Genomic DNA, 72,089 nt, shown 5'->3' with positions numbered 1-72,089 from the left:
TTCACTAGAGGCTTCTCTCAAGATAGCAAATAATACGGTGGGTGAACAAATTACTGCCGAGCAATTGATAGAAAAGCGCAAAGTTATGACGATGTCTAAGGCAGTGATCATGAATATAGGCATCACATTCGTGTCAAGTAGACCGAAATGATTCTGCATCTACTACTATTACTCCACATATCGACCGCTATACAACATGCATCTAGAGTATTAAGTTCATAAAGAATGGAGTAATACATTAAGTAAGATGACATGATGTAGAGGAATTAACTCAAGCAATATGATGAAAACCTCATCTTTTTATCCTCGATGGCAACAATACAATACGTGCTTTGCTACCCCTACTGTCATTGGGAAAGGACGTCGCAATATTGAACCCAAAGCTAAGCACTTCTCCCATTGCAAGAAAAACCAATCTAGTTGGCCAAACCAAACCGATAGTTCAAAGAGAATTACAAAGATATCAAATCATGCATAAAATAATTCAGAGGAGATTCAAACAATATTCATAGATAAGCTGATCATAAATCCACAATTCATCGGATCTCGGCAAACACACCACAAAAGAGTATTACATCAAATAGATCTCCAAGAACATCGAGGAAAACATGGTATTGAGAATCAAAGAGAGAGAAGAAACCATCTAGCTACTAGATATAGACCCGTAGGTATAAGGTAAACTACTCACGCTTCATCGGAAGAGTAATAGAGTTGATGTAGAAGCCCTCCGTGATCGAATCCCCCACCGGCAGGACGCCGGAAAAGGCCTCTAGATGGGATCTCATGGGTACAGAAGGTTGCGACGGTGGAAAAGTGTTTTTGTCGCTTCCTCTGTTGGTTTGGGGATATATGGGTATATATAGGCGAAAGAATTAGGTCAGGAGGTGCATGAGGGGCCCACAAGGGTGGGGGCACGCCCTACACCCCTGGGCGCGCCATCCGTCCTTGTAGCCACCTCGTGGCTCCTCCGACTTCATCTCCAAGTCTCCCGGTTGTCTTCTAGTCCAAAAAAATCATCGTGAAGTGTGGAAAAAGGATAGTAACATTGCCCCTTCTCTCTTTTTCTCTCATTTTTTGGGCCTTCTTTTTTTGTTTGGCCTTTCTCTCTTCTTCTTTTTATTTCCTCACATGGGATAATGCTCTAATAATGAGGATCATCACATTTTTATTTACTTTCAACTCAAGAATTACAACTCGATACTAGAAGAAAATATGACTCTATATGAATGCGTCCGGCGGTGTACCAGGATGTGAAATGAATCAAGAGCGACATGTATAAAAAAGATGAAAGATGGCTTTGCCAAAAATACGATGTCAACTACATGTTCATCCAAAGCAATATGGCAATGATGAAGCGTGTCATAATAAATGGAATGGTGGAAAGTTGCATGGCAATATATCTCAGAATGGCTATGGAAATGCCTAATAGGTAGGTATGGTGGCTGTTTTGAGGAAGGTATATGGTGGGTTTATGGCACCAACGAAAGTTGCGCGACACTAGAGAGGCTAGCAATGGTGGAAGGGTGAGAGTGTGTATTCCATGGACTCAACATTAGTCATAAAGAACTCACATACTTATTGCAAATATTTATTAGTCATCGAAACAAAGTACTACGCGCATGCTCCTAGGGGGATAGATTGGTAGGAAAATACCACCGCTCGTCCCCGACCGCCACTCCTAAGGAAGACAATCAAAAAATATATCATGCTCCAACTTTGTTACATAACAGTTCACCATACGTGCATGCTACTGGACTCACAAACCTTAAGACAAGTATTTCTCAAATTCACAATTACTCACTAGCATGACTCTAATATCACCATCTTTATATCTCAAAACAATCATAAGGAATCAAACTTCTCATAGTATTCAGTGCACTTTATATGAAAGTTTTTATCACCATCTTTATATCTTAAAACAATCATAAGGAATCAAAGCTACTAGATGTGGACCCGTAGCTCTGAGCTAAACTACTCACGCTTCATCGGAAGAGCAATAGAGTTGATGTAGAATCCCTCTGTGATCGAATCCCCCTCCGGCAGGACACAGAAAAAGGCCCCTAGATGGGATCTCACGGGTACAGAAGGTTGCGACGGTTTGGGGATATATGGGTATATATAGGCGAAAGAATTAGGTCAGGAGGTGCACGAGTGGCCCACAAGGGTGGGGGCATGCCGTACCCCCCTGGACGCGCCCTCCGTCCTTGTGGCCACATCATGGCTCCTCCGACTTCATCTCCAAGTCTCCTGGTTGTCTTCTGGTCCAAGAAAAATCATCGCAAAGGTTTTATTCCATTTGGACTCCGTTTGGATTCCTTTTGGTATTCCTTTTCTGCAAGGAAGAAATAGGAACTGGCAGTGGGCTCTAGGTTAATATGTTAGTCCCAAAAATAATACAAAATAGCATATAAAACATCCAAAAAAGATAATATAGTAGCATGGAACAATAAAAATTTGTAGATACGTTGGAGACGTATCACGTGTCCACGGTAATGGACGTTCAGACTTGTATCCTGATCTATTACAACTAGAAATGGATACCTGAGACATGTGATGGATAAGTGGCCCCGGGATTGCTTTCTCGCAGGGAGTTGAGGAAGGATCTCTAGGCGTTAATACTACAACATGCTTGTTAGATTATAGAATGCTATTCTTTACTCTTCTACATGCTACAAGATGCTTTGAGCTTCTTGAAGATGCTAGTCTTTGATAGGCTAGGACTTCCCCCTCTCTTCTGGCATTTCTGCAGTTCAGTCCACAAATACAGCCCATTCCTTTGATAATGATCCATACTTAGTGTAGTTCTAATGTTAGCCTTGCGAGTACTTTGGATGAGTACTCACGGTTGCTTTGCTACCTCTCTTCCCGTATACCTGGTTGTTGTTATCAGATGGTGGATCCCAAGAGCCAGATGCCACCCCAGTCGATTACTACTACTACCCGGAGGGTGCCAACTACTACATGGAGAACGCCGACGACCAGGAGTAGTTAGGAGGTCCTAGGCAGGAGGCCTTGCCTCTTCAATCATTGATGTTTGTGCTAGCCTTCTTAAGGCAAAACTTGTTTAACTTATGTCTGTACTCACTGGTGCGCGTCGGTCATAAACACGGTTTTTGACCGCTTTCCGCGACGATATTTGGAACCGTCGATGTCTACTACACAACCTTCTTCTTGTAGACGTTGTTGGGCCTCCAAGTGCAGATGTTTGTAGGACAGTAGCAAATTCCCCTCAAGTGGATGACCTAAGGTTTATCAATCCGTAGGAGGCGTAGGATGAAGATGGTCTCTCTCAAGCAACCCTGCAACCAAATAACAAAGAGTCTCTTGTGTCCCCAACACACCCAATACAATGGTAAATTGTATAGGTGCACTAGTTCGGCGAAGAGATGGTGATACAAGTGGTATATGGATAGTAGATAATGGTTTTTGTAATCTGAAAATATAAAAACAGCAAGGTAACTAATGATAAAAGTGAGCACAAACGGTATTGCAATGTGTTGAAACAAGGCCTAGGGTTCATACTTTCGCTAGTGCAAGTTCCCTCAACAATAATAACATAACTGGATCATATAACTATCCCTCAACATGCAACAAAGAGTCACTCCAAAGTCACTAATAGCGGAGAACAAATGAAGAGATTATGGTAGGGTACGAAACCACCTCAAAGTTATTCTTTCCAATCAATCCGTTGGGCTATTCCTATAAGTGTCACAAACAACCCTAGAGTTCGTACTAGAATAACACCTTAAGACACAAATCAACCAAAACCCTAATGTCACCTAGATACTCCAATGTCACCTAAAGTATCCGTGGGTATGATTATACGATATGCATCACACAATCTCAGATTCATCTATTCAACCAACACATAGAACCTCAAAGAGTGCCCCAAAGTTTCTACCGGAGAGTCAAGACAAAAACGTATGCCAACCCCTATGCATAGGTTCATGGGCGGAACCCGCAAGTTGATCACCAAAACATACATCAAGTGGATCAATAGAATACCCCATTGTCACCACGGGTATCCCACGCAAGACATACATCAAGTGTTCTCAAATCCTTAAAGACTCAATCCGATAAGATAACTTCAAAGGGAAAACTCAATTCATCACAAGAGAGTAGAGGGGGAGAAACATCATAGGATCCAAATATAATAGCAAAGCTCGCGATACATGAAGATCGTACCACCTCAAGAACACGAGAGAGAGAGATATATATATATCAAACACATAGCTACTGGTGCATACCCTCAGCCCCAAGGGAGAACTACTCCCTCCTCGTCATGGAGAGCACCGGGATGATGAAGATGGCCACCGGAGAGGGATTCCCCCTCTGGCAGGGGGCCGGAACGGGTCTAGATTGGTTTTTGGTGGCTACAGAGGCTTCTGGCGGCGGAACTGCCGATCTATTGTGCTCCCCGAAGTTTTTAGGGTATATGGATATATATAGGAGGAAGAAATATGTCAAGGGGGCACGAGGGGCCCACGAGGGTGGAGGGCGTGCCCAGGGGGCTGGGCGTGCCTCCCTGCCTCGTGCCTTCCTTGTTGCTTCCCGTACGTACACCCCAAGTCTTATCGATTGCTTCCGTTCCAAAAATAAGTTCCGTGAAGTTTCAGGTCAATTGGACTCCGTTTGATTTTCCTTTTCTGCGATACTCTAAAACAAGGAAAAAAACAAAAACTGGCACTGGGCTCTGGGTTAATAGGTTAGTCCCAAAAATAATATAAAAGTGCATAATAAAGCCCATAAACATCCAAAATAGATAATATAATAGCATGGAACAATCAAAAATTATAGATACATTGGAGACGTATCAGCATCCCCAAGCTTAATTCCTGCTCGTCCTCGAGTAGGTAAATGATAAAAACAGAATTTTTTATGTGGAATGCTACCTAACATATTCCTCTAAGTAATTCTTCTTTATTGTGGCAAGAATATTCAGATCCATAAGATTCAAGACAAAAGTTTAATATTGACATAGAAATAATAATACTTCAAGCATACTAACTAAGCAATTATGTCTCTTCAAAATACCATGGCCAAACAAAGCTCTCCCTACAAAATCATATAGTCTGGCTATGCTCCATCTTCACCACACAAAGTATTTAAATAATGCACAACCCCGATGACAAGCCAAGCAATTGTTTCATACTTTTGATGTTCTCAAACATTTTCAATCTTCACGCAATACATGAGCGTGAGCCATGGACATAGCACTATAGGTGGAATAGAATGGTGGTTGTAGAGAAGGAAAAAAGGAGAAGATAGTCTCACATCAACTAGGCGTATCAATGTGCTATGGAGATGCCCATCAATAGATATCAATGTGAGTGAGTAGGGATTGCCATGCAACAGATGCACTAGAGCTATAAGTATATCAAAGCTCAACAAAAAGAACTAAGTGGGTGTGCATCCAACTCGGTTGCTCACGAAGACCTAGGGCATTTTAAGGAAGCCCATCATTGGAATATACAAGCCAAGTTCTATAATGAAAAATTCCCACTAGTATATGAAAGTGACAACATAGGAGACTCTCTATCATGAAGATCATGGTGCTACTTTGAAGCACACGTGTGGTAAAAGGATAGTAGCATTGCCCCTTCTCTCTTTTTCTCTAATTTTTTTTATTTTTATTTTTTTATTTGGGCCTTCTCTTTTTTATGGAATCTTTTCTCTTCTTCTTTTTTTATGTGGGCTTCTTTGGCCTCTTTTATTTATTTATTTTCGTCCAGAGTCTCATCCCGACTTGTGGGGGAACCATAGTCTCCATCATCCTTTCTTCACTGGGACAATGCTCTAATAATGATGATCATCACACTTTTATTTACTTACAACTCAAGAATTACAACTTGATTCTTAGAACAAAATATGACTCTATATGAATGCCTCCGGCGGTGTACCGGGTTGTGCAATGACTCAAGAGTGACATGTATGGAAGAATTATGAACGGTGGCTTTACCACAAGTACAATGTCAACTACATGATCATGCAAAGCAATATGACAATGATGAAACATGTCATAATAACAGAAGGGTGGAAAGTCGCATGGCAATATATCTCGGAATGGCTATGGAAATGCATAATAGGTAGGTATGGTGGCTGTTTTGAGGAAGGTATATGGTGGGTTTATGATACCAGCAAAGGGTGCGCGGTATTAGAGAGGGTAGCAATGGTGGAAGGGTGAGAGTGCGTATAATCCATGGACTCAACATTAGTCATAAAGAACTCACATACTTATTGCAAAAATCTATTAGTTATCGAAGCAAAGTACTACACGCGTGCTCCTAGGGGGATAGATTGGTTGGAAAAGACCATCGCTCGTCCCCGACCGCCACTCATAAGGAGGACAATCAATAAATACATCATGCTCCGACTTCTTAACATAACGGTTCACCATACGTGCATGCTACGGGAATCACAAACTTCAACACAAGTATTTCTCAAATTCACAACTACTCAACTATCATGACTCTAATATTACCATCCTCATATCTCAAAAAAATCATCAAGTATCAAACTTCTCATAGTATTCAATGCACTCTATATGAAAGTTTTTATTATATCCCTCTTGGATGCCCATCATATTAGGACTGAATTCATAACCAAAGCAAACTACCATGATGTTCTAAAGACTCTCAAAATTATATAAGTGATGCACAAGAGTTCATCTATTTCTTCAAAATAAACCACCACTGTGCTCTAAAAAGATATAAGTGAAGCACTAGAGCAAATGACAAATACTCCGAAAGATATAAGTGAAGATCAATGAGTAGTTGAATAATTATGCAACTATGTGAAGACTCTCTAGCATTTAAGAATTTCATATCTTGTTATTTTATTCAAACAGCAAGCAAAGCAAAAGAGAATAAAATAATGCTCCAAGCAAAACACATATCATGTGGCGAATAAAAATATAGCTCCAAGTAAAGTTACCGATGAACGAAGAGGAAAGAGGGGATGCCTTCCGGAGCATCCCCAAGCTTAGGCTTTTGGTTGTCCTTGAATATTACCTTGAGGTGCCTTGGGCATCCCCAAGCTTAGGCTCTTGCCACTCCTTATTCCATAGTCCATCGAAATTTTCTACTCTCCACATAAGCAAATTTCTTTTCATGAATAGTACTGGGAGAAAACTCAACAAAATAACTATCATGTGAGGCATAATCCAATTGAAAACTAAAATCATGATGACAAGTTTCATGGTTATCATAAATCTTTATAGAATACATGTCATCACAATAATCATCATAGATAGCAACTTTCTTCTCATAATCAATTGGAACCTCTTCCGAAATAGTGGATTCATCACTAAATAAAGTCATGACCTCTCCAAATCCACTTTCATCAATATAATCATCATAAATAGGAGGCATGCCTTCATCATAATAAATTTGCTCATCAAAACTTGGGGGACAAAAAATATCATGTTCATCAAACATAGCTTCCCCAAGCTTGTGGCTTTGCATATCATTAGCATCATAGATATTCAAGGAATTCATACTAACAACATTGCAATCATGCTCATCATTAAAAGATTTAGTGCCAAGCATTCTAATGCATTCTTCTTCTAGCACTTGAGCACAATTATCGGAATCCTTATTTTCATGAAAGATATTAAAAAGATGAAGCATATGAGGTACTCTCAATTCCATTTTTGTAATTTTATTTTATAAACTAAACTAGTGATAAAACAAGAAACAAAAAGATTTGATTGCAAGATCTAAAGATATACCTTCAAGCACTAACCTCCCGGGCAATGGCGCCAGAAAAGAGCTTGATGTCTACTACACAACCTTCTTCTTGTAGACGTTGTTGGGCCTGAAAGTGCAGAGGTTTGTAGGACAGTAGCAAATTTCCTTCAAGTGGATGACCTAAGGTTTATCAATCCGTAGGAGGCGTAGGCTGAAGATGGTCTCTCTCAAGCAACCCTGCAACCAAATAACAAAGAGTCTCTTGTGTCCCCAACACACCCAATACAATGGTAAATTGTATAGGTGCACTAGTTCGGCGAAGAGATGGTGATACAAGTGGTATATGGATAGTAGATAATGGTTTTTGTAATCTAAAAATATAAAAACAGCAAGGTAACTAATGATAAAAGTGAGCACAAAAGGTATTGCAATGTGTTGAAACAAGGCCTAAGGTTCATACTTTCGCTAGTGCAAGTTCCCTCAACAATAATAACATAACTAGATCATATAACTATCCCTCAACATGCAACAAAGAGTCACTCCAAAGTTACTAATAGCGGAGAACAAATGAAGAGATTATGGTAGGGTACGAAACCACCTCAAAGTTATTCTTTCCAATCAATCCGTTGGGCTATTCCTATAAGTGTCACAAACAGCCCTGGAGTTCGTACTAGAATAACACCTTAAGACACAAATCAACCAAAACCCTAATGTCACCTAGATACTCCAATGTCACCTCAAGTATCCGTGGGTATGATTATATGATATGCATCACACAATCTCAGATTCATCTATTCAACCAACACATAGAACCTCAAAGAGTGCCCCAAAGTTTCTACCAGAGAGTCAAGATGAAAATATGTGCCAACCCCTATGCATAGGTTCATGGGTGGAACCCGCAAGTTGATCACCAAAACATACATCAAGTGGATCAATAGAATACCCCATTGTCACCACGGGTATCCCACGCAAGACATACATCAAGTGTTCTCAAATCCTTAAAGACTCAATCCGATAAGATAACTTCAAAGGGAAAACTCAATTCATCACAAGAGAGTAGAGGGGGAGAAACATCATAGGATCCAAATATAATAGCAAAGCTCGCAATACATCAAGATCGTACCACCTCAAGAACACGAGAGAGAGAGAGAGAGAGAGATATCAAACACATAGCTACTGGTACATACCCTCAGCCCCGAGGGAGAACTACTCCCTCCTCATCATGGAGAGCACCGGGATGATGAAGATGGCCGCCGGAGAGGGATTCCCCCTCTGGCAGGGGGCCGAAACGGGTCTAGATTGGTTTTTGGTGGCTACGGAGGCTTCTGGCGGCGGAACTCCCGCTCTATTATGCTCCCGAAGTTTTTAGGGTATATGGATATATATAGGAGGAAGAAATATGTCAGGGGGGCACGAGGGTGGAGGGCGCGCCCCCCTGCCTCGTGCCTTCTTTGTTGCTTCCCTTACGTACACCCCAAGTCTTCTGGATTGCTTCCGTTCCAAAAATAAGTTCCGTGAAGTTTCAGGTCAATTGGACTCCGTTTGATTTTCCTTTTCTGTGATACTATAAAACAAGGAAAAATAGAAACTGGCACTGGGATCTGGGTTAATAGGTTAGTCCCAAAAATAATATAAAAGTGCATAATAAAGCCCATAAACATCCAAAACAGATAATATAATAGCATGGAACAATCAAAAATTATAGATACGTTGGAGACATATCAACCATCGCGAAGTGAGTGTGGGCGATAGGGGGGTCCTTCCCACACGACCCATAAACCGCCGGGGATATGCCCTCCTGGCACACACGTTCAGCAAAATGAGGTCGTGTACCGGCGAGCACTCAAATACGGAAATACATACAGTACAGCTAAAATTACAATTATACGATGAAATTTTTTCAAGTCTCAAGTACATCCCACACAATCAGTCCCCGCTAAACGTTTCCGTTCGTATGCACATCCCACATAGTCGCTCCAAGGAAAACGTTTCTGTTCATAGGTATATCACACACAATTTTTCCCATTAAATCTGTTGCGTTATTGAATGTCGCACACACGGTCCATCGAAGAAACTGTGTGGCAAAGGCTGTCCATGACACACAGTTTTGATGTGGTAAATGTTTGCGCAAGGTGGCCTAACGCAAACAGTTTTCAAGAGAAAGTCATGTGTTATTGTTCATTGATCCAACACGGTTTATTCCTAGAAATTGTGTGCGTTGCCTGTGGTCATCGCCCACGGTATTTTTTCAACAACCGTTTGCAATATCAAAACCCAATTAGGAGGCTAATTCGCCATTAGCAGGCTAATTTCCCTATTACTAATAATCCATTTATTAATCTAATTAACATTCATATTAAGCACATAATATATTTCATTTCCATATTAAGGAAGCAGAATTTCATAATTGAAATACATCAGAGTACAACATGATATAGCTTCAGCACTCAGCTACCCCATTACACAACTACACCAGCAGCAAGTTCCACATGCAACATGTAGAACCTTTCGAAATTAGCATCATAGACGGTATACAAACAGATGCATCTCATCTGGAGAACCACTGAAGCGGAAGGTGAATATTGAGCCTTCATTCATGTTGAAGGTCTTTGCAACTTTAGGCCAGTTCCTGTGGATGATTGACCGTCCGTCCTTCGACCTCTTCAGGAACACTTCAATATTGAACCATGGGTGTTGTATGAAAACCTTCCTCGCCTCCTGGCCATAGAGGTGGTTTGAGAGGTAATCATCAGTGAACTGTTGTGGAAAGGCCTAAAAACAAGGATGTGCATAAATATCTTCTCCATATTGGAAATGGGGCAAAGGAATAAAAAAGGCAAGGTATAATAGTTAGTACCATCTTGTAGTGAACTGATGTCTTCTTCATTGTGCAGACAAAGATCTTGTTGTTTTTTGTCGCTAATTTCTTTATCCTAACAATCTTTCTGAGTTTCTTGATTTGATTGATATTCATGGACAACTCATTTCCCCATATGCAAAAAGGGTCGAACAGTGGGTCAAAACCTCTGACAGCAGGACCTACATGTGCAAGACCAAATTGTTAAAAACCAAATATTAGAATGGTTCCTGCAATTGCACAATAATGTGTTATTAGACAACGGACCATGCACGTACTAACCTCGATTGTAAACCTCAGTGCTTCCCATTGTTTCCCTGCAACACATATAAGGTAGTTAGTCATCAGGTTAAGTAAGGGTTCGCATGCTATCAGTAAAATATGTTGATGAAAAATAAGCACATTGCAGATTCATCAGATTAATTGAAGCCACATGGAAAATCCATTTACCCAAACCAAGCATGATTAAGAACTAGGAAATATAGCACTTGTATATGTTTCTCATGTATTAAGTGCAGCCAAATTCGATTTAATCCTCACATGCACAACAATACAAAATTCTACCCACGACAATTGGACATCGCATTGCAGAATTGAACCAAGGAGTTAACTAAACACCACAACAAATGAACCAAACATTAACTAAGCACCACATTGCACAATATAACATTGAACCAAGCAGTTAACTAAACACCACAACAAATGAACCAAACATTAACTGAGCACCTCATTGCACAGTATAACATACTCCTAATAGAAGATCAATGAGTTAACCAAACAGTTAACTACAGCCAATTGTAGCAATTGTATTTTTTTCTCCTCACATGGTATACAATAACAGAATGCACCCACAATTTTGTAAAGATAAATTCGATTTATTTCTCACATGGAAGATAATACAAAATCGCAGCCTGAAGAATTGAACATCACATTTGCATAATTGAACCAAAAAGTTAACTGAAGACGACAACTAATTAACAAAACATTTAATAAGTGAGCACCACACTGCACGACATATAGAACATATACACTAGAGCAACAGATTGCATGGTGAAATTAGATAGCACAATTCACTAGATTTTGTGAAGGAAAGGCAGGAGCAGCACACGCAACGGGTAAATCGAGCATGCTTAACCGGCGTAGCTAGCAATTGGCAAGGTGCTCCTACAAGATCTGGGGGTCGGCACGAATGGCAGCCATCACGACCTCATCCGCGCGTGCGGCCGCGATTTGCTTCTCTGCTGTCAAATGCTCCTTGAGGTCCTGGCTATACTACGTGCACCATGGCTTAGACCAACGCTTATTTCATGGAGGGGTCGGTGATTTGGGTGGAAGGTGTCGCACTCGCGCCGGCGGTCAGGGCATGTGGGATGTGGAAGGAGGAGGAGGATGGGGGTCGGGTGTGGATTACCTGTCTGGATAGAGGAGGCCGAGCAGCATGAAGGAGAGTCGTCGTCTAGGAGGCGGCGGTGCTGCAAGTAAGGAGTGAAGGTTTCAACTTGGAAAGGAAGGCGAAAAGAGGGGAAATGTGGCTTTTGGTAAGGGGGAGGGGGCGGGGAGGTAGATATTTCCGCGGAAGCAGAAAATTTGGAATCGCTTCAGCCAAAAAATCAGTGTGCAAAGTGTCATCAGACACAGTCCCTTATTCAGAACTGTGTACGATATGTGGACATCACAAACAATTCAGATAGCTTAACCTGTGTGTGATGAGTTTGAACGTCAAAAGTTTTGGCTCGAATTTCCATGGTTATAGTGGTTATCCACGTCATTGCATAATTTGGGTACACAAAGGAGACTACAACACACCCACACTTCTTAGTCGAGCAAGTTCAGCAATTAAACAGAGCTAGCTGACCTAAACATTACTCTAACAAATTAAAGACCGACGCTCTTAATTAAACAAAACATAGAGTACTACTACGGCTGGTTCTCGTCGATCTCTGCCACCGCCTCCATGTCCAGCTCGCGCCCGACGGTCTCCTGGGGAAGGGGCTCCATGGCATCCATCGCACCATACTCGGCAAGCATCTCGCCATCTGCGTCCGCCATCTCTTTGGAAAAGGCCGCCACAAGCTGGGCATGGGCGGACGCGATCTGGGCTTGGACGGGCTCCGTCGTCGCAAGGTATGCGGTGGAGGAACGGACGACTACTCGAACGCTCTCGGTGATTGCCAGCTCCTCGGCCGTGGGTTGCTGACCGTCATCGGAGAAGCTTCATTTGATTTGTGCGGTGACCGCCAGGAGCTGGGCGTGGGCGGCCTCGACATGGTCGTGGGAGGACTCCATCAGGGCTAATGCCGCCGCTGCGGAACGGACAACTGATGTGCTGCTCTCGCCAGTTGCTATCCCCGAGGCAGATGTTGTTGCCACCACCTGAGAAGCAACAGCGGCCGTTTGGGCTGCCTTTGCCGCCCGGTCGCAAATTGCGGCCGCGCTCATGCACCTTGTTAGCACGCGCATGGCGGCTACGGCCGCGCTCTTGCCGGAGTGTGCCACCGAAGTTTCTCTCACGACACGGGTCCATGTGCCCATCTTTCACCGACGATGATTGAACAGTGAAATGATATTTGGGGAGCGAGCTAGTGTGCTTGAGATGCCGGTTGTGGACTGTAGTCGATGCACCTTCTCGCGTAAGCCATAAGCGTACTATACACCGATGGTGCTCCAAGATATTTTGTACTACATCTCACACAGTTGCTGATAATAAACTGTGTGCGATCTACTTGATTTTTCATCTTGATTCGAATTACATAATGGGGTCACAGCGGCAATGGATGGTGTTTAAATTGCTAGACCTTTTATCTGGAGTGAACATGCAACTATATGTGTGTCGTAAAAGAATTGGAATTATTCAGGGTTCGTTTGAACATTTTATACATTAAATTGGTTTTCTAGCCATTTCAGGTGAACAATTCAAATTTGAACTACATGCATATGCTCCAGTGCATATAAATTGGTAAAATCAAATGCATATGTGTGTCCTTGGGTGTATGCTTAGGTCCCATGCAAGAAATGGGAATGAATTTCAAACACCAGGGCACCGTTGATTGCTGGCAAAACATTGAGATGCCTGGTTTTAAATTCTAGTAAATCCAAAACTCGTCTGAAATTCATGAAACTTGGCATGCTATCATGGAGCGGCATCAACATGTCATGGTACAAATTTTGTCCCATTTAGGGCAGGTTTGGGTATATGCTTCTCACAAACTGGAGCTTCTCACAACAAGCATGATGGTTTTCGGTAGGGAACGTCCCACCTTTGGGGACGAAATGATATCCATTGCCTCTTATTGCTATCAAATCTTTTTCTCATGTCAACATAGAACAACAGGAGTGTTGTGTGATTTTTTGTGATTTTCGGGGTTCGTTTGGACATTTTTATGCATTAACAGAGTTTTCAATGCATTTTATGTGCATAATTCAAATTTGAACTACATGCACATGCTCCAGTGCATATAAATTGGTTGAAGAATCATATATGTGTCCTTGGGTTCATGCTTAGGTCCCATGCAAGAAATGGGAATGAATTTCAAACACCATGGCACCATTGATTGTCGGCAAAACACTGAGATGCATGGTTTTTAAATTCTAGTAAATCCAAAACTCGTCTGAAATTCATGAAACTTGGCATGCTATCATGGAGCAGCATCAACATGCCGTTCTACAAATTTTGTCCCATTTGGGGCAGGTTTGGGTATATACTTCTCACAAACCGGAGCTTCTCACAACAAGCATGATGGTTTTTGGTAGGGAACGTCCCACCTTTGTGGACGAAATGATATTCATTGCCTCTTATTGCTTTCAAATTTTTTTCTCGTGTCAACATAGAACAACAGGAGTGTTGTGTGATTTTTTGTGATTTTTCAGGGTTTGTTTGGACATTTTTATGCATTAACTGAGTTTTCAATGCATTTTATGTGCATGATTCAAATTTGAACTACATCCACATGCTCCAGTGCATATAAATTGGTTGAAAAATCAAATATGTGTCGTTGGGTGCATGCTTAGGTCCCATGCAATAAATGGGAATGAATTTGAAACACCGGGGCACCGTTGATTGCCGGTAAAACATTGAGCTGCCTGGTTTTTAAATTCTAGTAAATCCAAAACTCGTCTGAAATTCATGAAACTTGGCATGCTATCATGGAGCGGCATCAACATGCTGTTGTACAAATTTTGTCCTATTTGGGGCAGGTTTGGGTATATGCTTCTCACAAACCGGAGCTTCTCACAACAAGCATGATGGTTTTCGGTAGCGAACGTCCCACCTTTGTGGACGAAACGATATCCATTGCCTATTATTGCTTTCAATTTTTTTCTCGTGTCAACATAGAACAACAGGAGTGTTGTGTGAATTTTTGTGATTTTTTGGGATTCGTTTGGACATTTTTATGTATTAACTGAGTTTTCAATGCATTTATGTGCATAATTCAAATTTGAACTACATGCACATGCTCCAGTGCATATAAATTGGTTGAAAAATCAAATATGTGTCCTTGGGTGCATGCTTAGGTCCCATGCAAGAAATGGGAATGAATTTCAAACACCTGGGCACCGTTGATTACTGGCAAAACATTGAGATGCATGGTTTTTAAATTCTAGTAAATCCAAAACTCGTCTGAAATTCATGAAACTTAGCATGCTATCATGGAGCGGCATCAACATGTCGTGGTACAAATTTTGTCCCATTTGGGGCAGGTTTGGGTATATGCTCCTCACAAACCGGAGCTTCTCACAACAAGCATGATGGTTTTCGGTAGGAACGTCCCACCTTTGTGGACGAAACGATGTCTGTTGCCTCTTATTGCTTTCAATTTTTTTTCTCGTGTCAACATAGAACAACAGGAGTGTTGTGTGATTTTTTGTGATTTTTCGGGGTTCGCTTGGACATTGTTATGCATTAACTGAGTTTTCAATGCATTTATGTGCATAATTCAAATTTGAACTACATGCACATGCTCCAGTGCATATAAATTGGTTGAAAAATCAAATATGTGTCCTTGGGTGCATGCTTAGGTCCCATGCAAGAAATGGGAATGAATTTCAAACACCGGGGCACCATTGATTGCCGGCAAAACATTGAGATGCATGGTTTTTAAATTCTAGTAAATCCAAAACTCGTCTGAAATTCATGAAACTTGGCATGCTATCATGGAGCGGCATCAACATGTTGTGGTACAAATTTTGTCCCATTTGGGGCAGGTTTGGGTATATGCTTCTCACAAACCGGAGCTTCCCACAACAAGCATGATGGTTTTCGGTAGGGAACGCCCCACCTTTGTGGACGAAACGATATCCATTGCATCTTATTGTTTTCAAATCTTTTTCTCGTGTCAACATAGAACAACAGAAGTGTTGTGTGATTTTTTGTGATTTTTCGGGGTTAGTTTGGACATTTTTATGCATTAACTGAGTTTTAATGCATTTTATGTGCATAATTCAAATTTGAACTACATGCACATGCTCGAGTGCATATAAATTGGTTGAAAAATCAAATATGTGTCCTTGGGTGCATGCTTAGGTCCCATGCAAGAAATGAGAATGAATTTGAAACACCGGGGCACCATTGATTGCCGGCAAAACATTGAGATGCCTGGTTTTTAAATTATAGTGAATCCAAAATTCTGTTAACCATTCACGTGACACCACGTGTCTTGGTTTTAATGGCTGTAGGAGGTGCCGTGCGGATAGCTGCTTGACCTTGACTGAACGGGAGGCGTGCGAGCGCCGTCCGGTGCGTAGGCTAACCGAGAGGCGTAAAAGTTATCCTTGAGTGCGCAGGCTCACCGAGAAGCGTGCGAGCTGTACGCTGCGCAGGCTCACTTGGAAGCGAGCCTTTTGACTTCCATGGCCGCCCACCTTGCTCACATCCTCTCCATTAATGGCGCTCAAGCCGCAGTTTAATGCGAACGTTTTAGTTGGAACACCCGTATGCAAACCGACAACTTCCCAAGGAAGCCAAGAGAAAATGTGCCGAGCAGGATTTCTGCAGCTCTTGATCGCAAACATTTTAGATAGAACACCCGTATGCAAAGTGAGAGCAGCACAGAATTTGTGCATCCCTTCAATGCAAACAGTTGTTTTGCATGACCCGTGTGGAACCACGTACAAACAATTTGGTAAGATTTTTCAATCCTTGTAACACTGCGATTTGTCAAATTATGAAGGTAAAAATCACTAGCAGTATCTAATTTTTGCAACTAAGATTCAGTAATTAAGCATAGATTTCATTCATAGCTTAAGCAGTCGTTCTTAATTTATACAAACAGTTCAACTCGACAGCTGAACCAACCAAACTTTTCCCCAATTGTTGCCAACCACGTACTAAAATAGCTAGTTCAACTATATATACTAGCTAATTTTAAGTACGTTATATAGTTCCACCACATCTATAGTTAGATGAACTAGACAAAATAGCCCCTAAATACCACTACTACTACGAAGGGGCTTTGTACTACTTCCGGCTAACTCTCCTCTGTCGAGCATGCTCAGTAAGAGGCAGAGGAGGAGGAGCCTACCGACGAGCTGGGCAACCGCAATGCGGTGCCTGCCGCTAATGCAGCTTCAGCGACGCTCGCCTCGAACACCCACTACCGCTCCAGACGACCCCTCTCGAAGCGATGGTTCTCCTCGTAGATCTCCTGATTCCTCGCCTCTGAAGCGGCGTGTGCCACTGCCACTGTGGCGGTAAGGCTCTTTGCGTGCTCGACGAGGCGCTCCTCCTACTCTCGCAGGAACTCGGTGTAGCGTGCAAGGTCGTTGTCGCACGTGCGGGCATCCACCTCCGCCTCCCGCCTTCGGATGGCGGTGGCAGAGCGGGTGATGACCCCGGCGGTCAACGGTGGGCCGGCGGCCACGGCAGCCGACGACTGGGTGGTGGCCACGACCACCACCTCCCTCCTTTGGGCCGCGGTGGCGGAGCAGGTGATGGCCACAGTGGCCGGCAGTGGGGTGGAGGCCACAACGGCCATCTCCCGCCTTCAGGCCGCGGTGGCGGAGCGGGCGATGGCCCAGGCTTTCAACGGTGGTGTGGCAGCAACGGCGGCCGGCAACAGCTGCCGACGGGCACGGCGGCGGAGCGTGTGGCGGGTGTTCCGCGCACACCCAACAGGGACGCGACACGCACTACACTATGTCGGGGACTGCGTCGTTGCCGCGGTGTAGCCTCCCAGCTAGAGCTATCCTTTGATGATGGTGGAGTGGCTGAGCGACGACGACGGACCGGTGCCATTGATGAATGTGGGGGAAGCAGGCGAGATAAGCTACATGGATGGAGGGGAAAATGCGACGTAGGACCCGTCGACCATGAGGGTTTTTATAGCTAGCCGGTAAGAATTGGGATTTTGGGGGATTTCACCGAGTCGGGCGGGAAGCTTGCGCGGGAACCTTTGAGGTTGCGCGGGAACGGGCTCACCGACAATTCATTGGCGCCACCGTTTGGCAAAAAGAACGTCCCCGTGCGCTGCGCAAGCTTGCGTTGTAAGCCGTCTGCGGCAGCGGGGTGACAAGACGTGCGAGAGGAGGACGAAAGGCCATGTACACATACGGTTAATAAAAAAATATTTGCAATTTAATTACCTACTATACCACCGTCCTGGTTTATAAGTATGATTTAACTAATAAAATACGAATGCATGTCGCCAAAGATTATATAGTTGGATTTGTATTTGAACAAAGTTTCCAATTATATAATTTTTAAAACATGTATTAACATTTTGTTGGTTAAATTTGAGGGCAAAGTATGGCACGGAATATAAAGGAGACTATAGACTAGACGGAGGTGGTACCACACGGCCGCTCTCTACGCAACGACGCAACTGTCGCCCGGCTTGTAGGCGACCATTTGCTCCGTGTTCAACTGCTCCATGTGTGTGGTTGCTTGTGGTTCAGGCGGCCGCGACGCGCTCTGCTCGCGCGCCGCCGCGCGCGCTCTGCTCTCGCGTCCCTTCGAGTGCTCTGCCCTCGTCCCTCCACGCGCGCTGCCAGTGTTTTGGGTCGGCGCACGATCATGCACGTTCGTGTGCAAGCGGTTGCGCCGGGCGCGGCGCGACGATGCAGTTACCCGCTGCAAAAACTCTCATGCAGACGTGCCGAGAATCCATGCCGCCCGGCCCCCCTTTATTCCTGTGTCCATTTACCTTCATCTCTCGTCTCACACGTCACAATAAGCACACCCACGAGGTTGTTAGGGAACGTAGCAGAAATTCAAAAAATTCCTACGTGTCACCAAGATCAATCTATGGAGTCATCTAGCAACGAGGGAGGAGTGGATCTACATACCCTTGTAGATCGCGCGCGGAAGCGTTCAAGAGAACGGGGTTGATGGAGTCATACTCGTCGTGATCCAAATCACCGATGATCCTAGCGCCGAACGGATGGCACCTCCACGTTCAACACACGTACGGAGTAGCGACGTCTCTTCCTTCTTGATCCAGCAAGGGGGGAGGAGAGGTTGATGGAGATCCAGCAGCACGACGGCGTGGTGGTGGAAGTAGCGGGATTCCAACAGGGCTTCGCCAAGCGCTGCGGGAGGAGGGAGATGTGTCATGGGAGGGAGAGGGAGGCGCCAGGGCTTAGGTATGGTTGCCCTCCCTTCCCCCCACTATATATAGGGCCAAGGGAGAGGGGGGCGCAGCCTTGGCCCTTCCTCCAAGGAAGGGTGCGGCCAGGGAGGAGTCCCACCTCCCCAAGGCACCTAGGAGGTGCCTTCCCCCTTTAGGACTCTTCCTTCCCTCATCTCTTGGCGCATGGGCCTCTTGGGGCTGGTGCCCTTGGCCCATATAGGCCAAGGCGCACCCCCTACAGCCCATGTGCCCCCCCGGGGTAGGTGGCCCCACCTGGTGGACCCCCGGGACCCTTCCGGTGGTCCCGGTACAATACCGGTGACCCTGAAACTTGTCCCGATGGCCGAAATAGCACTTCCTATATATAAATCTTTACCTCCGGACCATTCCGGAACTCCTCGTGATGTCCGGGATCTCATCCAGGACTCCGAACAACTTTCGGGTTACCGCATACTAATATCTCTATAACCCTAGTGTCACCGAACCTTAAGTGTGTAGACCCTACGGGTTCGGGAGACATGCAGACATGACCGAGATGACTCTCCGGTCAATAACCAACAGTGGGATCTGGATACCCATGTTGGCTCCCACATGTTCCACGATGATCTCATCGGATGAACCACGATGTCAAAGACTTAATCAATCCCGTATACAATTCCCTTTGTCTAGCGGTACGATACTTGCCCGAGATTCGATCGTCGGTATCCCGATACCTTGTTCAATCTCGTTACCGGCAAGTCTCTTTACTCGTTTCGTAACACATCATCCCATGATAAACTCCTTGATCACATTGTGCACATTATGATGATGTCCTACCGAGTGGGCCCAGAGACACCTCTCCGTTTACATGGAGTGACAAATCCCAGTCTCGATTCGTGCCAACCCAACAGACACTTTCGGAGATACCTGTAGTGTACCTTTATAGCCACCCAGTTACGTTGTGACGTTTGGCACACCCAAAGCACTCCTACGGTATCCGGGAGTTGCACAATCTCATGGTCTAAGGAAATGATACTTGACATTAGAAAAGCTTTAGCATACAAACTACACGATCCTTGTGCTAGGCTTAGGATTGGGTCTTGTCCATCACATCATTCTCCTAATGATGTGATCCCGTTATCAACGACATCTAATGTCCATGGTCAGGAAACCGTAACCATCTATTGATTAACGAGCTAGTCAACTAGAGGCTTACTAGGGACATGGTGTTGTCTATGTATCCACACATGTATCTAAGTTTCCTATCAATACAATTCTAGCATGGACAATAAACGATTATCATGAACAAGGAAATATAATAATAACCAATTTATTATTGCCTCTAGGGCATATTTCCAATAGTCTCCCACTTGCACTAGAGTCAATAATCCAGTTCACATCGCTATGTGATTAACACTCAAGGTCACATCCCCATGTGACTAACACCCAAAGAGTTTACTAGAGTCCATAATCTAGTTCATATTACCATGTGATTAACACTCGATGAGTTCTGGGTTTGATCATGTTATGCTTGTGAGAGATGTTATAGTCAATGGGTCTGAACCTTTCAGATCCGTGTGTGCTTTACAAATCTCTATGTCATCTCCTAGATGCAGCTACCACGTTCTATTTGGAGCTATTCCAAATAACTGTTCTACTATACGAATGTAGTTTACTACTCAGAATAATCTGGATTAGTGTCAAAGTTTGCATCGGCGTAACCCTTTACGACGAACTCTTTTACCACCTCCATAATCGAGAAAATTCCTTAGTCCACTAGTTACTAAGGATAACTTTGACCACTATCTTGTGATCCATTCTTGGATCACTCTTGTACCCCTTGACTGACTCATGGCAAGGCACACTTCAGGTGCGGTACATAGCATAGCATACTGTAGAGCCTACGTCTTAAGCATAGGGGACGACCTTCGTCCTTTCTCTCTATTCTGCCGTGGTCGAGCTTTAAGTCTTAACTTCATACCTTACAACTCAGGCAAGAACTCCTTCTTTGACTGATTCATCTTGAACACCTTCAAGATCATGTCAAGGTATGTGCTCATTTGAAAATACCATTAAGCGTTTTGATCTATCCTTATAGATCTTGATGCTCAATGTTCAAGTAGCTTAATCCAAGCTTTCCATTGAAAAACACTTTCCAAATAACCCTATATGCTTTCCAGAAATTCTACGTCATTTCTGATCAACAATATGTCAACAACATATATTCAACAGAAATTCTATAGTGCTCCCACTCACTTCTTTGGAAATACAAGTTTCTCATAAACTTTGTATACACCCAAAATCTTTGATCATCTCATCAAAGCATACATTCCAACTCCGAGATGCTTACCCCAGTCCTTAGAAGGATTGCTGGAGCTTTGCATACTTATTACCATCTTTCAGGATTGACAAAACCTTTCGGTTGTATCACATACAACCTTTCCTCAAGAAAATTGTCGAGGAAACAATGTTTTGACATCCTATCTGCAAGATTTCATAAATAATGCAGTAATCGCTAATATAATTCCAACAGACTCTTAGCATCGCTACGAGTGAGAAAGTCTCATCATAGTCAACTCCTTGAACTTGTCGGAAAAAAAATCTTAACGACAAGTCGAGCTTTCTTAATGGTGATACTTACCATCATTGTCCGTCTTCCTTTTAAAATCCATCTGTACTCAACAGCCTCACGACCATCGAGCTGTTCTGTCAAAGTCTACACTTTGTTTCCATACATGGATCCTCTCTCGGATTTTATGGCCTCGAGCCATTTATCGGAATCCGGGCCCACCATCGCTTCTCCATGGCTCGTAGGTTCATTGTTGTCTAGCAACATGACTTCCAAGACAGGATTACGTACCACTCTGAAGTAGTACGCATCCTTGTCATCCCACGAGGTTTGGGAGTGACTTGATCTGAAGTTTCATGATCACTATCATAAGCTTCCACTTCAATTGGTGTAGCTGCCACAGGAACAACTCTTTGTGCCCTGCTATACACTAGTTGAAGTGACGGTTCAATAACCTCATCAAGTCTCCACCATCCTCCCACTCAATTCCTTCGAGAGAAACTTTTCCTCGAGAAAGGACCCGATTCTAGAAACAATCCCTTATTGCTTTCGGATCTGAGACATGAGGTATACCCAACTGTTTTGGGTGTCCTATGAAGATGCATTTATCCGCTTTGGGTTCGAGCTTATCAGCCTGAAACTTTTTCACATAAGCGTCGCAGCCCCAAACTTCTAAGAAATGATAGCTTAGGTTTCTCTAAACCATAGTTCATATGGTGTCATCTCATCGGAATTACGTGGTGCCCTATTTAAAGTGAATGTGGTTGTCTTTAATGCCTAACCCATAAACTATCGTGGTAATTCGATAAGAGACATCATGGTATGCATCATATCCAATAGGGTGCAGTTATGATGTTCGGACACACCATCACACTATGGTGTTCCAGGCTGTATTAGTTGTGAAACAATTTCCACAATGTCTTAATTCTGTGCCAAACTCGTAATTCAGATATTCATCTCTATGATCATATCATAGATCTTTTATCCTCTTGTCACGACGATCTTTCAACTTCACCCTAAAATTACTTGAACCTTTCAATAATTCAGACTCGTGATTCATCAAGTAAATATACTCAACATCTACTCAAATCATCTGTGAAGTAAGAACATAACGATATCCACTACATGCCTCAGCACTCATTGGACTGTACACATCAAAAATGTATTACTTCCAACAAGTTGCTTTCTAGTTCCATTTTACTGAAAATGAGGCTTTCAATCATCTTGCCCATGTGGTATGATTTGCATGTCTCAAGTGATTCAAAATCAAGTGAGTCAAAACGGTCCATTTGCATGGAGTTTCTTCATGCATATACACCAATAGACATGGTTCACATGTCTCAAACTTTTCAAAAACGAGTGAGCCCAAAGATCCATCAACATAGAGCTTCTTCATGCGTTTTATACCGATATGACTTACGTGGCAGTGCCACAAGTAGGTGGTACTATCATTACTATCTTATATCTTTTGGCATGAACATGTGTATCACTACGATCGAGATTCAATGAACCGTTCATTTTAGGTGCAAGACCATTGAAGGTATTATTCAAATAAACAGAGTAACCATTATTCTCCTTAAATGAATAACCGTATTGCGATAGACGTAATCCAATCATGTCTATGCTCAACGCAAACACCAAATAACAATTATTTAGGTTTTAATACCAATCTCGATGGTAGAGGGAGCGTACGATATTTGATCAACCTTGGAAATACTTCCAACACATATCATCATCTCACCTTTTAGCTAGTCTCCGTTTATTCCGTAGCTTTTATTTCGAGTTACTAACACTTAGCAACCGAACCGGTATCTAATACCCTGGTGCTACTAGGAGTACTAGTAAAGTACACATTAACATAATGTGTATCCAATATACTTCTATCGACAGCCTTCTCATCTACCAAGTATCTAGGGTAATTCTGCTCCAGTGGTTGTTCCCCTTATTACAGAAGCACTTAGTCTCGGGTTTGGGTTCAACCTTGGGTTTCTTCACTAGAGCAGCAGCTGAATTGCCGTTTCATGAAGTATCCCTTCTTTCCCTTGCCCTTCTTGAAACTAGTGGTTTCACCAACCATCAACAATTGATGCTCCTACTTGATTTCTACTTTTGTGGTGTCAAACATCGCGAATATCTCAAGGATCATCATATATGTCCCTGATATATTATAGTTCATCACGAAGCTCTAGCATCTTGGTGGTAATGACTTCGGAGAACCATCACTATTTCATCTGGAAGATCAACTCCCACTCGATTCAAATGATTGTTGTACTCAGACAATCTGAGCACAAGCTCAACAATTGAGCTTTTCTCCTTAGTTTGCAGGCTAAGAAAATTGTCGGAGGTCTCATACCTCTTGATGTGGGCACGAGCCTGAAATCCCAATTTCAGCCCTCGAAACATCTCATATGTTTTGCGACGTTTCAAAACGTCTTCGGTGCCTCAACTCTAAACCGTTTAACTGAACTATCACGTAGTTATCAAAATGTGTATGTCAGATGTTCGCAACATCCACAGACGACGTTCGAGGTTCAGCACACTGAGCGGTGCATTAAGGACATAAGCCTTCTATGAAGCAATGAGGACAATCCTCAGTTTACGGACCTAGTCCGCATAATTGCTACTATCAACTTTCAACTAAATTTTCTCTAGGAACATAACTAAACAGTAGAACTGAAGCGCGAGCTATGACATAATTTGTGAAGACCTTTTGACTATGTTCAGGATAATTAAGTTCATCTTATGAACTCCCACTCAGATAGACATCCCTCTAGTCATCTAAGTGATTACATGATCCGAGTCAACTAGGCCGTGTCCGACCATCACGTGAGATGGACTAGTCAACATCGGTGAACATCTTCATGTTGATCGTATCTTCTATACGACTCATGCTCGACCTCTCAGTCTCTTGTGTTCCGAGGCCATGTTTGTACATGCTAGGCTCGTCAAGTCAACCTAAGTGTTTCGCGTGTGTTCCGAGGCCATGTCTGTACATGCTAGGCTCGTCAACACCCGTTGTATTCGAACGTAAGAATCTAACACCCGATCATCACGTGGTGCTTCGAAACAACGAACTGTCGCAATGGTGCACAGTTAGGGGGAACACTTTGTTGAAATTATTATGAGGGATCATCTTATTTACTACCATCGTTCTAAGCAAATAAGATGCATAAACATGATAAACATCACATGCAATCAAATAGTGACATGATATGGCCAATATCATATTGCTCCTTTTGATCTTCATCTTCGGGGCTCCATGATCATCATCGTCACCGGCATGACACCATGATCTCCATCATCATGATCTCCATCATCGTGTCTTCATGAAGTTGTCTCGTCATCTATTACTTCTACTACTACAGCTAACGGTTAGCAATAAAGTAAAGTAATTACATGACATTTATGTTGACACGCAGGTCATAAATAAATTAAGACAACTCCTATGGCTCCTGCCGGTTGTCATACTCATCGACATGCAAGTCATGATTCCTATTACAAGAACATGATCAATCTCATACATCACATATATCATTCATCACATCCTTCTTGGCCATATCACATCACATAGCAAACCCTGCAAAAACAAGTTAGACGTCCTCTAATTGTTGTTTGCATGTTTTACGTGGCTGCTATGGGTTTCTAGCAAGAACGTTTCTTACCTACACAAAAACCACAACGTGATATGCCAATTGCTATTTACCCTTCATAAGGACCCTTTTCATCGAATCCGATCTGACTAAAGTGGGAGAGACAGACACCCGCTAGCCACCTTATGCAACTAGTGCATGTCAGTCGGTGAAACCAGTCTCACGTAAGAGTACGTATAAGGTCGGTCCAGGCCGCTTCATCCCACAATGCCGCCGAATCAAGATTGGATTAGTAGCGGTAAGCATATTGAACAAAATCAATGCCCACAACTACTTTGTGTTCTACTCGTGCATAGAAACTACGCATAGACCTAGCTCATGATGCCACTGTTAGGGAACGTAGCAGAAATTCAAAAAATTTCCTACGTGTCACCAAGATCAATCTATGGAGTCATCTAGCAATGAGGGAGGAGTGGATCTACATACCCTTGTAGATCGCGCGCGGAAGCGTTCAAGAGAACGGGGTTGATGGAGTCGTACTCGTCGTGATCCAAATCACCGATGATCCTAGCGCCGAACGGACGGCACCTCCGCGTTCAACACACGTACGGAGCAGCGACGTCTCTTCCTTCTTGATCCAGCAAGGGGGGAGGAGAGGTTGATGGAGATCCAGCAGCATGACGGCGTGGTGGTGGAAGTAACGGGATTCCAACAGCGCTTCGCCAAGCGCTGCGGGAGGAGGGAGATGTGTCATGGGAGGGAGAGGGAGGCGCCAGGGCTTAGGTATGGTTGCCCTCCCTTCCCCCCACTATATATAGGGCCAAGGGAGAGGGGGGGCGCAGCCTTGGCCCTTCCTCCAAGGAAGGGTGCGGCCAGGGAGGAGTCCCACCTCCCCAAGGCACCTAGGAGGTGCCTTCCCCCTTTAGGACTCTTCCTTCCCTCATCTCTTGGCACATGGGCCTCTTGGGGCTGGTGCCCTTGGCCCATATAGGCCAAGGCGCACCCCCTACAGCCCATATGGCCCCCTGGGGTAGGTGGCCCCACCCGATGGACCCCCGGGACCCTTCCGGTGGTCCCGGTACAATACCGGTGACCCCGAAACTTGTCCCGATGGCTGAAATAGCACTTCCTATATATAAATCTTTACCTCCGGACCATTCCGGAACTCCTCGTGACGTCCGGGATCTCATTCGGGACTCCGAACAACTTTCGGGTTACCGCATACTAATATCTCTATAACCCTAGCGTCACCGAACCTTAAGTGTGTAGACCCTACGGGTTCGGGAGACATGCAGACATGACCGAGATGACTCTCCGGTCAATAACCAACAGCGGGATCTGGATACCCATGTTGGCTCCCACATGTTCCACGATGATCTCATCGGATGAACCACGATGTCAAGGACTTAATCAATCCCGTATACAATTCCCTTTGTCTAGCGGTACGATACTTGCCCGAGATTCGATCGTCGGTATCCCGATACCTTGTTCAATCTCGTTACCGGCAAGTCTCTTTACTCGTTTCGTAACACATCATCCCTTGATCAACTCCTTGATCACATTTGTGCACATTATGATGATGTCCTACCGAGTGGGCCCAGAGACACCTCTCCGTTTACACGGAGTGACAAATCCCAGTCTCGATTCGTGCCAACCCAACAGACACTTTCGGAGATACCTGTAGTGTACCTTTATAGCCACCCAGTTACGTTATGACGTTTGGCACACCCAAAGCACTCATACGGTATCCGGGAGTTGCACAATCTCATGGTCTAAGGAAATGATACTTGACATTAGAAAAGCTTTAGCATACAAACTACACGATCCTTGTGCTAGGCTTAGGATTGGGTCTTGTCCATCACATCATTCTCCTAATGATGTGATCCCGTTATCAACGACATCTAATGTCCATGGTCAGGAAACCGTAACCATCTATTGATTAACGAGCTAGTCAACTAGAGGCTTACTAGGGACATGGTGTTGTCTATGTATCCACACATGTATCTGAGTTTCCTATCAATACAATTCTAGCATGGACAATAAACGATTATCATGAACAAGGAAATATAATAATAACCAATTTATTATTGCCTCTAGGGCATATTTCCAACAGAGGACACATACAGAGAGGAAATCCAGCGGTTCTAATGGCGCTCCCAGTGGCTCCAATGGCACTCCCAGTGGCCGACGATGACAACGGCGGGCAGTTCACCACGCATCACATAGTGGACACCCACGTGAGGGGGAAGGCCCTCTCAGTGGTGTACACGAACGATCCGGTCTTGGTGGAGAGCTCCATCCAAACTATGGAGCAGTTCCTTACCGAGGACAAGTACCGAGTGGTCGGCTTCGACCTCGAGTACACCATCGGTCGTGCCAGGCACAATCAGAAGGTTGTCGTCGCCCAGTTGTGCGTGCGACATGACGTCCTTGTCTACCACTTCCACCTTTCCACAAGGCCTTGCGAGCGTTTCTCCAGGTTTATCAAGAGCGACAGTTTCGCTACGATGGACACCACCAACGATCTAAACGCGCTCAAGGTTTCGGACTTGAAATGGCCGAATCTTGTCAACATCCATCACCACTACAAGGTCTAGGGCACCGACAAAAGCAAACTGAACTCCCTAGTTGACCTCGCCTCGGCCATCATCGACCCCTACTACGCCTGGCACAGTGTGTGGCATAAGAGATTGGATGAGCAATATGTCAAGTACGCGGCCATGGACGCGTACACAAGCTACGAGATGTACAGGCGGATCGTTAACATGAGAAATTGTCTTCTTCCTGACCCAGACGGGGGATCGAGCCACATAGTAGTGGCGGGAGCGTCACAAAAAGTAGATGACTAGACGATCATTTCTCCTACATTAGAATGCATGCAATTGTTTATTGAGGTGTGTGCGAATGATCTGTATAGTCACTTATGTAATTGGATGTTTATTTCAGTTATATATACATGTTATTCTACTGTAGACAGAGCAATTCACATGGCTTATTAGCAGCAATCATCTGTGTTATTATTGGTCTTCGCACACATTTCAGATTATGGACCTATTTGTCGCGTATCACACATCTTATTCAGTTGAACTGTTTCCACCGTGTTGGCTAATCACACGCAGTTCATCCCAGTGAATGTATGTTGTATATCACACACGCTTTCATCTGGCTGCCCGTTTCTTTTATGCCTCCTCATCATAAACAGTTCATTGAGCTGAAATGTATGCCCTTCATCGCACACGCAACTAAATTCTGAATCATGTTTGATGCATCTTTCATCGCAAACATTTTGCACCTTTTTGACTTTTTTTACACCACCATTTGCGATTATCGCATCACACACAGTTTTGTCGAAGGGGCTCTGATTCGACTGTCGTGTTTGGACCACCCTGCAATAGTGACTCATATATTTTTGCTTCCGCTGACTCTTGTGTATTCGAGCCCTCGAGGCCCTTGACTTGTAATATAAAGCTTGTATTATTTTAATTTGTGTCTAGAGTTGTGTTGTGATATCTTCGTGTGAGTCCCTGATCTTGATTGTACACATTTGCGTGTATGATTAGTGTATGATTGAATCGGGGGCGTCACAGTCCCACTCGGCCTCCTCGACGTCGACTGCTTCAGCGGCTCTCTCGTCGCCGGCCTCCTAGGCCTCCTCGACCGGCACAACGCTGGCCTCCTCGACCGCCACGGCTGCGTTGCCAGCCTGCATGCCGGCCTGGGCAACAACCTCGCCGGTCGTTATTCCGCCCGCCGCGCCCGGACCGATGACTCATGCCCGTGCTGGAGTTTCCTACCCGAGTACTCGCTATCCTAATGATGAGTACGTCTACACTGCATCGACTTTTGTGTTGTCGCTGCTTCCTTCCTCTGCATGTGCCACTCTTTGCGATCCTCAGTGGCTTGCGGCTATGCATGAGGAGTTTGATGCCTTATTGTTGAAGAGGACGTGGCAACTTTTTCCTCATCCCCCACATACCAATGTAATCAGCAGCAAGTGGGTGTATCGTCATAAGCTCTGTCCCGATGTCACACTTGAGCGATATAAGGCTTGTTGGGTAGTGCGAGGCTTCAGGCAGGGTGCAGGCGTTGACTTCACTGACACCTTCGCTCCAGTTGTAAAATCGCACACGATCTGCATCATCCTCTAGCTCACCATGTTTTGTGCATGGCCAGTTCAACAAATGGATGTCTCCAATGCCTTTCTTCGTGGTCATCTAGATGAACAGGTGTATTGTCAACAACCCACCGGCTTCGTCGGTGACACGCATCCCGACCATATTTGCTTGCCCTCATGCTCTTTGTATGGGCTCAAGAAGGCGCCACGTGCCTAGTACCAGCGCATTGCGACCTTTCTTCGTCAGCTCGGGTTTCACTCCACTCGCTCGGATGCCTTGTTGTTTGTATACAACCATGACGCTACAACTACCTACCTGCTCCTCTACGTTGACGACATCATCCTGATAGCTTGCACCATCGACCTACTTCGACGTCGCACTGAGCGCCTTCACGCCATGCTCGCCATCAAGGACTTGGGGCCACTCCACTACTTCCTTGGCGTCGAGGTGGTACGGCGTGTGGATGGCTTCTTCCTCCACTAGAGGAAGTATGCTCATGAGCTACTTGACCGCGCTGGCATGCATAATTACAAGCCCACGACTACACTCGTGGATATTAAGGCCAAGCTCTCTGCTACTAATGGATCTTTAGCTCCGGATGCCTCCTTCTACAGGTCCATAGTTGGTTCCTTGCAGTACTTGACGCTCACTCGTCTTGAGTTGCAGGATGTTGTTCAGCAGGTGTGCCTTCATATGCATGCTCCTCGCGATGCTCATTGGTCATTGGTGAAGCGGATTCTTCTGTACATCCATGGACACATGGATCTCGGCATCACCTTGCAGGCGTCGCCCTCCACTGACATTGTCACTTACTCGGATGCTGATTGGGCTGGCTATCCGGACACTCGTCGCTCTACGTCTGGATACTGTGTGTTTCTTGGACCATCCCTCATTTCGTGGTCACCCAAGCGATAGCCCACGGTTTCATGTTCGAGCGCTGAGGCAGAGTATCATGGCGTGGCAAACGCCGTCACTGAGTGCACATAGCTTCGACAACTTCTTCATGAGCTTTGTCATCCCGTTCACAAAGTCACCGTGATCTATTGTGATAACGTATCCGCCATCTACCTCTCCGCCAATCCGGTCCACCATCGCCGCACCAAGCACATCGAACTGGATATTCATTTTGTTCGCGAACAGGTGGCCCTTGGGAAGGCTTCAGTTCTTAACGTTCCCACGATGCAACAATTCACGGATATCATCACAAAAGGCTTGCCAACGTCCACCTTTGAGGAGTTCGGTCCAGCCTACGCATCACCAGACTCGACACTTCGACTGCAGGGGGGTGGGGGCGGGGGGTTGAATATATTTATATTGCATGTACATTAGGCATGTTATGATTTGTTCTACCACGCCATATCTCCCGGTCCCTTCTTTGTATTGAGGATACGGTTGAGATATTAGCCGCCTCTTGTACTCTATATATGCTGCGGCATTAGACTAATCAAAGTGTGTTTCAACCTATTGTTTCTCTACATTTACCAACATATAAAAGCACCCCACATCTAGATCTCTCCATGAATATAATGCAAATGAACTTGTTCTTTTAACGTGTGGCATCAGCTCTGTTAATTAATCACGGCAACAACAAACTTGCAACGATGAAATGAACAACACAAGTACACAACCTTTTAAAAAGAACACCCTAAATCTAGAACTCACGCAGAACTTCTCATAAACTCGATTATTTTAAGCAGATCGCATGAGCTTTGGCCAATTTGCAGTTCATTCGGATGGATGGTAGACCAGAAAAACATTGAGAATTTGGCAAGTTGTCTCAAGTAGTTGTGTTTCAGCTGTTGCGTAAAGTGTTACTCTGTTTCTTCCCTGAGTTCAGAAGTTCTGTTGCAAAGACAGTAACCCACCAATGTGGCTGGAATGTCATCCAAGTATAGATTAAAACATGTAGTCAACTGTCAACTTTCTTATTGCTGCCATATGGCTTAAGCTTCTGCTACTAATACAGTACTGATCAATCTAGGTTTACCACTTTTTAGATTAAAGCATGAAACAGGGATTAACCTCGACCCTTCACCTATAATATAAGTACGTGATCACATCACTATGCATGCCTTGTCCGAATAGATGTTAGGAGACCTTGAATGGCTTGTACCCTGCGACGTCCTTGATGAGCCCCTGCACAGAACCAGCTGCGGCGAGGACAGAGACGACAAGGCACGCGACGCTAAGCACGTTCATCCACGTCCACGTCGGCGAGAACCGGCGCACTTTGGCTTGTGCCATGTACATCTCAACGGGGAAGTAGACGGTGAGCGGCCAAAACGAGACGGCGCCAATGAGGCCAAGGAAGTCGTTGAAGAAGGGGAACAGCATGGCCACCACCGCCGTGAGAACCACGTACGCCGTTCGCCAGACCAGGCGTAACGGGCTAACCGGGAACTCTCCGCCTCCGAGAACGGCCGGAAGGCGCAACACGCGCTCGGCATGGAGGAAGTTGCTGTCGGGCCACCGGGAGCGCGCCCAGCCCTCGACGAATTGGTAGATGGGCTGGCAGAAGACCTGGTAGGCGCCAACGAGGTGCACGACGATGCAAACGTTGCCGATGTCGACGAGCCAGAAGGGCTCGTAGAAGCCGAAGCCCGTGAGGAAGTTACCCGGGGCGCTGCTGCCGAACGCCGCGTAGCCCAGCACCCCGCACAGCATGTAGAACGTGGTGGTCGTGGAAACACCGATCAAGGACGCCTTCTTCATCACCTTGTTCTCTGCCGGGCTCGACCGCAGCGTGTCCTGCACCAAACGAAATCCTTTAATTACTACTACTAGTACTGTTTTTGACTGCGAATTCGACATTGTCTCTGTGTGTGTGTGTTCTCTCTAATAGGCTGCATATTTTCATCAACAAACGACATTCGCACTGGTCTGCCAAAGGAAAATCAGTGCTATTTAGCATTTCTAGAGCACTGGTTGTCCTTTTTTGCCTTGGATACTCTTGATTGTTCATACCCATGCACAACCTGCACCGTGGAGTCTGCACTCGGTTCAGTGCAGAGCAGACACCCTCTCTAATTGACTACTGCCTAGTAGTCTGATCAGATCTGCATAGAGTAGCAGGAACATGGACTGCTAAGGTTGTCCTCTTGATAGGGTCATAGGGTTCACCCATACCGTTTTCCTACAGAATTTGTCCTCCAGCAAGATCCAACAGGTCACGAGAATGGTCTCACATTTTCTGAGTCTTTTTTTCTTTTCTCGAATGAGGTACTACTATGGTTTCCAAGAACTACATCAATAATTGAGATATCTAGTCATATGAATGTTGGGTACAAACAATCATCTATTTCGATCATAAATAACTAGGGTGATATGACAATACCCCAGTATGTCTAGTGTTAATTACCTGGATTTCGATGAGCACATTGGAGTAGGAGTATGCAAAGGCGATGTCCCCAAGAGACTGGAACGTCCTCCAAATTTTCTCACTCGCGGATACATCCACCCCAACGGTCACCCCTGTTAGCGCTGTCTTGGCATGCACCCCACCTACAACAATCAATCAGTCACCAATACAAGATGTGTATACATTGCACCATGGAGCCAACATGGCTGATACCAACAAAAAAGATGCATCATGATCCATCGACTTGTCAAATGTCCTTTTGCACCACCAACAACAAAAATCTTATCACCACCATCTCTCTCTCTCTCTCTCTCTCTCTCTCTCTCTCTCTCTCTCTCTCTCTCTCTCTCTCTCTCTCTCTCTCTCTCTCTCTCTCTTTGTTTTCTTCCTTACGAAGTTATTGTTTGTACATTATCATGTCAGGACCATGTAGAGAACAAATCGTTTTCTTGCACAGGACATACAAAAATATACTATATCCATTATAGCATCCTAAATAAATTTTAGATGGAAGATTTGGAGCACATCTTACATTGAATTAAAAGCCAAAGTACGTGACCAAGCGGTCAGCTTGGTAACTATCTACTCCCTCCGTCCCCAAAAAATTGTCTTCGATTTGTCTAAATACGGATGTACCAAATTATATTTTAGTATTAGATACATCCATATCTAGACGAATCTAAGTCAAGAATTTTGGGACGGAAAGAGTACAAAAATTTGCAATAAAAAAGCCGAAGTACGTGTAATATTTATTTATTTACCTGCGATTTTTGCTATGGAGAGGCCGAGACCAATGGAGGAGTAGGCGAGGGACATGACGGCGGCAACAATGGAGAGCCACCAGATCTTGTGGAAGTTGGGGAGTTGCGAGAGCAAGATTTGGATGGCAGCAAATATAATCATGTTGGTGGTGTTGGATGCCTCGCAGGCCGCATTGTGGCCATTGCGGTGGAAGCAATTCGACCGTCCGATCGCCCTACATGCATGCATCGCCTTGATTAGATGTTCGGACAAGTAATTGAAAAGTAAATCAATTAAAATAAAAGGGTATAACTTAGTAATTTGTAGCCTCTAGTTATATCCTTGTCAAGCATGACCAATCAATCATTTGCCAGTAGTCACCAATAAGTATGATTTTTCTTTTGTTCTAAGTTCTAACGCGCGCCAATACAGGCCACTCCTTTTTGAAGATTCTGTTTCAAGGCAAAAGTAGTACTGTCTGGTCTTCTTTTTTCCAAGCACTTTTGAACTGTGAAATTGAGTTATCATATTTCCATCCTCTGTTTGTTGGATCGAACCTAATGAAAGAACGTCTACTTTGACTGGCATAGTGTAGATAAATGACCAGAACTGCTCTCTTTTTTGAATTTTGTAGGATCTTTTCCTATGTAGGATCCTTTGACAAGAATTATGGAAGGGAGGATTATGGTGGTTTTAGTTCAAAACTGAACTAAAACCGCTACAAAAATTATGAAACAGGGGGAGTAGCATCTTTGGTTTTGGGAATATAAACAATATGGATTTTATTTATGGTTTACATTCCATGCAATCCCATAGGAAAGAATAATTTGTAAGCCAACCTCATGAATAATTTCCTAAGTGACATTGACAACCACGGCATACACCTATATTACTTGAAAGCTATTAGGCATCGTTCGATTAATCCCGTCCCCGCCGGTATTGGGGTCAAAACACCGTGGGTCGGCCGGTATCGCCTCGGACAGAGATTTATCGCCATTTGTTTCATATAGTGCATTCGGTAATTCCCGACTGTGGTAGAAACCTAATCAAATCCTCTCACAACGCCACGTTTTTAACCGGGGCGACAACCTCTCCTCCATATGCGTGGAATTAATCCCGACGTTACTACAGGGAATGGGTGATGGGATGGGATCAACCAACCCCCTCGTGAATTGGATCCCCTAGGGGATCAAATCCCTAACAACCGAACATAACTTTATGAGGTTTTCTTCTGGTGCAACCAAATAACATCCTGCATCGAGAATTAGTTGTCGCTCAAATGGATGTACCCAGTGCTAGATACTTCCGTTCGAGCAACAACTAATTTCAGACCGATGAAGTATGACACATGTCTCGTCTTTTCAATGTTTCTAGGAAGCATGCCATGAAAACAGGTAAACAAAAAGCATGGGCGCAGAACATGGGCATGCATGCACCCGGTGTGGGATGCATGAATTGGTTGGAGTGTTTGAGACAAAAATGCATGCATGCATGCACGCTTACCCCATGCTGATGGCCGTGGTGATGGTGTAGCCAATGGTGACGCCAACCAAGTTGACGTATTGGGCCAGAGAGCAGAGCCTGTATTTGCTAACTCCTGAAAAATTATAAGTATTAATGTTTATTATTAATCATGGGGAAATCAGAAGAGGTTAATTAACAAATTGGTTCATGCATCTTCACGTATCTCATAATTATAGAGTACCTAGGTTGGCCCTGACGGCCTGGCCGTAGGTGTAGTTGCGCTTGCCGTGGACGGGGTCCGGTGAGCGGTAGCAGTCGGCCAGTAGGCTGGAGCAGAACCAGGTGATGACGGAGAAGGCGACGAGCACGGCGGGGCCGATGACCCACCCGAGCTGCGCGATGGCCCACGCCAGCGACAGCACCCCGGACCCGATGACCGCCGTGATGATGTGGGCGCTCGCCGTCACCAGCGTACCTGTATCACCATCGTTCAACATATAGGTTACCATATGATTGCACGCATGGCACCCCGGTTGCAAGAGCAAGATAGATTAGTTGCTAGGAGGATGCGTCCGGAGCGTACCGGTACGCCTCTCGCGTCCGTCGTCGTCGATGTCCGTCCGGTCTCCAAAGCCGGCCTCAGCGATGCTGAAGGTGGCAGGGTCAGCCTTGCCCTTCTCCATCCCCATTGCTTCTAGCTGGCTAGCTCTTCACACAAGCACAAGGACGTACGTATGTCTCCTGCGCACAGCTGGTGTGGGAGGGGAGAAAGAGAGAGAGAGTGGTGTTGGTGGCAAGTGAGGAAGAGGGCGCCCTTATGTAAGCGTGCCGGAGGGGAGGACCGGAATGGAGTCGGAAGCATGTTGTTTTGGCCTTTTGGACGAGCGGTTGGGATTTGATGCGGGCCGGGAAGAAAGTGTTGCATGTCCTGAAAGCAGCGGCATGACGCTGTAATCTGACCACATGCTTTTATCATGATGATCTGCGCACCATGCATTGTTGGTCCAGCACTTAATCAAGATACAAGAGATAATACCTGTTCAGAACGTACGGATTCCTGTCTTGGCAGAGAAGGATGGTCCACAAAAGGTCATCTCTCTGCCACACTCTAGGGGGTGGCGTGTACATTATGTGCAGGTCTGCGCAACCGTTCCCCTACACCGATTCAGATAGAAGAGCAGATTAATGCCCACTCCTGCCATGAAAAACGCGTACTTGTCGTCCCAAACCCAAAAATCACATGGTCCTTTGTTATGCACGTCCAGAACAAATAAGCAAAACAATTGTTGTCAAACAAAAAATCTGCAGTCGCATGGCCAATGACATGTGCATCAGTGCATGTTAAATCAACAAGCTAGTTACTTACTGATCGATACGGGCACTTGTAGAAATAGATTTCTTTTTCTTTTTCTTTTCTTTTTTCAAGAATGGGGTCTCCCCGGCCTCTGCATCAGAGTGATGCATACGGCCATCTTATTAACCAAATAAAAAGGTTCCAACAAGGTTCCAAAGTCTCCAACTGTAAAAACTGAAAAGAAAGCTCACACAGAGCCAAAACGGGCTAGAAACACAAACAAGCCAAGAAAAGACACTACAACCGGCTGGCTAAAAATAGATAGGTAAACTAATTGTCTATCCTATTATATGACCGCCATCCAAACCGGTTAAAGATATTCCGAGCTACCGTCTCCCAGCGGATAGATCCAGTAACCAAATGCTCCCTGGCCTCCATCGGAGTGAGTAGCGACCACGAACGGATCACTGTCGTGGCTCAGAAAATAACCTGCAAAAAGTGAATACGTGATATTCTGTTAAAAACCAAATCATTTCTGCAATTCCAGATAGTCCACAGCAAAGCGCAAACTCCAACACAAATATGTCTCGCTAAGTCAGGCTCAATCCCATTAAGCCATGTCCCAAATAACGTGTTGACAGAATTCGGTGGAGTAATATTAAAAACAATGTGGACCGTCCGCCAAAGGACTTTGGCCAACGGGCAATCAAGAAAGAGGTGTTTGATCGTCTCATCCCGATCACAGAAACTATACCTAGTCGGTCCTGTCCAATTACGCTTTATCAATTTGTCCTTGGTTAAAATAACTTGTTTATGGACAAACCACATAAACAATTTTATTTTCAATGGAACTTTGACAGCCCAAACATGCTTGGAGGTAGGAATGAAGTTCGAATTAATAACATCAATATACATTGATTTAACTGTGAATACTCCAGACCTAGTCAGTTTCCAGCGTAATTCATCGGGTTGTTGAGAAAGCTGAACCTCCATCAGTTTCCTAATTAGACGGAGCCATTCTTCCCAACGATTGCCCGCTAGCGACCGTCTGAACTGAATATTAAGGGGGCTAGATTGAAATACCGTTGCAACGAACACCTCACGTCGTTGAACAATACGATATAAAGACGGATATTGAATGGCCAAGGGTGTCTCGCCGAGTCAAGTATCCTCCCAGAAGCGTGTACTAGCGCCGTTGCCAATAACAAACTTTGTCCTATTAAACAAGGATTGTTTGACTTTCATCAGTCCTTTCCAGAAAGGCGAGTCAGTCGGCCTGACTGTGACCTGGGACAAGGTTTTTGTCTGTAGGTACTTGCTGCGAAGGATTTGCGCCCACGTGGCATCAGTCTCAGAAGAGAGCTTCCACAACCACTTACTAAGAAGGCATCTGTTCTTAACTTCAAGATTCTCAATACCAAGACCCCCTTGGTCTTTCGGTTTATAGATGATATCCCATTTAGCAAGCCGGTATTTTCTTTTTAGTTCATCACCCTGCCAAAAGAAACGCGATCGATAAAAGTCCAGTCTTTTCCTAACACCAACTGGGACTTCAAAGAACGATAAGAGAAACATAGGCATACTCGTGAGCACCGAATTTATCAGAATTAATAGGCCTCCGTATGACATGAGCTTACCCTCCAGCAACTCAGTTTCTTCTCAAATCGGTCTTCGATACACTTTCATTCTCTGTTTGTTAGCCTGCGATGGTGGATTGGAATACCTAGGTAAGAGAAAGGTAAATCCCCCAACTCGCACCTAAACAATTGCCTATAAGCCTCCTGTTCGTCTTTGGCTCTACCAAAGTAGACCAACTCGCTCTTATGAAAGTTAATCTTTAACCCGGTCAATTGTTGGAAAAGGCATAACACCAACTTCATATTTCTCGCCTTGGCCAAGTCATGCTTCATAAAGATGATTGTATCATCAGCGTACTGAAGGATGGATACACCTCCATCAACAAGATGAGGTACCAAGCCACCTACTTGACCATTCTCCTTAGCCCTGTCTATCAAAATTGCTAACATATCAACCACAATGTTAAACAGGATAGGGGACATCGGATCTTCTTGTCTTAGGCCTTTATGTGTCTGGAAGTAATGACCAATATCGTCATTCACTTTAATTCCCACACTCCCTTTTTGCGTAAATGATTCAACCTGGCGGCGCCAGGCTTCATCAAAACCTTTCATACGCAATGCATGTTGGAGGAATGGCCATTTGACCTTATCGTACGCTCTCGAAATCCACCTTAAAAAATACTCCATCTAATTTTTTGAAATGGATTTCATGGAGCGTTTCATGAAGGACGACCACCCCTTCAAGGATGTTTCTGTCCGGCATGAAAGCAGTTTGGGATTGTTGCACCACAGAATGCGCAATCTGTGTGAGCCTATTAGTCCAGACCTTGGTGAAGATTTTGAAACTAACATTGAGAAGGCAGATCGGCCTGAGCTGCTCAATTCTCACAGCATCCGTTTTCTTAGGAAGCAGTGTGATAGTTCCAAAATTCAAGTGAAATAAGTGAAGCTGTCCAGAGAACAGATCATGAAACATAGGTAGCAAATCCCCCTTAATAATGTGCCAGCACTTTTTGTAGAACTCGACCGGGAATCCATCCGGTCCGGGAGCCTTATTGTTTTTCATCTGTGCAATAGCATCAAACACCTCCTTCTCTGAGAACGGGGCTACCAGAATATCATTATCAGCAGCCGATAGTTGAGGCACATCCTCAGTCCTGGACTCATCGAGGGACACACAATTACCCTCCAGAGGTCCAAATAACTGCCTATAATACTCGGTTATATAGGTTTTTAGGTTATCATGTCCTAAAATAGTGCCCTCATCTTGTTCAAGTTGAAAGATTCTCTTCTTTCTGTGCTTACCATTAGCAATCAAGTGAAAGAATTGAGTATTTGCGTCCCCTTGGACCACTTTGCGGACCTTAGCCCGCAATGCCCACTTCAATTCTTCTTCGCGAAGAAGTTCTTTCAATCTCTTCTCTGCCTCAGTTTTAACCTGAAGCTCAGCTGGCAGCAAAATCGTGGATTCAGCCTTTATGTCTAGGTTCCGTATAAGAGAAAGGAGCCTGTCCTTTTCAATCTTATACACCCCACTAAGGTGCTTAGCCCAACCCCGTAAGAAACTTCTCAATTTCCTAATCTTATTCTGTCAACGCTCGACCGCAGTCCTACCTCCTGCACCCTTAGCCCATTCCCTGGCAATCAGGTCCAAGAACCCTTCACGTTCGAACCAGGCCATCTCGAATGAAAAGGTGTTTTTGTTTCCCACGTGGTTCGGCTCCCCTGAGTCTACGAACAAGGGTGTGTGATCGGATATGCCCCGCGAGAGAGCTTGAACCGTAACAAGAGGGAACTTTTGTTCCCACTCCATGCTCGCGAGAACTCGATCAAGCTTTTTCGTATGTCGGGTTTGGCATAGCATTAGCCCAGGTAAACTTTCTACCAGAAAGCTCTATCTCCCTCAGATCCAAGCTTTCAATAATGGTATTGAACATAAACGACCACCTGCCGTCAAAGTTATCATTATTCTTCTCCTCTCTCCTTCTAATGATATTGAAATCACCCCCAACTAAAATTGGAAGCTGCTCGGACCCACATATTCGAACAAGGTCTGCCAGAAACTCCGGTTTAAGCTCGGGCTGTGCGGCACCATAAACCGCCACCAAAGCCCAGTTGAAACCATCAACTTTAGACCTAACTCGAAACTTAACCGCGAAGTCGCCCATCACTACACTTTGGACTTCAAGCGAATCGCATCTCACACCAGCAAGATACCACCTGATCTTCCTCGCGGAGGGAGGCAATGCCAATCGAAATCAACACCACCCGCAAGAGAGGAAAGAAACTGGGGCGCAAAGTTATCTCTACCAGTTTCCGATAGAGCAATAAAATCTAAATGATGCTCCAGAGATGCCTCAGTAAGAAACCTTCTTTTAGCCAAGTCTTTCAGACCTCTGCTATTCCAAAAGATTCCTTTCATAACTCATCATGAAATTTTTTTAGTAGTCCGAATTCTAGCGCTCCTACGAACTGCAGAATCGGGATAAATCTTCCGTTTCCACTTGTGTTTTGGTTTACTAGGTTCTGTCTCCCGGTCCTCATAACCGGGCTCAGCAGTACTAACAACTGCATTATCTATGGGCACATCATCGTCCTCAGACTCATTATTAGAGGGTGCTAGATCCGCACATAGATTATCGAGCACTCTGACCCCTAATGCATCAATCTCATCATCATTCATGGGTTTTACCGCTGCGAGATTACGAATAGTCTCTAAGGCACGCTCCGCCTCCAAATCTAACAAATCATTCACCGAATTGGAAATCTCACTATCAGTAGCCCCTAGTGAAACTCCTAATTGGTTTGCATTAGTTATAATTTCCTCATTAGAAAAATGCAATAAAGAATTAGATATGTTGACGGACATACCAGTAGAGATCTCAGCATCATGAAGCTTGGCCGCCCTCATAGCGCACCTCTGCTGCATGTCATCAACCTCCGGAAGCTCCTGAATGAGAGCACTCATCCATCTCCCCGTCGAGACCGGGTCAGGGATCCCGCCAAAAGCAACGACCTCCTCCCTAGTAAAGCCTCGCGCTGAATCCCGCAAAGGGTCAACCAAGGTTACCGGAGGAGGCGGCTGCGGGCTCCCATGCCCCTCGGACAAGTGCCCCACACCGAGGCCCAGGGCCACGGGCACGTCAGGAGAGAGGATGGCGGGGGCCACCTGCCCGAGCCCTCCTCCCGCCCCACCCCTCGGCGCAGAGTGGAACGCCGTCGTTGTAGGAGACGCGGTCCTCCTGACCGTCGAAGAGGAAGGAGGAGCCAGGGCCACCTGCCCCAAACCCCCCTTCCCCAGCGCCACTGGAAGCGCGGGCGCCGTCGCCACGATCGGAGGAGAAAGAGCCGAGGCCACCTGCCTCGGGCCCCCTCTCCCAGCACCAGCCAACCCCATCGTGACCGGCGTCACCGGCGTCGGGATAGGAAGGAGAGAAGTCGAGGCCAGCTGCCCTGAACCCCCTCCCCCAAGCCCCACCTCGAACGCAGTCATCATCTCCGGAGCCTCGACCACATGTGAAGTAAGGGAAATAGAAGCAACCACCAGCTCCACCTCCCCAACTCCATCCAAAGTCCTCGCCGACGATGCCCTCACCAAGCGTCCAGCCAAGGATCCGCCAGCACCCTCGAACTCCAACAAAGGGAGCGTATGTTCAAACACATCATCAGAATCTACCCGGTCACTCCAAAGTCTGGTAGGGGCAGAGGCTGGCTCAAAGGACCCAAAACACAACGAAGTCATAGGCATCGATGGTGAGGGTGCCGGCTCAACCCCGGTCCCATCCCCGGGCAACTGAGCATCAGGGCGGGAACCGTTAGACCCCTCTCGTGTCGACTCATCAGTCGGTGCCCCCTTGGCTCCCGCACTGTCGTCACCCTTGTGCATATCAACATTATGCCCATTAATCGCCTCAGCAAACAGATCCGTGTCCTCAAACTCGATCTCGAGCAGAAACACCTCTCCCCTATAAGTCTAGTTGACCACATCAGGCACGAACTCAATATCCAGAACGCTCACTAAAATCCGGGCCACTCCATGAGCACGGGTAAAAGCCATATCCACTTTCTCCGTCTTCCCAACCATAATACCTATACTGGCCATAACTCGAACATCCTGCAAAGGCTTAGATGGAGCCCCCGAAAACCTCAACCAGACCTGCGTAAGCGGCTTTCCCTTAGGCTCCACCTTCTTCCACTCGTGAAACTCCAGAATGCACTTAGTGCCAGGAACTCTACACAAGCCAAAGCTCAGCAGTCTCTGCAAATCATCCACGATGGGGAAATCAACCTTAAAAACATTGGCCTCGAGAGCAACCAGCTCCCATTGGAAGTCCCCCGGTGCCAGCTCCTGAAGCCTCCGCACAATCTGAGCCTCAGTTACCTCACCCTGGGTAGCTTTCACAACCCCGGTGGTCAAGCTCAGTGTCTCCTCCAGAATCTCTCTCGCGGCCGGGGACTCAAAGAACATTAGCTCAGCACAATAAACTCCATACATTGTCAGAGACAGAGCCTGGTCACGCAATAACGGGCAATCCCCTGAGGCATGTGCTGGCTTGCCACACCACTCACACAGCTCCGCCACGCACTCAGCAATGAAGTGGCCCTTCTCACCACAACGGTAGCAAAGCATCCTTTCCTTCTTACGCGCCCACTTGGACACCCTCTCAGCATCAGACCTGTCGGTAGCCTCAGCCACAGTCCCAGTCGCAGGAACCTCAACATTGGTCAAGGCCGTCACCACCTCCATCGCCTGGGTAGGGAGATCCATGGAAGCATGATCGGTCTCCACTGCTGATGCCGCATGGTCAACAACTGCCGGAGGCGGAGGCTGTCGGCGATACCTCGCACGGCCACCACCCCGACCACCACGATGTCCACGGTAGCCACCTCTCTGGCGGTGGCCCGGACCTGAGGCTCCCTCGACAAATCCACCTGGAGGGCCGAGAAACGGTCTCTCAGTAGACCCGTCACTCTGCCAGGCATAACCACGACCTCCTCCCGTGGAAGAGGAAACACGATGTTGTCCATCTCCATAATCATCATACCCATCGTCCCCCCACTGGCCTCGGGGCGGAACATGGGACTCTCTAGTGTTTGAATTCTGCCTCATCTGTGACGGTCCCGACCGGTTCTGAGTCGGCCTCGCGACGAAGTGAGGTGGAGGTGCGACACGAGGCTGACCGCCCGTAGGCGTCGGCACGACCCCAAGGGCAGCACCACCCCAGCCAGCAGCAGCTACACCGGCCACGCCCGGCGCTTGAGGCCGAGGCCCACCACGACCCGCGGCCGGCTGAGCGACGGGCGCCATACCCGGTGCCGGAGGCCTCAGCCCGCCCCTTCCAGCCGCAGTTTGCATGGGCACTTACCCCGGCGGCCGCACGCCCAAGTGGCCATTGCCACGGCCCGGGTTACCCAGAGGAACACCCCCGCCCGCCGGCGGCCTCTGGCCAAGCGGCGCCAGGGCTCCACGCCCGGCACCCGCCGCCGGCGGCGGAGCCGCCTCGCCCCGTCCTGCTGGAGCGGATGAGGAAATCTTCTTGGCTGGTGGCGGCGCAGCCCCGCGGCCTGCCATGTCCAGGAGAGGCCGGATCCTCCTTGCCCGACGAGCACCACACACCGAGAAACCACGAGTCCCGCGCCTATGAACCCTAGGACCAGCAGGAGACGGCGCACGACTGATAGAAGATCGATCACCTGCGTACGTGCATGGGATAGCGATCCGGGCAGGATTATGGTCCGGTATAGCATGGGCCTCATACCCATCTGGCCCTGGCCCATATCCTCGCGGACTCGGCTCCCTCCGAGCCGGCCCAGCACAGCCCAGCAGGCGTTTCAAACGCAGCGATCTCATCTCCGAGATCCCGGTCGCCGGCACGGCCATCACGGGCGCCGCTGGTGCCTGATGAACGTCGATTCGCCTCGCATGCTTCCTCTTCTTAACAGTAATCCACGACTCCGGCCTAATCATATCGAATAGCGTAAGATTCGGAAGACTCACCTTAGGTAGGGGACCCTTCCAAGGTCTGAGCACCGACGTCGCCGTCCTCCAATGAACAACGCGTCAGATCATCTCTTTCTTCTCGCCCGCGTGAAGACCGATTCGCGCCGGATCGTCCGATGGTAGAACATGATCGATCATCATTGCCACTTCATCTTCGTTATAACCTGAATTGAAAAATTCACAAATGAAATCCGAAGGTGTCGGTGAGGGCGGCGACTCCGCCGGGGATGCATCCCCATTGTCATCCGCGTCGTCCTCGTCGGAGTCGGCGAGAGCCCAAAACCGCCCGCCGACGTGCCGGCGATCACTGGCGGCGGACGGCGCCGTCGCGGTCGCGTGCACGGGCGTCCGCCCTGTCGCCCGCCGAGTCGCCCTCATCGCCATCCAACCCCGGAAGTCATGTCTTTTGTTAGCCCCCTATCACTTGTAGAAATAGATGCCAGGGAGCATATTGGTGCGTGCTTGCTGGTAAAAAGAAATTATGTTATACACTGTCGCAGTGTCGCAATGGCGAGTAGCATGGTATCTGCGTTCATACTATCAGAATTGCGAAGGCCCACATGTGGGGGAACGGTCGGCTTCATATTGACATTTGTAGCATGTACTTGCCTTTGTGTCAGGTTGTACTGTCAACCTGTTCGCCCCTAATACAGATATACACTGCAAAATGATGCCCTACACCATATATACTCTAACTAGCAGCCTACTCTGAACATTGCAACAGAAGGCACACTTTTCTTAAGTCACCCCCGCGTCGCCCTCCTCTGGCGGCTTGGGGGGAAACCCTAAATCCGCCGCCGCCTCCCTCCCTCTCCCATCCCTCCCCTCACCGCCACCTGAGGGGCTCGCCGGTGAAGCCCGGCCGACTTCGGGGACGGCGGCGGCGAGGCGTTCTTCCTGCCTCCGCGACAGATTCCAGGGGTCGAGCCTCGTTCGTCGATGGCGGCCAGATCTCGGGCTGGCTTCTGCCAAGACCGACGTGGTGGCAGGGATGCTGGCCGTCGGCGCGTGGAGCGCCCATGGGGGCTTGGTGCGGCGACCTTGCTCGAGATGGTGATGCGCCAAGGGCCAAGGCAAGGTCGCGGTGGTGGTTTCTTCGGGCCGGCCAGATCCAAGCCCGCCCAGGCAGGAGGAGGACGCACGGGTTGCGGCGCGTTGTGGTGGAGGTTGGAGGCGACGCTCCTCTGTCGTGCATCTGGTGGGTGTGCGGCGGTGGCTGCTGGCGGGGCCGGCCAGATCTGGGCCCTCCCTGGCCCGTGGCTGGTGCGAGTGGTGGTGCGGACCGCAGCGCGTGGTGCAGATGTCGGTGCTTCGCCGTGCTCCGGTCTGGACGTGAGGAGGGGCAGCTTCAGATCTACTTGAGGGTGCGTCAGGGGCACTTTCCCCGATGTAGGTATGCAATTTCTCCGGACAAAAGTCCTTCTCTTTGCCGGTGATGACAGCGCCCATGGGTGTTGTTTCCTTGTTGAAGGCCTCACCGAGGAGATCTTGCACCTCTCTCGTCCTCGAGTTTGGTCTCCGGGTGAAAACCTAGATCTGTCTTGTTGGATCGGCGATGACGGCGTCATTGACGCCGTTTCTTTGTTGGAAGCATCGCTATGGAGATTTGACCTCTTGATGAGAGCACATTGTTTGGCGTGTGGTGTCCAGTCCGGAGATGGCGGTGGTGGGGTGATGATAGGACAGGGTCTGCGGTGGCGTGTCCGTCATGGTTTGGCTATTGGCCAGTGGTGTTTTGGACATTGGAGCACTCTTGATATGCAGACAACACCAGACAAGTCTTGTTGACTGTCCTCTTGCTACCGGAGCGGCACATGTTTGCTCCTCTTTCGAATATGTCTTCTCTCTCCGGTGTCGACGAAGCTGTTCAGCATGCTTGTGTTTGGCGCTTATGTATGCCATGTAGTGCTTAGACCTAGTTTTGCTAGGTGTGGTGTGTCCTTTTGTACAGGTTTTCGCCCGGTTTTCCTTTAATAAACCAAGCAGTTTCAGCCTTCAGGCTTCTTCTTCTGCAATGTAATCTTAGCAGCTCTCCTGCTAACTTTCAAAAAAAGTAGCCTACTCTGATTGGACTCGCAAAGGCCTGCACGTCGTGGCCAAATTTTGTGTTTTGACCCTTTTGACAAACAATTTCAGGATCTGACCCTGGTTTGAAATTTTTTCGGAATTTGACCCTTTTGCTACCGTCAGTGCCCCTGGCGGTAGGTTTTGACAGAGGGGACGGCGGCCGTCACCGCGTGCTGATGTGGATAAGTACCTTACCGCCAGGGGCCCTGGCCGTAGGCTGTGTAACCCTACCGCCAGAGGCTCTGGCGGTAAGGTGTGGCAGGGTTTTGTCGTGCAGACATTCTGTAACGAAAGATGTAATGGCCCTGGCGGTAGGTTCACCCTACCGCCAGCCCCCCTGGCGGTAGGGTCTTGTGTTTTGTCGTATATAGTTTCGGTAACGAAATATGAAAGGGCCCTAGCGGTAGGTTCACCCTACCGCCACAGAGGCTGGCGGTAGGTTATCTAACCCTACCGCCAGGGTGCCTGGCGGTAGGCTTCTCTGTTTTGTTTTTTCAAGTTCATTTGGTTGCTTGTTCTCAAATTCAAATATGACAGCAATATCACAGCAAGTTTCACAAATATGACAGCAATATCATAGATTTTAAACAATTAAACTTGAGCATCACATAGATCCATATTAAGATAACTTGAAGTACATAGAACATTTCAAACACATAGATCCACAAATAGCAAACACATAGTTCCACATAGTTTCACAACCACTAGACAAGTTCAACCAAACAAAGTTCAACCAAACTAAAAGAGCCAAGTATCGAAGAGTATAATCAGTTGCTCCTTCCTCTCTTGGAGGTACGGTCCTCGTTACTCTTTGAACGAGTCTCTTCGGTCTTCTTCTTGGGACGGTGAGAAACTAGTCTCTGGAAAGGTTCCGGATTCAGCAAATCCTTCTTCTTCGGATTCCTCTTCGCCAGCTGAGATGCTTGAGATGTTTGAGTTGGTGGAGGTCCATAATCTTCATCGTGCTCCTCCTCCCCGTTGCTCTCCTCCTCCTCCCCTTCTTCATGTGTGGCCTCCTCCTCCTCCTCCCCTTCTTCATGTGTGGCCTCCTCCTCCTCCTCCCCAACCAACCTAGACAACGAGGGAGCATGCCTAGATGAGCCGATGAGACCCTGTGTGGCTACAGGCTGATAAGCTTCAACTGACCCAGCTCCAACACACCCAAGCAGCCCTACCAGCTTGCGACAATGCTTCACGAACTTCTGCACTCACAATGAAACAAGGGCATAATAAGTATCAGATCGACTGATTGCAAGTGAACAAGATGCATCTGTTCCGAGGAGGCTGAAATTGTACCTTCATCGTCCCCCTCACTTTGTTCTCAGATTCTATGCTCCCGGGGAGATCACCTAGTGCATCTGAGGCTTCAAAGATGCATCTCTTCAGCTCACCAGACTGCAACGTCATAAGTCAGTCACGATGACGAATAAACTATTTTAAATACAATCATCGGTTCAAAACTTACCACTCTGTTGATGAGGGGTACAAACTCCCTAAATCCACTGTGCATGTCTCTGATGCCGGTCTGGTAGGCCTCTTCCTCGGGGTCATCCCTCTCCAGCTCCGCGATGTCTTCCGCCATCCACCGAGGCCTGAGACGAAGACGGTGCTTCTGGCCATCATCGTACCACCTCATGTGTCGGGTCAGGTAAGCATCCCAGTCAGTAACTTTCCTCTCCATGTCTTTATGGATCCTCCGTCGATTCCACTCCGTCACATGAATTTTATGCTCCTCTCCCCAGTCTGTGATCGACTGATTCTTCTGCCGGCTCATCTTGCAAGGCATAAGCAACAAGAATCATCATAAGCGCAATGAGATCATCATAAGCAACAAGAAACATGATAAGCGTAATGAAATCATGGGCACGGAGAACAAAGCGCTCACAGGTGGAGCGCGTGGCCGCCGATATCGGTGGGCTGGCCTGGTGGGGTATGCTCATAAATCCCAAACTGCGTGGCCACGCGGTGTGGCAAGTGCCACTCGACGGCGTACACACAGATCATGGGCACGATGCACCGCCAGAGACCAAGGTCTGCATCGCACATCACGTTCAGATCAAAGCCCCACTTTAGGTCATGATACGGCCACCAGTTTACCTGTTACATATACATTGGTAAGTTACCACTCTCGGTCAAAAGTGGAATCAAAGAGAAAGGTGTTGAGCGAGTTCATATACCTGCGTATGCTTCAAAGCGTCCAACTCGTTGGTGTGGGTCTTGTATGAAGTCTTGTTTAGGCCCGTGTAGAGTTTGACAACGTCCCAACTGTAAGCTACGGTGGGGTGTCAAGTCTCGTCGTCGTCTTCGCTATAGGCAGCCCACGGGCGTCTTGGCAACTTCTCCGGACGCCCCACCGGCAGCCGCTCCCACATCCAAATGGAGAAGGCCCAGACAAATCCACCCATATTGGAATTGTCTCCCGTCCTCTGCGTTGCGTCGTCAAGCTGCAAAACATCAAATGAGGATCAGATATAAGAAAATGTCATGGACACACTTTCGTAGGTAGGTAGGCAATTAGATCCTCTCTTACCGAACGGTATAGGTAGGCGAGAGATGCGGTCCCCCAACTATACCCTGCCTCCCAGTCTGCTAGGAAGAAGAGATACGACCAATTGGCAGAGTTCCCGGAGCTGTCTGGAAACACGACCTCCGTGAGAAGATACCACAGGTAGGCCCTCACGTACCACTCCACGGTCATCTCGTCGGCGCCTTTGGGGCATTTCTGCCGGTGCTCCGAGAGCCAGGTCAACGGCACACCGGATGTACGGTTATCCTTGACAGCGGGGCAGTTGCCGATGAGGGATGCAACCCTCTGCTGCCAGTTGGTCCTCTCCACTTGCCCGGTGAGTGCATGACCCTCGATCGGCATGGCAGTAATCATCGACCAATCCTCGAGGGTCACCGTCATCTCCCCGCATGGCAGATGGAAAGAATGGGTCTCCGGTCGCCACCAATCAATCAACACCGTCAGAGCTGCGTGGACAAGCGTCGGCGGCTGACGCTTTAACTGCAACACAAAACCCAACAGACGGGCTCTCTTGAAGAACCGCGCGTAGCGCTCGTCATAGTCCATATGCCCATGAACCTCGTGACCCCTCATGCGCAGTGGCTGGAGCATCTGTCAAAAAGTGAATGCCAAAAGTTAGGAAATTATTTTCATCAATCCGAAAACTTTCATCAAAATTTCATTCATATCACTTACCTCTCCGTTCTCTATGAACCGGGCACGATGACCCTTGTCGAATGCCCAGTCCAGCATGAAGTATCATGTGCCGATGTTGTCCGCGAGAGGTGGCCGCCTTAATAAAATTTCATAAACAAAACCACCATAAGCATAAAGCATACATAAACAAAAAATGAACTCAAATCATATCAACATGCATCATATCAAAATAAAATTTTAAGCATATTCCTCCAACAACAACTACTACACATGATGGATCAAATCATATCGACATGCATCATATAAAAAAACCTCCAACATACATCATATCATCATATTTTTAAATAATTTTTTTCCAAATAACATCTTCATATCATCATATCAACATGCATCATCAAACTAGGGTTCATCTTCACACTAGATCATATCATCATATCAACATGCATCATCAAACTAGGGTTCATCCTCATATCAACATTACATCATAATTTTTTTAACAAAAAATTATGAACTAGGGTTCATCTTCACACTAACATATGAACTATTGATTAGAGTTTATATCCAATACCACTAGTTACTAAAGAACTAAGAACTACAACTACAATCAATCTTAGGTGAAAAAAATCCAATCTAAGTTCAAAAATATGAGGGATTTCAAGCAAATAATGCGTCAAATCGGAAGCAAGTTTGCAAAAAGTAATTGGAGGGATTGGAGGAGCTTACTTTTCTCTCTTCGGGGCCATCTCGATTCGCAAATATGGTGAAGAATCGGTGAAGATCCAAGGGGGGGAGTGGATGAGATGAGAGAGGGAGAGAGGGGCGACTTGGGGGAGAAAATGAGGAACTGCCGGCGGGGGGGGAGGGGTGGGTAGATGGGCAGGGGCGCGGGGGTTTCGGGGCAAATAACTGCCCGGACCCTACAGCCAGGGGCTCTGGCGGTAGGGTTAGACAGGCTACCGCCAGGTCCCCTGGCGGTACAGTGCGGCGGAGGGGGACGGCGGCCGTTTTCGCGTGCTGACATGGATAAGTACCCTACCGCCAGGGGCACTGGCGGTAGGCTATGTAACCCTACCGCCAGAGGCTCTGGCGGTAAGAAAAAGGGTCAAATCCCGAAAAAAATTCAAACCAGGGTCAGATCCTGAAATTGTTTGTCAAAAGGGTCAAAACACAAAATTTAGCCGCGCGTCGTCGATGTCGTGCGTGCAGATGCCTCTGCGTCCAGCGCTGCACTTCTCGTGCCTGTACCCCCCATTCCAGTACTAGCTTGTCTTCTCTCTCTCCTCTCCGACAATGTGAGAGAGAGAAAGTTTGAAAGATTGAAACTTGCCACCTGCCATTATCAGTTGATCAAATTTACCACCAACATGGTTTCCGTACTACTCCTACCATCTCTCTACTGTTGCTCCTCAGCAGGGGCATCTCCAATGCGGACCATTAAAACGTCTGTGCCTAAGTTTTTAGAGCAAAAATGCTATATCCATGAATAATGTACGAAAATTTAACGTAACCTATCCCCTCCTGCTCCTGAACCTTATCCCCTCCCACGCCACCCCCGTGAGGCGACGGGACCTGCCGCGGCGAGGCGTCTTCTTTCCCGCGCATGATGGTCCGGCATGGGCCAGCCCTCTCAGGCCTAGGCGCAGTACTGGCGGAGGGTGCTGCGGCGCGGCGGCTCACCAGCATGGACGTCTTGCATGGGTGCAGCTGCGGCATGGGGGCTTCATGGTGGATGGGGCTCGCCCGAGCTACGGCGGCCGGATCTGGCCGGCAGGCGGAGCGGGCCAGTGGTTGTTGTGTTGTGTCCCCGGCGGTGGTGACCATGACATGGTGCTGCTATGCACCTGCTCGGGCGGCAGCAACATCTGATGGCTGTGGTGGACCCCTCTTGTGATTGGTCTGCTTGTGGGCTGAGACGGGTAGGGACGGTGGTGCGGGCTGGTGTTGTGACGGCTACGCGGTGGCTGTGGTCCGGCTGGCGGCGCTGGGTGGCGACGTGGCGGTCTCCCTTATCCCGGGTTGGTGTCGGCGGCATGTGGGGCTGGAGTGGTTGCGCTCATGGTGGTGGCATTTTCCACCTAGGGTTTGTGCTCGGGCAAGCCAAATCGGGGTTGTTTCCTCGGGTATGTGAGGCTAGGCTCGGCCCGGGATGTAGCAGTGAGCGGTCTCTTCGCGCGTGCGGTGGGCAGTGGTGGTGGTCCTGACAAAGCCATCTCGTCCTATGGATCGGCACTGATGGCCATAGATTAGGGTCGTGCTAGCTAACCAAGGCATGACTAAGGGCTTAGCCTGCGCGGGCTACACGACGGTTGTCGACAGTGTCTAGATCGTGTCCCCATGGTCCACTGCGAGTAGCTAGGGATGCAGGTGTCGATACCTCCTACTGTGGGGTGTGGGCCCAGATCCAGAGACTGATGTCGGGCTAGGAGTGGAAGGAAGGCCTTTTATTCTTCCTGCCGTGGTTGGCGTGTTGTGAGGTGGTCAGGTGGTAGTGGTGGTGCTTTACCCTTTCGGTGATATGAGCGGCGAGGGGGTACTGGCTGGTGGCTCGGGCGCATTTCATGTCATTGGCATAGCCGTCAACCAGTTCCGGATCGGGGGGGGGGGGACTCACCATGCGTGGTCTGGTGTCATCGTGAAAGCTCCACGCTTTGGCATCGATGGCGCTGACGCCCCGTGGGCGCCGCTTGAAGACGTCGTTGTGGTTCTCCTCTCCGTATCAAGGCTCCGGGTGAAGACCCATGTCCACTTCGGACTCGGCAGTGACGACGCTCGACGCCGTTCTCCTTCTTGAGGGCGTTGTCATGCGGACTAGGTGTGCTAGGACGTAGTGTGGCGTTGTACTCTGACTTCCCTATTTTCTTTTTTGGTAGTGCAGTCGCGCTCCTGTTATCCCAGCATCTGTTGTGTTAGAGGGCTACCTCTCTACTTTGTATCATTCAGCCGTGTACTATGTTTGTTGCTTTATCTATAAAGCAGGCCCCGAGCCTGCCTCAGAGAGAAATGTAACGTAAGCTTCCAAAATTAACTAAATGCCCCCTTGAATTTCTAAGGGTGGTGTCCGTCCTCACTAGCATCCAATCAAATAAGACCAGGTCATCCAGTACGTAATTTTTTGTAGGTAACTTTACATAAGTTTAGCAAAGCTCTTTTCAGAATCCGTAGCACTCAAAGTAATAGCATATCAAATCTTCAGTGTGTGAAATACTCAACACTAGTTTAAATGTAAATGTTATAATCCAACTAAGTTTTGAAATAAAATAGTTCAAATTTGAACTCAACTCACACATATGTTCTAATTGTCCCCTTTAACTACCCCACTGAACACTCGATCGGATCTTTATTAAGCTATTTATGAGTTGCTCGATGTCAAATTTGTTGATGCATCTTATCTTATGTACCTAAATAATTGATCCCCACTATCCAATTCTCTCGACATGCACATATCCAACGCATTACCTCACTAATTATTTCTCTTAACATGCATGAAAAATGCTATTATATTCCCTCCTAACATGCATACATCACAAATCACCACACATGCCCCTCTTCAATCAAACTAATAATATTTCTCTCAACATGCATGAGAAATATTATATTTCATATATATTTACAACTATATAATAATCAAATACACAATATATTATATTTGTTTTAATTTTCATTTAGATTATTTCAAAAATGTATTGCAACCAATCCATTGGTGAAGAACAATGGAGAAGGAACCAGTGGACGCTCACCTGAAGCAGAAGGTACCTGTCAAGCAGACAGGATTGATGGCTGCGGTTTAAAGGAAGAAAAAGAGCGGCAACCTTTTGTATTCTTTCTTTCAACATAGGAGGAGAGCTGCATACTTCTTTGATAGAAGATGGGTTATATATTCCGCTACGGCATAAAAGGTTTGAACAACACTGTATAGAGAACTGCTGAGGACGATGACAGGTAGCAAGTGGGTACAATCAAACACGTGGACGGCCAGAAATATGAGATTCAGATCTCCATGATGAGAGGCTCACATTGAGTGGCTCGCTTGAAGAGGCAGACTGGAAAGAACATGGAACGGTAGAATGGCATTCCAATCACCCTGGACGGTTGCCATGCATTGTCCGGCCGTTTGTACCTAACATCGTCGTTAGTGTTACGAAATGATTATTATCGTGATGCATCCCACTACAACGAGGATGGTTGATTAGTATGCACGCATGCAGTGGTCAACACGAGTAAACCCCGTGCTAATTACTATTCCCTCCGTCTCAAAATATAGTGTAAAAATGATCTAGTATTTTAGCGCAGGGAGTAGTATTTTTGCTAATTACTTAGTCAGGTGTTTAAGCCGAGGATTGGTAATTAAACTGTTTGACGAGAGGTAAGATACTGAAGTGACATACTCTGAATTGAAAGAAGGAAGAATATCTCTTTGTATTGCTGGCAAGGTTTTTACGATCGTGCATTTTGCCACTTACTCTATTTGTATAGAGAAATATGATGTATTTTGATTTACTTTGTAGATTTCGGTCAGCAATTAAGCCAATAATATACTGGTCATATGACACATTTTTTTAATTTAGGTGAATGGTGTGGACACCAACCAAACACACTATATCCTTGGATACAGGTGGACCATAATGACACGTACTTGACAAGTGATTTGTCTGAAGACTGGTAGTGTTCTTCACTTCTTTTGGAATGTTATCGTGCACCTGATCGAGTGGTTGAGCATGAAGATTCAGTAGGAATCTTCTTATCATGCTCAAGCATATGAAGATAAATTGTTCAAAGGTTTCTATTAAATTAGATGATGCCCCGCGCGTTGCGCGGGACTTTCTGGCTTCTATATGCAGTTTCAAAGAAAAGCACACATAATATGAATTAAAAATGAAATTGAAGATCTGATTTGGATTTATTTTTACATTTGAAATATTGAATAAATTTATTGTTCACCACCATACACGGATTTAGCACTAACATGCAAGCATTCCTTCGGAATGGCTTGAAAAAATTGAAATGAAAACAAACATTAGGGGGAAATATCTGGAAACACCTAGAGAATGGACTCTTTGTAGTTTGGTTCATAACCACTCCATCAAGATCCTCGATGGGTAGGTGAGTTTGCAAGATTTCCTGGTCAAATTGAGACACAATGATTAGGTAACATGTGATCGAACAACTGTAAGGAAGCTTTTAAACATGAATTATATATCAATGGTGTCTCATGGGGAATGCAATATGCAATGTCAGATAATTGCTTGACAATCTAATGTGATCCTTTTTCCTTATTCAATATGGCCCATACTAAATTATGAATTCCAACCCTCCTTATACCATAACCATCTTGTTCTGATATAAGACATGAGAAAGGCAGCAAAATTTGACAACAATCCAATAAACTAACTAATAAACATGTATACTTGGGAGTTGGGATGGCAAATAATATGAAAGTTTTTTCATGTACGTACATAACTACAGATGGCATGTCAAAAAATAATAAACAAATCATGCATGTGGGAATCAATAGGCATGGATGATGGATCCTTGGGAAGTTGGTATGGCAAATAGTATGAATATCTATGAATGAAACTACAGAATACATGTGAAAATAATAATAAGCAAATCATGTGAGATAAACTCGGCCTAAAGTAGCAAGATTGTAGTGCAGGATTAATATGGAGCCATGGAACAATTACGTGGAGGATGAAGATCAACAAATTAATCAAAATACCAAGAGGATGAAGATCTCTTACTAACAAACTTCTTCCAACATACTCTTTTCTCAATCCCTGCTGTATATAAAAAGGAAAAGGGCATGGAAAGTTCAGTTGTAGTACCCCAACCTGCAGGTTAGTCTTGCTGACACACAAGGGAAAATAGTTCTGGGGAATTACACTTATCATTCAGACTCATGCATCTAAATACATAGTACGGTACGCTGCTAATCACTCCGCCAGCAGATGAAGGTTACAGGGAAGTATAATATTTTACTTGAGTGCCGGCCTGATGCTAATTGTTCTAGATTGATGTCGTAGTACTGTGGGCTTGGACCTTGGATAGCCAGACATGGTGAACAACTGACTGAAATCAGTCAACACAAACTGTTCTTTGATGGAGTCAGTGGGACAGAGGAGGAGATGCAGATGTACTGGTATTGCTGCGAGGTGATGGCGAGAATGTCTTTTTTTTTAGAAAAGAAGAATGCACCTCAGGTCTCTGCATCTGGACGATGCATATGGCCATTTTATTAATTATTAAGCACAAAAGATCTTACAAATTAGTATATCAGTAAGCCTGAAGCCACCATCTAAGCAACATCTGTCGCTACTCCTACCCCCTTGATGCAGTGGTGCCGAATGTCCGAGCCTAATACCAAACAGACATCGCACCAAATCCTAACATCTAATGCCGGATGCCCCATCCTAGCCACATACCGGGACTGGGTCACACGCCGGTCCAGCGCACTCACCGAGGCTGCCGCTGCCTTCTTCCACCGATCCATCTCCAGAGCAGGTACTGACGCACAGACCTTGCCAGGCCTGCCGTCGACGCCACCATGGCGCCAGACAGCTCGACCACCCTGCGCTCGTCCATCCAGCCGCATCCGTCGTCGATATGCAGCTGCACCATGCCGTCACCACTCGTTGTCAATGACGCGGTAGATACAACGCCGCACCACCTGGCAACCTCCACACCATCGCCACTGCTGGAGCTACTCGGAGCCCACCATCCACACATCTCTCCCCCAAATAGCAGTTCCTCCCAAGACGGCGCCTCCATGGAGGATACGACGCGCAGGACGCCGCCGCCGCCCAATCCAGACTGAATTTTGGACTTTCGTCCGGGAGGGGTTCGGGGGTGGATAAGGGGGACCTCGGCTTCGCCTCCAGGAAGGATAACGGCGTCAAGTGACGTCGCCGATGCCGGGCCGAACACGCCGACCAAAGTTTCCTCCGGTCCTCATCCTATGCCACCAAACCTCCATGTACTCCGGATCCGGTAAGCCACGATCCGAAACCCGCGAAGATGAAAGAGCCATGGGGCTCAACCCACCAGAAAGGAGGATCGAGAAGAACTCCTTGTAGATCTCCAGACGCCGAATCCAACAATCCGACATGGCCAGCGACGATCATCACCACCCCGCGGCGGCCGACGGAGTCCGAAGAAAGGATCCAGATGGATCCGATCTGGATCCGACGGCACCCGCGACCACCGGTCAGGCCAAGCAGCCACCACCTCACGACACGGAGGTCGCCACCGCCGCGCCGCGCACGACGCCGATGGGAGACCCGCCCGCCGCGTCGCCGGACCCCACGTTCTCCCGGCGTTCCTCTGGATCCCGCTGTCCCGCGCCAGCCAAGACGGAGAGGATGGGGAGAAGCCCTGCCGCCGCCAAGCCGGCCAGACTTCGCCCGGCGGCGCTATGGACGGCGGCGAGGAGGGGGGGAGGAGGAGGAGACTCGAGGGGCGGCGGCTAAGGTTTTCCCCCGGATCGCCCGCGGGGGCGGCGAGAATGTCTTTTGATGTCAACAATTAAAAAGAGATTGCCGGAGATACCAAGCTGCTACTGGATACGATGTGATGCCCCTCCATTGTTTCGGGGTGGAATTTAGCGGGGCAGGGGAAGTCGCCTAGAGTCGGCAGTTTCGTTGCTTGTGGGCAGGAGGGTCGTGATGGTGGTGGTCGGGGTTGGGCGCATCGAGGATGCAGGGTAGCAGTGATGTCCCGAGGCATGTGCTTCTCATCTTGAGGGTGGATTACACCAGTGCGTCCGGATCCATATGGGGCCGGCGGCCTGCAGCAGAGAAACTCCACCCTTAAATTCATGGCATGCATGTGGATTTGTATCCACCAGTTGTACTATCGTCGATTGGTCTACAGTTCTACACACCTTTAAACTCTTTGAGGGGTGAGCCCTTTATTAAAGAGATTAGATCTACGATTAACAGCTGACCCCCCATCTCCGTAGTGGTGGCTCGGGGGGGGGGGAACCTAGTCCGCCGGCCGCCGGCCCTCTCCTCCAGCACCTCTCCCTCGGCGCCGCCGCTCAGGGTCTCTGCCGGGCGAAGCCCAGGCAGTGCTGCCGGTGGCGGGGGGTGCGGCTCCTCTCCCTCACAGGCAGTGGTGCGGCTCCGATCTGGTGGCGGCAAGGCTCCAATATGGCGGTGGGGGCGTTACTCAAGCACTGGCGTGGTGTAGGGATGGAAATTTTGCCCATGGGTATCCTACCCAAAAACAGTGGGCATGGGCAAGATTTTGAGAGATTTTTACCCACAAGTAATGGGTATCCATACCCGCAAAATATATGGGTAGGGCATGGGTATAAAATTGCGCCCATGCTAACCCAATGGATACCTAGAAAAAGTCAATAAGTGAAAATAACTCCTATGACATGTGGGGTCAACATCAAACTCATGTGGGCGCTGTGGCCCAACCCTAAATCATGTATTCCCCAAACTGGCCATAACACATAGGCCCATAGGCACTTGCCTGTCGCTCCTCCTACGTCCTATGCGTCTCCTCAAAATGATGAAATCTGAACTCATCTTCACTGGATTCCTATCTGTATATCGATTCGTCGATCCCTGATTCCCACCACTGCCTCTCGCTGCATTGGGATTCCACCACCGTTGCTCATACTCGCTTGAACCTTCCAAGAGGTCACCCACCGGAGGAGGAGGCTTCGGTGCTATACTACTCGCCCATCATCACTTGTATTTTAGACTTATTTCTCTACTTTTTAAAAATTTAAATAGTATACATTGTACCCATTGGATACCCATTGGGTATAGGATACCCGATGGGTACGAGCATGGGTATCAATTATGCCCGTGGTTAGTAGAGTGTGTTGGAAATATGCCCTAGAGGCAATAATAAAATGGTTATTATTATATTTATTTATTCATGATAATTGTCTATTGTTCATGCTATAATTGTGTTATCCGGAAATCGTAATACATGTGTGAATACATAGACCACAACACGTCCCTAGTGAGCCTCTAGTTGACTAGCTCGTTGATCAAAAGATAGTCATGGTTTCCTGACTATGGACATTGGATGTCGTTGATAACGGGATCACATCATTAGGAGAATGATGTGATGGACAAGACCCAATCCTAAGCATAGCTCAAAGATCGTGTAGTTCTTTTGTTGTAGCTTTTCCGAATGTCAAGTATCATTTCCTTAGACCATGAGATTGTGCAACTCCCGGATACCGTAGGAGTGCTTTGGGTGTGCCAAACGTCACAACGTAACTGGGTGACTATAAAGGTACAGTACAGGTATCTCCGAAAGTGTCTATTGGGTTGGCATGAATCGAGACTGGGATTTGTCACTCCGTATGACAGAGCGGTATCTCTGGGCCCACTCGGTAATGCATCATCATAATAAGCTCAATGTGACCAAGTGGTTGATCACGGGATCATGCATTACGGTACGAGTATAGTGACTTGCCGGTAACGAGATTGAACGAGGTATTGGGATACCAACGATCGAGTCTCGAGCAAGTAACATACCGATTGACAAAGGGAATTGTATACGGATTGATTGAATCCTCGACATCGTGGTTCATCTGATGAGATCATCGTGGAGCATGTGGGAGACAACATGGGTATCCAGATACCGCTGTTGGTTATTGACCGGAGAGGCATCTCGGTCATGTCTGCATGTCTCCCGAACCCGTAGGGTCTACACACTTAAGGTTCGGTGACGCTAGGGTTGTAGAGATATTAGTATGCAGTAACCCGAAAGTTGTTCGGATTCCCGGATGAGATCCCGGACGTCACGAGGAGTTCCGGAATGGTCCGGAGGTAAAGATTTATATATAGGAAGTCCAGTTTCGGCCATCGGGAAGGTTTTGGGGGTCGCCGGTATTGTACCGGGACCACCGGAAGGGTCCCGGGGGTCCACTAGGTGGGGCCACCTATCCCGGAGGGCCCCATGGGCTGAGTTGGGAGGGGAACCAGCCCCTAGTGGGCTGGTGCGCCCCTCCTTGGGCCTCCCCTGCGCCTAGGGTTGGGAAACCCTAGGGGTGGGGGCGCCCCCCACTTGGCTTGGGGGGGAAGCCACCCCTTGGCCGCCGCCCCCTTGGAGATCCATCTCCTAGGGCTGGCGCCCCCCAAGGCCCCTATATAAAGAGGGGGGAGGGAGGGCAGCGGCACCCCTTTCTCTTGGCGCCTCCCTCTCCCTCCGCAACACCTCTCCTCCCCGCTTGCGCTTGGCGAAGCCCTGCCGGGATCCTGCTACATCCACCACCATGCCGTCGTGCTGCTGGATCTTCATCAACCTCTCCTTCCCCCTTGCTGGATCAAGAAGGAGGAGACGTCTTCCCAACCGTACGTGTGTTGAACGCGGAGGTGCTATCCGTTCGGCACTTGGTCATCGGTGATTTGGATCACGACGAGTACGACTCCATCAACCCCATTCTCTTGAACGCTTCCGCGCGCAATCTACAAGGGTATGTAGATGCACTCCTCTCTCCCTCATTGCTATATGACTCCATAGATTGATCTTGGTGATGCGTAGAAAATTTTAAAATTCTACTACGTTCCCCAACAGAGTGGGTGGGTATCGAATGTTTATATGGGTATGCGTTTGGGTAGAAAGTGGATGTATCTACCCATACCCTACCCATTGCCATCTCTAGCCTGGTGGGGTGCTCCGCCTGGTGGTGTGCCCCGGCTTGCAGCAATGGCTTGGGTTGCCGATCCCTCCGATCTGATTTGGGTGGGTTGGTGGAGCTCGGCCCAAAGCTGCGGCCGACTATTTGCCTCGTCGGCCGACCTAGGGCTCTGGTCGGCATGCTTCAAGCCATGGATGTTGGCTGGCAGGCGGCGGCGGGCTAGACAGGGGCGGCGTGGGAACCTGCTGCCGTGAAAATAATGGTGGTTGTCCTCGTGCTCTTTTCGCATCATGGCAACGTCCTACATGATCAGTCCCCCTCGATTTGGTCATCGACGTGTTCTGGAACTACTGCCGGAGATCCTGCCCAAGATATCTGGATCGGATAGAATTCAGTCGTACACGCCATATCAGCCTACGAGGTTCCATGATGATGTGGTGCAAAGCTCTATTGTTTGTTAACACCATGTGACATGTCGGCTTCTCAATTTTTCTATGATGTAGACAACTGTGGAGAAAGTCATGGTGGATGAGATCGGAGGATTAGTTAGACGGACGGAGCCTTCGAGGCGATGGACTCAGCCAGGTGTTCCCTAACTCTTAGGAGCAGCAATGTCAAGTGGGGGCGACAACACTGGAGGAATTCATTTTCGGTGGTGCTCCTCGGTGCCGAGGCGTGACTTTCAGGGTGAAAACCTAAGGTCTGGCCTTCATTGGTTGTGACTCGCAATGAGCTCGGACTTCTCCAGGCTGAAAACCTAATATCTTGGATCGGGCAACGATGGTGCTTGTAAACTGTTTCCTTCTTGGAGGCATTGCTTTTGAAGACTTTTTTATGCTCTTCAGGTGCTGTATTTGGTGGTAGTTTGTGTGTGGCTGCTCAGAGAAGTCGATCGCTATGGCGGGACCTTTGTTTTTTCCTTTCTTTTCTATTTTTTCTTTGGATGTGTGCATCCTGGATGTCATTGTGACATTTTGTACGTGTAGAGGCTAGGTGTAATTGGTATCTGCGCGATATTAATATATTCCCTTTTCCAAATAAAAGATTTGCGATTGAGAAACTACAACAATGACTATATCCGCACCAACCATCTCATGACACCACACGAATGATAAGGTTGTTCAACATGAAGATAGCAACACTCAAGCGTCTTCGTCACCGGATCCAACCACTCAAGATAAGAATCTAGGTTTTTAGCCTCAAGAACGAGTCCAAAAATATCCGAACAATGCCTTCAACAAGGTAACTATCTAAAAAAATCGCCACTTTCAGGTATAACCAACTCTAGTTAGACCTAGGCTTTCACCCTAGAGCTCGAGATCGGGTGCTCGAGTAGCACCACCATCGATATCAATCATGTGTTGCCACCACCAATTTTCTGTGATCCCCGTAGCTACATGTAGTGTGTCACCCTGTCGCTGCACAATTATCCCTCCAGGTCAAGCCGTTGTCCGTGATTTGCATATAGCTACGAAGCCAACCACCGGATCTGGAGGGAGAAACCCTCATGAAAAAAATCTGTGGACACCGCCTGCCCCGATTCTGGCATGCCGGACCACAAGGGCACCGGGCGGGGCCACCAGCACATAGGATGGCAACCCCAGCCTTACCCAGATCTGGGAAGGGGTGGTTTCGAGTTGCACGCCCCGTCCATGGGTGGGACAAGATGGCCATTGGCTCTTCTGGCTTTGTCCACCCACCCCAAACCAGTGAGTGTTGGAAATATGCCCTCGAGGCAATGATATTGTATTATTATATTTCCATTTTCATAATTAATAGTTTATATTCTATGATATAACTGCCATGATCCTGGAATATGTGATTCAGTGGAAAACTCATATCCACATGTAGAATGATAAACGGTAAAGATTAGGTTCCTAGTCTTGCCTCTAAGACTGGCTAAACTGTTGTGGTGATCATGTTTTCCGGATCTTAGGATATCGTTAAGTGTAACGATAGTCCTGAAACAACATCGGGAGTAGGACGTTAGAAGAACAATCAAATTGAATCGACCCAAACTTGTTTGTTATACTTTGAGATAATATCGTATGAAATCAATTGTCATAACACGGAGTGTTAAAATGTGTTTTAGTTCCTTAGACCATGAGAGTATCATAGACACTTCTTACTGTACGATGAGTTTTGCGGTTGCTTGAACATCATCTGTAACACTATGATCATAAGGACAAGTTAAAGGTTCATTGGAAAGTTTGACAAGGGACTAGATAGCTCGAGAGTGGAATTTGCTCCTCCGAGGATGAAGAGATATTCTTAGAGCATGCTACTTGTGAGCTGCATTGGGATTTCCTCGAAGAGGAGAGGATGATGCAGTCCAGTAGAGATAAGTATTTCCCTTAGTTAAGAGCCAAGGTTAACAATCCGGTAGGAGAATCACACAAAGGCTCGTGAACAACACCTGCACAGACAAAAGCAAATACTTGCACCCGACACAAACAAGAGGGTTGTCAATCCCCTTGGCGGTTACTTGCAAGGATTAAATCGTGTAGTGGTAGATAATAAAATAAATTTCCCAAAAATACAAAAGAAATAAAATTGAAGCAAGGTAATTTTGTGTTTTTTTATATGATAAAAGTAGACCCGGGGGCCATAGTTTTTACTAGAGGCTTCTCTCTCGAGCACATAGCATACGGTGGGTGAGCAAATTACTGTTGGGCAACTGATAGAAAAGCGCATAGTTATGACGATATTCAACGCAATGATTATGTATATAAGCACCACGTCTGATACAAGTAGACCGGCTCCTGCCTGCATCTACTACTATTACTCCACTAATCAACCGTTATCCAGTATGCATCTGTTGGGAATTGTTGCATGGAAAACAAAAAAAATTCTACACACTAGCAATGATCTATCCATGAAGATGCATAGCAACGAGGGAGAAGTGTGTCTACGTACCCTCGTAGACCATAAGCAGAAGCATTTCTCAACGCGGTTGATGTAGTCAAACTTCTTCGCGCTTCAACCGATCAAGTACCGAACGCACGACACCTCTGCGTTCTGCACACGTTCAGCTCAGTGATGTCCCTTGCCTTCTTGATCCAGCAAGTTGCTGAGGTAGTAGATGATTTCCGTCAGCATGACGGCGTGGTGATGGTGATGGTGAAGTGATCCTTGCAGGGCTTCGCCTAAGCACTACGAAGATCCGTGGGAGTAAACGGTGGAGGGGGCGTCGCACACGGCTAACAATTGTCTGGGGTGTGCTAGGGGACGCCCCCCCACATATATATAGGTGGGAGAGAGAGGGGAGAGGCCAGGAGGCACCCCAAGTAGGACCGAATCCTACTTGGTTCCTCCTAGGCCGGCACCCCCTTCCTTATTTACCGGAGGGGGGGAAAGAGGAGGGAGGAGGGAAGGAAGGGGGAGGCCGAATCCCCCCATTTCCTTCTCCCTTCCCCTCTTTCCTTCTCCTCCGGTTCGGTCCATATGGGGGGCACACCAGCCCCCGGTGGCTGGTGTGTTTCCCCTCTTGGCCCATTAGGCCCATATCTTTTGCCGGGGGTGCCCGGAACCCCTTCAGGTGACCCGATATGTACCTAGTACCCTCCGGAACACTTCCGGTGTCCGAATACTATCGTCCTATATATCAATCTTTACCTCCCGACCATTTTGAGACTCCTCGTCATGTCCATGATCTCATCCAGGACTCTGAATAACACTCGGTCACCAAATCACATAACTCATATAATATTATATCATCATTGAACGTTAAGCGTGCGGACCTAAGGGTTCGAGAACTATGTAGACATGACCGAGACACCTCTTCGGTAAATAACCAATAGCGGAACCTGGATGCCCATATTGGCTCCTACATATTCTACGAAGATCTTTATTGGTCGAACGGTTATGACAACATACGTAATTCCCTTTGTCCATCGGTATGTTACTTGCCCGAGATTCGATCGTCGGTATCTTCATACCTAGTTCAATCTCATTACTGGCAAGTCTCTTTACTCATTCCGTAATACATCACCTCGTGACTAACTCCTTAGTTGTTTGCTTGCAAGCTTATGGTGTGTATTACCGAGAGGGCCCAGAGATACCTCTCCGAAACTCAGAGTGACAAATTCTAATCTCGATCTATGCCAACTCAACAAACACCTTCGAAGATACCTGTAGAGCATCTTTATAATCACCCAGTTATGTTGTGACGTTTGATAGCACACAAGGCATTCTCCGGTATCCGGGAGTTGCATAATCTCATAGTCGAAAGAATATGTATTTGACATGAAGAAAGCAATAGTAATAAAACTGGACGATCACTATGCTAAGCTAACGGATGGGTCTTGTCCATCACATCATTCTCTTAATGATGTGATCTCGTTATCAAATGACAACTCATGTCCATGGTTAGGAAACCTTAACCATGTTTGATCAACGAGCTAGTCAAGTAGAGGATCACTAGAGACATAGTGTTTGTCTATGTATTCACACATGTATTTAGGTTTTCGATCAATACAATTCTAGCATGAATAATGAACATTTATCATGAATAAGGAAATATAAAATAACAGCTTTATTATTGCCTCTAGGGCATATTTCCTTCAGTCTCCCACTTGCACTAGTGTCAATAATCTAGATTACATTGTAATGAATCTAACACCCATGGAGTCTTGGTGCTGATCATGTTTTGCTTGTGGAAGAGGCTTAGTCAATGGGTCTGCTACATTCAGATCTGTATGTATTTTGCAAATCTCTATGTCTCCCTCCTTGACTTGATCACGGATGGAGTTGAAGCGTCTCCTGATGTGTTTGTTTCGTTTGTGAAATCTGGATTTCTTCGCCAAGGCAATTGCTCTAGCTTGTCACAGAAGATTTTCATTGGACCCGATGCAATAGGTATTACACCTAGATTGGATATGAACTCCTTCATCCAGACTCCTTCATTTGCTGCTTCTGAAGTAGCTATGTACTCCGCTTCACACGTAGAACCCGCCACGACGCTCTGCTTGGAACTGCACCAACTGACAGCTCCACCATTCAATACAAATATGTATCCGGTTTGTGACTTAGAGTCATATGGATCAGTGTCAAAGCTAGCATCCACGTAACTATTTACGACGAGCTCTTTGTCACCTTCGTAAACAAGAAACATATCCTTGGTCCTTTTCAGGTACTTCAGGATGTTCGTGACCGCTGTCCAGTGATCCACTCCTGGATTACTTTGGTACCTTCGTGCCAGACTTATGGCAATGCACACATCAGGTCTGGTACATAGCATAGCATACATGATAGATCCTATAGCCGAGGCATAGGGAACGACTTTCATTTTCTCTCTATCTTCTGCAGTGGTCAGGCTTTGAGTCTGACTCAACTTCACACCTTGCAACACAGGTAAGAACCCTTTCTTTGACTGGTCCATTTTGAACTTCTTCAAAACTTTGTCAAGGTATGTGCTTTGTGAAAGTCCTATTAAGCGTCTTGATCTATCTCTATAGATCTTGATGCCCAATATATAAGCAGCTTCACTGAGGTCTTTCATTAAAAAACTCTTATTAAGTATCCTTTTATGCTATCCAGAAATTTTATATCATTTCCAATCAACAATGTGTCATCTACATATAATATCAGAAATGCTATAGAGCTCCCACTCACTTTCTTGTAAATACATGCTTCGCGGAAAGTCTGTATAAAACCATATGCTTTGATCACCTCATCAAAGCGTAAATTCCAACTCCAAGATGCTTGCGCCAGTCCATATATGGATCGCTGGAGCTTGCACACTATGTTAGCACATTTAGGATCAACAGAACCTTCTGGTTGCATCATATACAACTCTTCTTTAAAAAATCCATTAAGGAATGCAGTTTTGACATCCATTTGCCAAATTTCATAATCATAAAATGCGGAAATTACTAACATGATTCATACTGACTTAACCATCGCTACGAGTGAGAAGGTCTTATCATAGTCAACCCCTTGAACTTGTCGAAAACCTTTTGCAACAAGTCGAGCGTTGTAGACGGTGACATTACCATCAACGTCAGTCTTCTTCTTGAAGATCCATTTATTCTCAATGGCTTGCCGATCATCGGGCAAGTCCACCAAAGTCCATACTTTGTTCTCATACATGTATCTTATCTCACATTTCATGGCGTCAAGCCATTTATCGGAATCTGGGCTCATCATAGCTTCTTCATAGTTCGTAGGTTCACCATGGTCTAGTAACATGAACTCCAGAACAGGATTACCGTACCACTCTGGTGCGGATCATGCTCTGTTCAACCTACGAGGTCCAGTAGTAACTTGATCTGAAGTTTCATGATCATCATCATTATCTTCCTCTCTAGTTGGTGTAGGCATCACGGGAACAGATTTCTCTGATGTGCTACTTTCCAAATTGAGAGAAGGTACAATTACCTCATCAAGTTCTACTTTCCTCCCACTCACTTCTTTCGAGAGAAACTCCTTCTCTAGAAATGTTCCATTCTTGGCAACAAAGATCTTGCCTTCGGATCTATGGTAGAAGGTGTACCCAATTGTTTTCTTAGGGTATCCTATGAAGACGCACTTCTCCGATTTGGGTTCGAGCTTATTAGGCTGAAGCCTTTTGACATAAGTGTCGCAACCCCAAGCTTTAAGAAACAACAACATAGGTTTCTTGCCAAACCACAGTTCATATGGTGTCGTCTCAACGGATTTAGATGGTGCCCTATTTAACATGAATGCAACTGTCTCTAATGCATAACCCCAAAATGATAGTGGTAAATCGGTAAGAGACATCATAGATCGCACCATATCTAATAAAGTACAATTATGATGTTCGGTCACACCATTACGATGTGATGTTCCAGGTGGCGTGAGTTGTGAAACTATTCCACATTGTTTTAAACGAAGGCCAAACTCGTAACTCAAATATTCGCCTCCGCAATCAGATCGTAGAAACTTTATTTTCTTATTACGATGATTCTCTACTTCACTCTGAATTTTTTTTGAACTTTTCAAATGTTTCAGGCTTGTGTTTCATTAAGTAGATATACCCATATATGCTAATCCTCTGTGAAGGTTAGAAAATAATGATACCTGCCGCGTGCCTCAACACTCATCGAACCGCATACATTGGTATGTATTATTTCCAATAAGTCATTGGCTTGCTCCATTGTTCCATAGAACGGAGTTTTAGTCATCTTGCCCATGAGGCATGGTTCACAAGTATGAAATGATTCATAATCAAGTGATTCCAAAAGTCCATCTGCATGGAGTTTCTTCATGCGCTTCACACCAATATGACCTAAACGGCAGTGCCACAAATATGTTGCACTATCATTATCAACTTTGCATCTTTTGTTATCAATATTATGAATATGTGTATCACCACAATCGAGATCCAACAAAAATAGACCACTCTTCAAGGGTGCATGACCATAAAAGATATTACTCATATAAATAGAACAACCATATTCTCTGATTTAAATGAATAACCGTCTCGCACTAGACAAGATCAATATATAATATTCATGCTCAATGCTGGCAGAAAATAAAAATTATTCAGGTCTAAAACTAATCCCGAAGGTAGATGTAGAGGTAGCGTGTCGACGGCGATCACATCAACCTTGGAACCATTCCCGACGCGCATCGTCACCTTGTCCTTACCCAATCTTCGTTTAATCCGTAGATCCTGTTTCGAGTTACAAATATGAGCAATCGAACTAGTATCAAATACCTAGGCGCTACTACGAGCATTAGTAAGGTACAAATCAATCACATTTCTATCAAATATACCTTTCTTCACTTTGCCATCCTTCTTATCTGCCAAATACTTGGGGTAGTTCCGCTTCCAGTGACCAGTCCCTTTGCAGTAGAAGCACTCAGTTGCAGGCTTGGTTCCAGCTTTGGGCTTCTTCTCGAAAGTGGCAACTTACTTGCCATTCTTCTTGAAGTTCCCTATCTTTCCCTTGTCATTTTTCTTGAAACTAGTGGTCTTGTTAACCATCAACACTTGATGCTCCTTCTTGATTTCTACCTCCACAGCTTTGAGCATTGTGAAGAGCTCGGGAATTGTCTTCTCCATCCCTTGTATATTATAGTTAATCACGAAGCCTTTGTAGCTTGGTGGCAATGATTGAAGAACTCTGTCAATAACACTATCATCTGGAAGATTACCTCCCAGATGAGTCAAGTGATTATGATACCCAGACATTTTGAGTATGTGTTCACTGACAGAACTATTCTCCTCCATCTTGGAGCTATAGAACTTCTTGGAGACTTCATATCTCTCAACTCGGGCATTTGCTTGAAATATTAACTTCAACTCCTGGAACATCTCATATGCTCCATGATGTTAAAACGTCTTTAAAGTCCCGATTATAAGCCATAAAGCATGGCACACTGAAGTATCGAGTAGTCATCAACACACGACTACCAGGCGTTCACAATGTCCGCAGTTGCTGGAGGGGGTGGCACACCTAGCGGTGCATCAAGGACATAATTTTTCTGTGCAGCAATGAGGATAATCCTCAAGTTACGGACCCAATCAGTGTAGTTGCTACCATCATCTTTCAACTTAGCTTTCTCTAGGAACGTATTAAAATTCACGGGAACAGTAGCACGGACCATTGATCTACAACATAGATATGCAAATACTATCAGGACTAAGTTCATGATAAATTAAGTTCAATTAATCAAACTGAAAGTGTAACTAATCACCGGATGGTTTTGGTAATTCATAACAACATATAGCTCATTAAACTAATATCCATTCAAGTTAAATATTTCAGAAAGTTTAATGATTGGCATGGCATGGACTAGAGATGTGGACCCCTCAAAATGCTAAGGATAAAGATTGGCAAAATCACAAGACTCTTCATTTTCATTTAGTGATCCAAGATCACATTGAGTCCATAGGAAAAGTCAATACTATTTAAAGGGGATGAGGTGTTGCTTAATGGTCTACTTTCTCAAATTGCTTTGTGATTATAACATCCCAAATTTTCAATTTGGAATGTTATACATTAGATCATCATTGCATATCATATTTTATTGCATTTTGGCTTGATCCTAGAAACTCTACGCAACTCAAGGACCCACGGAGAGAGTTGGGAATTTCGTTATTTTTATATTTGAGTTTTTCTCAAATTTTGAAAAGAGGGTCCTTTGATTTTATAATTTTCTCTTTGAATATTTCTTTTATAAAAATAAAAGAGAGAGAGAGAGAGAGAGAGGATAAAATGACTTCCTCAAAATAAAGAAATATTGGACATTTAATATTAAAATCAAATAAGATTTTTATTTGGAGTTTTCTTGCTATTTTATTTGAATTAAGAAAAATTGTGTTTTTCACGATTGCATTTTAGGCCCAAATAAATGTTCACCTTGTCCGTCATATTTTTAGAGGACGGGGAAAATTTATTTCGAGATTTTTGGAGTCCGTTTAGTATTTCTTTTCATTCTTTTTTGCACGTCAGAATTATTTTATAAAAAAGAAACCGACTCCGGGCCGTACCCGAGCGGGACTCCGCTCGAGGGGGCTTTATAAGCCGCGCCGGCCGAGCCCCGAAGCCCACCAGCCCCTCCGTCGTGCGCCCCGCCAACCCTAGCACCGCTGCCGCCGTTGCCGCCGCTGCCTCTCCGACCCGCCGGAGGTAGTCGCCGCCGCCCCCTCGGTTTTCGCGAGAAAAAACCGATCGTTTTTTTCTAAAACCATAGATCCGTTTTTTAGATCCGGTTCGGTTTTTTCGGTTTAGTTATTTAGCGGACGTTCGCCCGGACGTTCATTTTAACGAACGGTTTTCGTCCGTTAGCCGCAGATAGCGAACGTTCGTTCGTTAGTATGTTCATCAGTTTTTCTTTTTTCTCGGATTTATCGTGATTATTTTCGATCGTGATTTCTGATCCGATTTTTGTTTTAGTTTATCTTTTCGCTCGTTTATCGGAATCAGACGATTCAAGCGCCTAGAGTTTCGTCTCGAAGCCCTCTTTTTGTTTAACCAACTTAAACAAGTTTTTGCTACTGTAAAATTTGACTTTAGTCCAGATTAGTAAATATCGCTTGTTTCTTTTGCAGTTTGAGTTTCGTTGCTTCGTTTGACTTGATTCTTTTTGCAAACCGGAGTTCTTAAGTTGAACTTTCTGGTTAGATCTTCTTATTTGAGTTTTACCCGTGCCCCTTGCTTGATTTCTTATTGTATGCTTTTTTGATTGCGATAGAGTCCCTGGAGTGTGAAGCGTGCTACTACGAGTCTCTAGGTTTCACGGATCATCAGCAAGGCAAGTAACACTTTGATCATACCTCTTTACTACCTAGTTTTTATTGCATTAGATCAACCCTCAAACAATTGCATGGTTAGGATCTGAATAAATTGTGGGTTGGGAAGTAGATGAGGTAGTACCTATTCACTTGTTTTATTATCAAACCCTGGGAGTTACTTCTACGTTGCTTATATGGCTATGCTATGCTAGTAGACGTGGTTTGGGTTTGAGTGTATCCATGACAGATGTGAGTTGTTAATTTAATGGTTAACTTAAGGTGGCAATTTCAATACACATCTGGGTGGATTGAGGCACCCGGGGAACCCAGTGATTGCCTGTATTTTTGGAAATTCCGGGGTACCGTGTGATTTTCCTATGGACCGGCACCCAGGCTCAAAGGGATCATAAGATTATTCATACTGGAAACTTCCGTGTGCAGCCACATGCCATTATGGGCTCTAGCATAGTTGAGTAAGTTGTGGGAGACCTTTCCATGATGGGCTAGCAGATGTAGGGGATTGTAGGTGTATCGGCCTATCTAGCGGTTAAGGGGACCTCTTCGGAAAGATTGTGTCTCGGTCATCCATTTCTCAAACATTATGTTGTGCGAGAAATCCAACGGGGGAGATCGAGTCTTGTGGGGAAAAGTGCACAAACCTCTGCAGAGTGTACAAACTAATCATGGTTAGCCGTGTCCCCGGTTATGGACATTTTGAGTATCTAGTTCTTGGATTATCATGTGGATCTCATCACTCTTAAATATAATTTGATTGGTTATTTATTACTTTTAATTGGCATTGAGATGGGGTTTACCATTCTCAATGTTTTCGACAAACTTTGTAGCTAAACAAAATATATTCCTTTGCAGTAGGGAAAAATTGGCTTTTCACAAAACCTATTAACCTTACAGCCTCCACCAGCCATATATGCATGTAGTGATAGCTTTAGATTGTTCATTACTCTCTTGTGTTACACTGTCAGCATATTCCATGTGCTGACCCATTTCGGGCTGCAACGTATCATGTTGCGGACTTTTCAGACAACGAGTAAGGAGCCTTAGGTCATGGTCTTTCACTCAGTGATGCCGTTGGAGTTGATGGACTCACTTTATCTTCCAAGCCTTCCGTTGTTATCATATTAGATGGCCTTAAGCCATATTTATTGTAATAAGTTCTCTTTTGAGACATTCGATGTAATAAGTGTGTGATTGCTACTCTGTTATAAATCCTCAAGTACTGTGCGTGTCAGCATTACTGATCCAGGGATGACACTGATGCACAGAGATCGGACTGTTTGAGGTCTGGTCGTTACAAGATGGTATCAGAGCACACGCTGACTGTAGGACACGACCACTAAGCTAAAGCCCTAGATCACTACTCTCTTCTCATTTCTGACTCCTCTCCATTTTCTACTCTTTAGGATGGCGGACGCAAGGAACAAGTTTGCACAACCGGATGAAGAAGCACCTTTTGGACGACACTAGAAGGAAGTCACTAAGTACCTGAACATTGGAATACTAAGCTTCATCAGGACCTATAATGCCACTTTACCAGAAGAGGAGCGCTGGATGATTCAAGTTCAAGTTCCAGGAAGGACATTCATGCTAGTCACTAAGCCCATAGAATTTTCCTTTGATGCACCAACCTGGAGTCTAGGAAAGAGTATGGCAGCCCACATCACCATGGGACGCATTGGAGAAGTTTACCACAAGGAGATTAAGGATACTATCTACCAGATTTGTGGGCACCGAGATGAGAAATGGGAGATGATCAGCACCAGGAAGGATAGATCCATTGCAACTTTCATCCAGGATTTGAACCAGCATATTCGCCGCCAGGAGAATCAGATGTGTGCATGCATGATCAATCTGAAGCAGGCAATGACAAGGATCACGGAGCTTGAAGAAGAACTCAAGGCTACTCGTGAAGATTATGAGGAGGAAATCGTCGTACTAGTGGAGAAGAATGACGGCTTGACAAGGAAGCTAGGAGTATTCAAACTTAGGCGAGTACTGGACTGGAGCTAAGCCCCCAAGTGGGAGGCTTGCTCACCACTAGGTAGGATTTTTCAAACTTAGGCGAAGAGGATTCGCAGCTAAGCCTCCGAGTGAGAGGCTTGCTCAACACTTGGTAGGATTTTTTGTTAAACTTAGGCGAAACGGATTCGCATCTAAGGCACCAACTAGGGGATTTAGAACATATAAAAAAGGAACAACAATCATTTAAGAGACTGTAAAATTGTGTCTTT

General features: G+C 46.2%; 1 protein-coding gene and 1 pseudogene across 1 annotated transcript; both read right to left on the bottom strand.

The window, feature by feature from the left end:
• Positions 1–31,232: 31,232 nt before the first annotated feature.
• Positions 31,233–35,728, bottom strand: LOC119354780 (amino acid permease 6-like). Its single transcript, XM_037621527.1, has 6 exons — positions 35,509–35,728; positions 35,167–35,400; positions 34,965–35,058; positions 33,482–33,696; positions 32,721–32,863; positions 31,233–32,110 (listed from the first exon to the last, which is right to left on the bottom strand). The coding sequence occupies exons 1-6, from the start codon at positions 35,612–35,614 to the stop codon at positions 31,451–31,453; spliced, it is 1,452 nt and encodes a 483-aa protein (XP_037477424.1). The 5' UTR covers positions 35,615–35,728; the 3' UTR covers positions 31,233–31,450.
• Positions 35,729–45,788: 10,060 nt separating this feature from the next.
• On the bottom strand, positions 45,789–49,773 carry LOC119357873 (annotated as a pseudogene).
• Between the last annotated feature and the right edge of the window lie 22,316 nt (positions 49,774–72,089).

The sequence above is a fragment of the Triticum dicoccoides genome, chromosome 2A, assembly GCF_002162155.2.
Source record: "Triticum dicoccoides isolate Atlit2015 ecotype Zavitan chromosome 2A, WEW_v2.0, whole genome shotgun sequence".
Classification (NCBI taxonomy): Eukaryota; Viridiplantae; Streptophyta; class Magnoliopsida; order Poales; family Poaceae; genus Triticum; species Triticum dicoccoides.
Note: the sequence above shows the minus strand (reverse complement) of the source record. Positions and strands in the feature narration are given on the sequence as shown.

What these genes read in the sequence shown, in the direction of transcription:
- LOC119354780 (XM_037621527.1), bottom strand. Translation starts at nt 35,614, where the DNA reads ATGGGGATGGAGAAGGGCAAGGCTGACCCTGCCACCTTCAGCATCGCT. An exon ending in GGCCGTCAGGGCCAACCTAG is followed by an intron (nt 35,059 to 35,166) that starts GTACTCTATAAT and finishes ATAATTTTTCAG; the next exon opens with GAGTTAGCAAATACAGGCTC. An exon ending in ACCACGGCCATCAGCATGGG is followed by an intron (nt 33,697 to 34,964) that starts GTAAGCGTGCAT and finishes GCATGCATGTAG; the next exon opens with GGCGATCGGACGGTCGAATT.